Source organism: Lagopus leucura, unplaced genomic scaffold (genome assembly GCF_019238085.1).
Source record: "Lagopus leucura isolate 7727_CA_CO unplaced genomic scaffold, USGS_WTPT01 Super-Scaffold_73, whole genome shotgun sequence".
Lineage (NCBI taxonomy): Eukaryota > Metazoa > Chordata > Aves > Galliformes > Phasianidae > Lagopus > Lagopus leucura.
In genome coordinates, this window is record NW_024962252.1 from 23,280,875 (window position 1) to 23,352,963 (window position 72,089).

Genomic DNA, 72,089 nt, shown 5'->3' on the forward strand with positions numbered 1-72,089 from the left:
CTCACAAAAAAGGATTCTGGGTTTCTCAGTGAAGTAAAACAACATACTTTGCATAATGGAGTGCACTGCTAAATGAAATATTCAGAGCTTATTCCTAATTAATGTAAACAAGTTCTCATTAAATTATATAATCTTTATTATGCTGACTGTATACTAACGAATAAGGTGTGCTTTATTGAATCATGAATTAGAAGAGCGTTTTTCTTCACATTAGATTTTCAAAGTCAATTTAGTCAGTTTCAGACTAGTTTCTGTATGAACTAGAATGTAACAGATGTTCTGTTTGGGCTCCATGCTACTACATCATGTTCAATGGAGTTTACAGGTGGGCTTTCCATCAAAATAACAAAAACCTAATGAAATATATATATGTACATGGCATTTGAGAATACAGTATAATGGAATGCTTTGTGTTACTGTTTGTCACTCCTGGTTAAATTGGCAGAGCGAATTCAAGCCTCTGAGATAGTATGAGTTTGTAAACAGCCAGAAGATTTTGCTTCACTTCTGTTATCACAGAATCACAGAATTGTAGGGGTTGAAAGGGTCCTCCAGAGATCATAGAGTCCAACCCCCCTGCCAAAGCAGGTTCCCTACACCAGGCAGGGGCAAGTAGGCATCCAGGCAGGTCTTGAACATCTCCAGAGAAGGAGACTCCACCACCTCCCTGGGCAGCCTGTTCCAGTGCTCCGTCACCTCACTGTAAAGAAGTTCTTGCGCACATTTGTGTGGAACTTCCTATGCTGCAGTTTCCGGCCATTTCCCCTTGTCCTGTCTCAATTCACCACTGAAAAGAGTCCGGCCTCGCCATTCTGCCCCCCACACCTTAGATATTTATAGACCTGGATCAGGTCTCCTCTCAGTCTTCTTTTCTCAAGGCTGAGCAGAACCAGTTCACTCAGCCTTTCTTCATAGGAGAGATGCTCCAGGCCCTTCACCATCTTTGTGCCCTCTGCTGGACTCTTTCCAAGAGATCCCTGTCTTTTTTGTACTGGGGAGCCCAGAACTGGACGCAGTACTCCAGATGAGACCTTACCAGGGCAGAGTAGAGGGGGAGGATCACCTCCCTCGACCTGCTGGCCACGCTCTTTTTAATGCACCCCAGTAAGCCATTGGCCCTCTTGGCCACAAGGGCACACTGCTGGCTCATGGCCAACCTGTCATCCACCAGGACACCCAGGTCCCTTTCCGCAGAGCTCCCCTCCAGCAGCTCATCCCCCAACCTGTACCGGTGCATGCAATTATTCCTCCCCAGATGCAAGACTCTACATTGCTTTTGTTAAACCTCATCTGGTTTTTTCTGCCCAGCTCTCCAGCTTGTCCAGGTCTCGCTGTTCTACTGTGCCTGCGTGCCACATATAGCAGACAACTACACTTTCAAGGACATCTGATTCTTGTTTCTGGTACAACTTGTAGAGTAAGAAAGCTAAAAATCAGACAGAAAGAGTCCTCAAAAGCATGTGCCCAAGGAGTCAGCTAAACTGGAGGATTACCTGATATGAGCTGATAATATCTTTAGGAACAGGAATCGGTGATGAATGAGGAAGAAAAGGCTTCACCAGTTTCTCTTAAATATAAGTAGTGGGCAGATAACCCCTACATTTTGCTCTTCCTCCAGTCTGGTGTGCGAGTGCTTGACTGACAGACACAAAGATTTTGCAACATGAAGTCTAACCACAAGCCAGACACAAGTGTTCCCTAGAGGTTAATGTTGTTCAGTGTCTGCTGGGAAGGAATACACCCTATGCAAGCATGTAGGCAAAACTACCTCCTGGGGAACAGTCTGCACAAAAAAAGAACCCAGGCTGCTTTTCAGACGGACAGTGATGAGCTGGACAAATGTGCAGACAAGAACCTCATTAGATAAATGAAAGCAAATGCAAAGTCCTGCATCTGGATCAGCAAAACCCTATGATGCCATGCAGGCTGGGAGCTGTTTGGAAAACCAAAAAAAAAAACCAAACCAAAAAAAAAACAAAACAGCTTTGCAGAAGAGGCCCAGGGGGTCCTGGAAATCAACATATCAATCATTAATCACCAGTTTGCCTTTGTGATAATTAAAGCTCACATTTTGAGTTATGTTAGCTAGCAAGGAAGGAAAATTATTATTTTTCCATTTCCACCTATTAAGCCCTTGTGAGACCACGCCTGGGATCATCCAGGTTTGAAATTGCCAGTACTAGCTAGATTGACAAACTGGAGGGTCCAGGACAAGGCCACCATGGTGATTCAGAGGCACATGTCCCACATGAAGGAACTGAAACAGATTGCTTTCTACTTATTTGCAGAAGATAAGGCTACAGAGGCGATCTTAATGCTGACCCCATCTATCTCAGGACAAGATGAATCTAGACTTCTTGAAAGCACATGGAAAAATAATGAGGGGCAAAGGCCACAAAATGCAAATTTCAAACAGCTATCAGCTGTCCAAGTAATACGAATGGTGGCTTCAGGAATCATAGTAAAGAAAATTTATCACTTTTGTTTTTAAAATATTCACATATCAACTGAATTTTCTTTTTGCTTACAAAACAGGAATATTTCTGCTTGTAATCTTGGGACTGTGACCCTGCAACATGGAGCTGTAACTATGTTATGCTTTTCTCTATTACTGAAGGTACACGGTGGATAGAAAAAAAACCTGTATCCCTTTCTTGTCTAAGAACGAAAACCAGAGAATTTTTAGTGTAGGGAGTTATAGTAGTTGGAAATTTTGTGACAGTCTCTTTTCTCACATGGAAATGTAGATTCCCTGTGATACCTGGCTGCAAGTCCACTTGATGGCTGATGTGGCGAAGTCTGAAATTCAGGCTGCTTGCAGATCCCTGCTCCTTTGACATATGCCAGATTCAGTCAGACAGCCTCTAGGGCTGCCAACTGGAGAGCTGATGGTGGGTCACCCCACAGCAGGAAGGTGCAGGCATCCTGACTTACCAGCTCCAGCACTACTGAAAAGCTCACGTGGCAGACTATTTCAGGGCCAGGGAGCCTGGAGAGCACAGGGCATTTCAGAAACATGGTTCCTGTTGTGGAAACAGTGGGCTTGGCTTTTCATCCCTCCAAAATGCCTTTTCAAAATGTCGAATCTTTTTGCAGAAATGATGCTAAACTTCCTATCCACGTGCTTGACTATGCTGAAAATCCATCCAGTCCTCACTAAGTTCTTCGTCTAGTCACAGAGCGTGTGTCAATCATGGTGTAGTGGAGGAACATTCACCCAGAAGCAGAGCTCTTTTTAGATTTTCCAAAGCAATGGGCAATGAGTGTACCAAAGACAGGTGTCAGAAAACAGTTTTCTGCTGTTTTTTAAAGAAATTGATGATTCCATAGCCCATTCCTAACTTATAAACTCATAAAAAGACAGACAACCTGAGAAAAATGATGAAGGTAAATTAATATTACAGTTGCACTGCATATCCTGGAGAAAACATGTGTTTTTGGTGTTCTCTGCTCAGGCAAGTGTGTTTGGGGGAAGTGAGCACATTTGACTGCATATATCGGTGTCTGCACCCATTCTTTAAAATGCTTATTGCTGTTTTTTGAACAAAGAGTATTTTTTTGAAATTCTGAGGCAATATAATATATAGTACAGATGATACTCAATAAGATTAACATTTAAATCAATGCAGTCTGACAACAAGGATTATCGTAATAAGGAGATAAAAATGTGCAGTGTGTAAATCAAGTGCAAGCATCAGCCTTTTTAGATCTTGATCAGATCTAAAGAGAAACATCCACATGTGCTAGTCATTCTTCTTGGATGTAGGAATGTCTTCTGTTTTCTCAGAGGTGTGCAAACACATGTCCGTATTCAAACTGGAGTAATGATATATACTTTGCCTGTGAAAGTGCTTTATCTCATTTTATCAACAGCATTTTTTTTTTCCTTTTTAACTTATTTTTTGTGCTCAAGTCATAAATGGCCATGCCCATAGACAGGCACTAAACAAATGGATGTAAGAGTTTCTACCCTGAAAATTTAATCCTTCAATAAGATCAAATGAAAAACAAAACAAAACAAAACCATAAATATACATTTTACATACAGGTGCTAAGCCTGAAAGATCACAAAAAGAAATTCTTCCTTTAGCATTCTCTCCTTTTCATCTCTGAAGAGAAAAAAGACATTCGAAGACCAATGCTTTTAGAGATTTGAACACACGTATTGCTGACAAAACAAAAGTATGTCAGAGAATCGCAGAACTCATTAAGTGGAACAGAAAGTGTGATAGCTAGATGCTGTTCTTCCACTTTAATTGCAAGATATTTTCTGTGTGGAGAAATTGTTCAGGACAACTACATGAGCATGAGAAAATAGAAAATCATCATTTCAATTAGCATACTCTAATCAGTTCCTATGACTGATCATTTAAAAACATTCATCATGCTATCCCTCATTTTATTTCTTTTCTCTTCCTTCAGAAAATAAACTGTGATATTTTCCACATAAAGCAACAGCAGAGTGGAAGCACTGCCTGTGCTTAATCTCCTGCTCTTTGTTGACATGTAAGCTGGCCCCCAGGCTAATGACATTTCCAGACCTACCTTCTCTCCCTGTGATACTTGTTCCTCACACATCCTCAGAGCTCCCAGAGTGCGTACTGGAGATGGGGTTGCCACTCAGAGGCACACATAAAGAGTGCAAGAAGGAAGAAGAATCTGTACTCACCAATCTTTAAAGGAGGACACTGACCTCTCAATGTCCAGGACTGTCCTTTCTCATCTCAGGCACAAGTGAATCATCCTAATTTTAGCAGTGTCTTGAGCACTACTATCAAATAAACACTACAGCATATTCTGTGCCAGATTTGGACTCTGAAAAGAATGTATATTAAGACATCAGGCTGACCATGTGTCAGGAGACTTTTATACAAGGATACATCCAGAAACTCTAAATATGGGCCTCTGAGGATTTGTGAGGAGCAACAGCAGCAAAGGAGAAATCCATTTACTGTATCGCTTTCAGAAGTTTTCAAAAAGACAGCTGAAAACAAGTCTCCATTGATTCTAAGTGACTCCAACAACCTACTTCTGCAGTGTAAAGATGGAGACAGTTGGTCATTAAAAGGTGATCAAAATAAGCTGCAACATCTGAAGCTCCACTAGTTACACAAAATTCAAGGGACACTTAAGATTTGTGCCATTGACACAAATATATATTTTAGATTATATTACTTCATTCTTACTGTGGGCTTTATGTGGTTTTAACTGACTGCTGTTTTCATTTAACATGCAGCCTTACAAGAGATAATGGCATAGTGACTGCTGGTGCTTTGTTCCTTCAGCGGTTATGGGCTTTTAAAGCACTGAATATCATTACTGAATTTAGCACAATTGAATGCCACCTTATTGTATTGACATGCCAACACAAATGAAACAAATGCCTCCAAGCACCTCAGCGAACATTAAGTCATGATCTTATGTAGATCACGTCTCATGTAGAATCCCAAGCTAAGCATTTCCAGAAATAGCAAACTGAGACTCAAGCTTATGAACTGACAATGAAAGTGTGACAGAAGACCTAAATACTTCATGAACATTGGTAAACAGTTGAAGCATTCTAGCCTATTTTGCCACTTTTGTAGACATGTAGGCTATTTTTAAACTGCAAAATGCCTTGGTAACTGTCTGAAAGTCTACTTGCATAATTCTTTACATTAACAGCACCACAAATTATATCTGACACTTCCACTGTGGCCTCTGTTGTTTTTTCCTATATGCATAAAATAGAGCCAAAATATAAAAAATACCCACTTTTTCTTTCTAATGGGTTGTGCTCAGCTGCAGCCTTGCAACAAGTTGTTAACTATGTAGAGGTTTCTTTGCTCTAATTTTCCAATGAAAAATGGAAATGAAATGTATCCCTCCCTCATTGCTATTTATTCAAATTATTAGAACTGAAATGCTAAGATCTTTCAAAAAGACTGTAGGAAGAAAAAAGTAATAATAAAATACCCCTTAGTAACACATGTAGACTTATGCATTAATTTTCAACAAAACTCCATCATTTTTTTTCCTGATCTTCTCTGTATTCTTTTTATATATCTTCATCTCCCCTGGAATCCAACTCTCTAAAACCAAAAATAATATTCCAGTTAAAGTTATATCCATTCAGAAGATACCTATATATATAAATCCCTCTGTCTCATAAACAGTTTATGTATTTACATTTTATGGGGACATTAGAGTCTGGAGGCAGGCAGAAGCGCTTGCAATTTGACATGTACACATATATACATAGGTCAAATTACAAGTCAAATTACATGCAATAACCTCATGTTAGACATGAAAGGCAAATTTCCTTATTTTTGTGGCACAGATGACAGTATGTCTACCCTGCAAAGAAAAGGCTATACTCTGTAGTTCATGGATGGTTTAGACTGCACGATTTTATCCTCAGACTCGGGGAACAGATGAGTGAGTAGATCACAGAACAAGTGAAATCTCCTTCAGTATACACTTATCAGAGTGAACATGTCAGGACTGATATGGCCATGTTTGACACTACTTCACAGAAGGAGACTGGAAGTGATAAGCCCTGAAATCTCTTCATTATTTTAATTCTCTCTTGTGATTTGGCCACAAAGGAGCTGTAATTCCTATCTGATGATTCCCACTCTTTTCATACTAACTAGATTGTTCCTTTTATAAAATACCTGGGGCTATGAGATTTCCATGTTACATTAAGGGAGATGAAGTTTAGCAAAGTTGAGCCTGTCAAAAAAGTCAGGGCCACAGGTTTCTGAAGTAATATGTCTGAAAGGCAATGTAATACAGTGATGAAATCACAGAATCACAGAATCACAGAATCACAGAATTGTAGGGGTTGGAAGGGACCTCCAGAGATCATCGAGTCCAACCCCCCTGCCAAAGCAGGTTCCCTACAGCAGGTCACACAGGTAGGCATCCAGGCAGGTCTTGAACATCTCCAGAGAAGGAGACTCCACCACCTCTCTGGGCAGTGTGATGCAGTGTAGTGTGAAGCTGAAATGTGTGAAATGTAGTGTGAAGCTGAAATTATTATTGTAATTTTTTTTTCCTTAAAATTTCTCACTGTACTTGAAGTGCTACAAACACAACTAGTGATCAGTGATCAGGTAGTCTTAATTTTCTTTTATAGATGAAACTGGCTTCAACTCTGGATATATTCCAGCATGTTGATTTTCTGTGCATTTCCCACATGAGATACTTTGATTTGAGTATTTTACATACCTAAAAGAATATAAATTTAAAAACTAAATATAATCTTTATGTGCAAAGCATTCTTCTCAATTCTTTTAACACATGAAACTGGACTATCTGTGACACATGGAACCTGAAAATCAAGGAAGGCCACTGAGAGAGTCTGTTTAAGGCTTCTAATGTGATTATGGTTCTAAGGGCAGGAGATGGACATTTAGCTAATCTTTGAATGAAAGGAATGCAGTGGCACCTTCACCTGATTTTATGTGTCTACAGTTAAATTAAAATGAAGTGTGAATATTCCTACTGAGAAGAATACATCTATATAAGTCCCCGACAAAAGCTTGTACTGGAAGGATTTGAAAGGGAAAAGGGGCGAATAAAACTGTATCAGTGCTCAAAAGATTGATTCTAAAAGCTCCCAGAGACATTCACCATTCTCTTAAAAGAGCTGATGTAGAAAACCATATTTGTACCCTTGAGTTAAATTTCCCATGTCCTGCTGTAAATGCCATTCCTTTGAGAGAAGAACCCTCAAGTGTGTGTCACTGGAATCAGATATTCTAGAAATGCAATGGGGGGAAGTAGAGACATCAGCAGATGGCAACGCAACCACTAGATGAAAAGCAAATGTATTAAAGGCTCTGACGTCAAATGACAGGCATTTTTCCAAGAGAAATTCTGTCAGAACTTCATATAAATCAAAAGATAGATTGTGAAGATTTTTACTGGCAATTGCACTTGTTCATGAAGTAAGATAAATTAGTAAAGAGCAGAAAGGTAAGCCAAAAGGCATCTTCATTTTGCAGACTTTGCCTTGCACCTTTGGAATTTCCTGAACTGACAATTTTTAAGAAAATCCAGGGATTTTGTGTTCACCTCCACAGTTAGCTGCAAAGAAAAGAAAATTGCAATCACAAGATTTGCCTGTAAAGTAGATAGTTAGATGGAGTTTGAGGAAAAAAAAAGGTGAATTTTATCCAACTTTATCTAACCATGGTTAGAGCCAGGACCTTATGCCAAGCAAATTTTAAAACTATTCTAAACTACTTATGCCTTTTGATGGAATTGTCTGAATATTGTGGTGGCATAAAGCTCAGCCAGGAATAGAAATTGTGATCTTGGGTTCAAAAACTCTCTGGAGATGTTTCCAGACTGTCACTTCTGTGACAGCTGGAAAACAGACAAATGTTTCAGCATCAACAGTTCAAGGGACAGTCTGTCCTCAAAATCACTCCCGCAAATGCATTATTGTTTGCCCCAGCCTCAACTGCTTCTCTGAAAGAGCTGACAGGATGGACACTCCAGCCAATACCTCAATAATTATCTCGAAGAAAGCACATCCTAATGCCTTTTGAGTGTCTAGTCAAAACTGGCAGCTTTAAAATACTAAAAAAAAAAAAAAAAAAAAAAAAGCATTTTTCCTAGCACATAGATATCCCAAAGCCCACATTTTCTTCTATTCCAAAATGATTTCACTAAACAACATTCAACACAGACTGCCAACTTCAGGGCTAAGATGTGTTCGTAAACCACATACGTTAGAAGATGTTAACAGGAAAAGATCAAAACATTTCTGCTTACATATCTTGCAGTGTGTACCATTGCTTTTATTGGTGAGTTACATTTGAGTAGACACTACCTCTTCTGCATCTAGTTAGTTCAGTAAAAGAACTTAAATGATTTTCTTAATCAATTTTATACAAGCAGAAGCATTTGCACGAAGTCTGCATCTTTTCCTGCTGTTGTTTTGTTGTTTTTTTTTTTTTCCAGGTATTTTATTTTTGCCCTAAATTGGTAGTGAAATTAAATCCCAAATTTGAAAAAAAAAAAAAAAATCATAACATCAATAATTAAAAATTGCTCTTTTATAATGAGATACTTGATATCCTTGATCCTTGATAAACTCAGCAACAAAGTGCTCAGAATATCTTCCCTCCCTCCCTTTCCAACAGCATGTTTTCCCAAACATGAGAGATTGGTTTACCATCATTTCTAGCCACTTACTTTGAATTAGGTTTCTTAACACAAAACAGCTGCCTGAAAGTCTGAATCTGAACTCCTCTGAACCTACAGATTATTCTCCTCTGGACTAAGAATCTTATGTGTGAAATGCAAATACAGATTTCTACAGTGAAATTTTCAAGTTACGGTTGGATAAAGCCCTGAGAAACCTGATGTGATGTCACAGATGAAGTCACTTTGAGTGGTCTGTACTTGAGATCTCCTGAAGTCCTTTCCTGCTTGAATTACCCTATGATCCTTTCATCCTAATGATTTAATCAGTCAAGAAGAGAAGCCTAAAGGAAATATGATTATCTGATAATTATTTTGTTATGACTCATATCATGAATGCACAGTGATAAGTCCTATTCTCACTGACATCAATGGAAATCCTGCCTTTAGCTTGATTTCTAATAGTCTCTGACTCAGCACGAGTATGAGAAATGCAAAATATTGACTTCTGAACAATGAGGGACTGACAAAATATACGGTGGAACAGATTAGTTACTAATAAAATATGTTTAGCCCAAAATATCTTTATAGTTTTATGAAAATCATTTACATTATTTCAAAATATAACATGATTGTCCAGTTTAAGGAATATACTTAAGCCTGACAAATGTTTTGCTTTTTTTCCCTGAGTAACATCTCTTCTGAGGTGTATCTGTGAAGAATTAGTTGTTGCCACCACTGCTTTCAGCAGAAATATTTAAATCCAACAATAGAAGTTGTGAGTAAATAACAAAATTCTGCTTGTATTTCTGCTACATTTTTTCTTTCAAATGAAATGCAGTCACTCATCGTATTTTTTTCCTACTGTGAAAAGTTTTAAGTGTAGATGGATTTTTAAGACCTACAGCAATAGTACTTCCAGGTCACTGTTTGTTATGTTGTAATCTCTGGGAAGATATTTACTCCCTAATTCTTGATCTGAGTGTTGAAAGCTTAAAAGGAAAATTGAAATGTGGATATAATCACTTACATACCAATATCCAAAACCTTCCTTTTCCTTATATGGACCATATGAGAACATACCGCATAGATGCTTAATGAAACTGGATATTTTGTTTACATGAAATTCCTTCGTATACTCCATAAGCCTTTTCTTCTCCATGAGGAAAGAGCTGGAAGTCAGTGGCATTACTAAACGTTACTTTGAAATTATGTAGCATGTTCTATTCTTTCAAGCCTCTGAAAGCACAATCCATTTTGAGAGAGGAAATGTGATTCTTCTTCCTATTTCATGCTATGCACTAACAATTGCCAGAGCCATTCATCACTGTATGAATGAGCATGCCAGAGTAAACAAAATCCTACAATCCAGCTCCTTCGTGCCTTTATGTAAATACCTGGCGTCTCGCTCCAGTTTATAAGGAGAGGAGGTTCTTTGATATCTGCATAGCTGGCGTGAGATAAGAAACAACAGTTCAAGTATTGGTCTGACCAGTTTATTACAAATGTTAATCAGGGAGATGAGGAAGTGGAGGACGGACACTATCATGAATTAGGGTAATGGGGAATGGAAGGAGGGTGGTAGAAAAGATAGGAAAGAAGAAGCAAGGAGTCTTTGTAGGAAGCAAGAGGGAGGTAGACACTACCATGGATCCAGCGTGGTTTGTAGTTCAGTCACTGATCTTCATTAGTGGTGGGTCATCAGGCCTCATTGTTCTGTTGAGGACGACGGTGACCACAGCGATGATGGCAACTACATTCCAATGGTAGTACCAACTTATAAATAAGTCCACAGTGTCTGAGTCAGCTCTTTTGGAAGGGACAGCTGCTGGATGTCAGCAGGAACTCCTTTTGTTCCCATCTTCTGGGCCTTGCCAGTAGATAAGAGGGAGCAGGGAGACGCCCACTTGTATCTTGCCTTCACGGGATGCAATGGTATCATCCCCCAGTCTCCCATAGCAAGCTGGAGTTATTTGGTCACAGGCTAGATCTACCACCAGTAAACAGTTCTGAGCACTCTCTTCTGAAGGCAAACAGCTCCAAAAAAATTCTTTCAAACGTAAAATTTTCCACACAGTGATGCTGATTGCCACATGGCATACCCATCACTCATCTCCTAAACAAGTCAGTCTTATCACAAGAAATACCTCAGGAAGCAAGCTTTGAGCCAAAAAAAAAAAAAAAAAAAAAAAAAAAGATTCTCACCTGGTCATCTGTAAATGCCTCTTTTTCTATTGTAGGAAATCTGCTCTGACCAGCTGCAAGCAGCAACATACAGTATTGCTGTATAAAAGGATTACTTTTCAATAATGTACATGTCACATTATTTATGATGTAGAAATTGGATTTAAATAAGCCATAAGATTTATGAATTCTTGTTAAAGAAAGAATGCTGCAAAGGTGTTTTTATGACTGTAATACTCCTTGTTCATATATTAAATAAGAGAACTGCAATAAACAAGCAACAACAAAGAATTTATTTCTCCATGCAGATGTTCCTCGTAGTTTAAGAGCAATCTTGTCTTTCTAACCTTAACTTGAGGCTATCATTACATTCCTGGCATTTGCAAAGATAATCTGCTTCAGAAAAATTCTGTATTGTTTTTCTACTTATCTTTGTGCTTTGGCAGAATAATATACTTTTCTAGAGGAAGGATTACCAGGGTTCAGAATGCAGGGAACACTATTTTTCTGTCAGAATTGTTTGCAACAATGCATCTGTTGCAGAGCAGTTCACAGCATTGAAATATATAACATGAGAATCAAAAAGAGATTTGAAAATATTAATATATATATATTAGTTTTCTTATACAAAAGTTCTTAATTTGTTTCAATTTATTTCATCTAAGGATATTTCTGAAAATATCTATGGATACCATATATAAGATCCATTCACAACAGTCTACATCATCTGTAAGTAACACTGATTGATACTGGAAATCATATGTACTTTTCGTTTAATGTGCCCATTACTGTTGTTTGCAAGTTTCTTTAATTGGTCTTATTTTGGGTTAAAATATTCAGTATGAAATTTCACACTGGGACAGGAGCAGAACACCTAGAATGTGCTTTCAAATGCAGATTTGAACATAGTCTGTGTCCAAATGAGACCTGAAATGTAAAGTTTCCTTCATTTTAGCCATGATGATCAAGACTTTTTTTTCCTGCTGAAACTTCTTTGTTCCTGCTGGAAAATTTTTGTTTAACTATTTTTACTTGCCACTGTACTTCATGTCTGACTGTTCTACTTTCACGAGGGACTGGGTGCAGCCAAAATTGCTCTGCTAGAAAACCTATCCTTGAGCTTTTCCTGCCCAGAACACTTGCAGCCATCTTAAGCCTACTACTACTCAGGGAAACTAATTAAAAAAAAAAAAAAAGTCTTTGGCTAAGAAACAATAAAGATAATAAAAGTTCTCCTTATATAAAATGATGCTATAAAAAGCATGAAAAATAAAGCAGCAGTATCTCAACCAGATTGAAAGTCAGATTTTCTCTTGCTGCTTAACATTTCTATCACTGAATACAAACAGCAATGTTGGATGTCTAACTATTTTCCAGAAAGAGCACATGTATTTTTAAGTACATTTGAAAGAAACAGTATATGCTGGCTCAAAGGAAGTAGAGCAGTGCCAACATTCCTCTTACTCTGTGAGAGAAGTCATGTCTCTGGAAGACTAGAAGTGCCAATTTAGCAAAGGTCAGAATGATGCAGACCTGTGGTATTCCCAATAATCTTCTTGCTCATCATTAATTAAGACACTCATGTTTGTCATCATAAAAAGACAAAAAAATTATATTTAACACAAATGTAAGAAACTTAAGATAGACCTTGACCTACAGATTTTTGCTTTTTACTTTACCAACAGAATCAGACTATTTAAAACCTATAAAATTTAAAGATATTTCAACCAAATGTTTGTTTTTCGATCTAAATTTCTGTTCTTATATTTATTATACAGTTCTTTACAATTTATTTTGAACATTCCCAGCTAGTAATGCATTTAATACTCCCCTCAATTGTTCTGTTGCTAATCATTCTTTTTGTTGGCAGTTTTTGTTCGTTTCTTTTGTTTGTTTGTTTCACCTTCCCTGATCTGCTATGCAGATGGTAAAAAAATTCAAACTGCTGGCCTAAAATCTACTGAACATTCAGTGATATAAGGCAATCTGGATAACAATACGTGTTCTTTCAAGCTGTCAGTTTACTTCTTTGAAAAATGTCAGGAGAAAATCAGTGGCATAGTCTAATAGAAACAGAAAACATATTTTTCAAAAGGTATCATAGAATGCAATCACAGAATCATTTGAGTTGGAAAAGACCAACAAAGTTATAAAGTCCAACCACTATAGAATCCAGGAAATAAGTTTTATGAGATCTTTCAGTCACACTGCATATAGCAGCATTTATATTTTTGTCACTCCAAATAGTTAACATACTCTCTAGAACCCCTACAACTGTGGATGTTCCTCAGTTTCTTAAGCATTTCAAGACTTACACATCCTCTTTGGAGTAAGAAATTATCCTAATAATTATACAGATTTTCCCAGCTGTGGAAATGGGCACATTGTTTCATTCCTCTTTCTCAAAGCTTATGAATTTAGAAGTTATTAAATGTTTTCTTTTCTCCTTCATTTTTCAGCCTGTATATTTTAATTTTTTTTTTTTCTTGCTTCTCTATAGTCTTTAGTTGATTTAAATCTTTTTTGCAAGACACTCAAAACTAGCCATAGTTGAAGCCTTACTGTTGTTGATAAAATAGGAGTATATTTACTCTTGCAAGCTACACCTCTACAGCATATCCATGAACAGTATTAGATGGCATAGTGCAATGATGTTCAGACTGAGATCTGCTCTAACTGCCAAATTTCTTGAAGAGCAGCTATGTAAGCAATTGTTCCTCAACTGTTTTGGGATTGTATTTGCATCAATTATTGCCTTGTATCTGTCATATAAAGCAGTATCCCCAGTAAACTGAATTTATAACAGTTATATCAGACTCCTCATCTTATCTTTGCTCTCTGAGGACATACATGAGACTTAAAGAAATATAATTCTGACTTGTTAATGAAGAGGTACCTTCTATGATAGGCAAGAGAAAAAAAACACAAAATATTGAAGTATTTATTATGGAATCCTGAAGTTCTAGAGGTTATTCATTTCAGTTTATCCAAAAGCTTAAGAGTAATATCTTGATTTATGTCTATGTCTGTAGTTAAGCAGCATTGGTCTACACTTCCAGTGTTGGATGTTTCTTTCTAACTCTTGCCATTGATAATTCAATAATAAAATACTGCTGTGAACTCTCTAAATGGTTATACTTACATTCTGTTATCTGAAGCTTGGACATACTTCTGTTAAGTAGAATCTTATTCTGGATTTGCAGCAGGACCCTGACTTCCACTGCCTATTTTTTGGTTTCTAACTGGAATTTAAAATGAGACCAATGGAAGAAGTGGACAATTGCTTAAAATTAAAAGAAAGAAAAGATTTGCTGTTTTTCAGAAAATCACAGAATCTCAGGGATTGGGAGGGACCTCAAGAGATCATGTCCAAACCCCATAGTAAGGCAGGTACCCTACAATAGGTTGCACGGGTAGGTGTCCAGACTGGTGTTGAATATCAACATAAACAGGCTTGAAGGTCTTTCAGAGCCAGATCTTTTTATACAATAGCACCGGATATCTTCCTAAGAGGATTTCTGACAGATGAAAAGCTGCACGTCTCTTGCACATCAGAGTCTCCAACACATTTGAGCTATTTAGTTTGATCAAGTTTCTCAGAGAGTATAGGTTGCAGACTGTGAGCTAGCTGAATCTCAACCTAGCCAAGACCAAGTAGAAGGAATGGTAGGATGCTCAAGGTATATTTTTCCTAATCCTGGTTCTTTTTCCTAATCCTTTTAATGTTCAAGAGCTGCATTCAATTCCTATAAGACCTTGTCCCTTTTACTGATCTAGCAGGGTTAACATAAAAGTTTCTGGAAAAAGCAAAATTCACTGCTGTATAATCAAAGAATATTAAGATGTTATAATTACAAAATAAACAAGAAAGTTTGGCAAAGCAGATAACAATAACAAAAAAAGAATAGATAGAAAGCTTACCCCTATCCTGGGTCACTTACAAAACCCCAACAGAGCAGATCTCCAGAAGAGATCCTTCCCTACTGGTAGCCAGCTCTTAAAAGGTCTAGGAGGGGTAGAGCCTGGCTCCACCCCTTCCGGCAGTACAGGTGAATTGCCTTCACCTGTGCTCCTCTGGCTGACTCAAGGCTCTCCTCAGGTGATCAATCAGAGGTTCAGGCCGTGACTCAGCAGTTCCCATACAACAGCCTAGAATAGAAGTAGCAAATCTACATTTTATAAGAGCATTCTTACAACTTCTTCCAAATTCAAAACTCAATGGTACATGTATTAAAGAACTAGAATAAAGCTTTGCTTGTTTTTTTTTTGTTTATTTTATTTAAAGAAGCATAGAAGAATATCTTGAAAATGGTGTTTCTTAACAGCTACAAAGCATTCTTTTGAAAGAATAATACTGACTGTTTTATTGCTGTCATCCTCTCATTTTCACATGCTCAATTTTAGTCTGCTATATTATGCAGCAATATAATATCTTAAGACATATGAATTAGGATGTTCCTATCTCTCTCCATTAATCTTCTCATATTAAAGGCTAGACTTCAGTGAAATGAATTAGTTCTACCATAGTGACAATATCCAGTAGCAACTGGAATTGAGATGGAGTTCAAAATCCTTAACATTCTTCATTGCAGTTTATCTTGATCAAGTCTGCATAGTTATCCATTGTTCCATTTTTTTAATCATTTTTTCATAGCACAAAATAAAAATGTTTACAGAGACCTCCAAGACACTCTAGAATCTTGCCTAACATTTCCTTTGCTTTTAAATACTTGTTAAGAATTCTCATGCATGCTACAAGAAAGAAAAATAAATTGGTTATATTAAGAGTATCTTATTTCCAGATTCTAATAAGGACCAGCAAAGGAAATTGCAAAAACATATGGCCAAAAGGCGATTCCAACAAAAGTCAGTCTTTGTGCAGCGTGTTTATGTGAAATTCATCAGCAACTTTACACAGCAGCAGCAAAGCATCAGTCCTGTCTGTGCTCTGTCCGAATCAGCCTGAACCACACACAAAAGCTTGTTTCCTCCAGTGTCTCATGTCCTCCAGCATGAAAGAAATCAATAGAGTGGTCTTGTCTACAGTTGGTAAGATTGTTCCTTTCACTGAATGATGATTAAGCACAAAGGAGATTCTCTTTCCGAAAGGAACACTTTTGCCTTTTCAAAAAAATATCTCATGAGATTCATAATGTGATCTTTTTTTTCATATAAAAGACCAGTCTGTGAGACAAATGAGTTCTGTTTACTTGACCAGAAGTCAAGAGGCCAGAAAAAAAGATCAGCAGGAGAAGATCCCCTTCTTTTCTGCAAGAGGGAGTAAGGAGTGGAGGGGAAGAGTGAGAGGGGGAAGAAGCTTCTCATTTTCCCCTCTCTAGCTCTGATGCTTTGCAAACTATCAACTGCTAGGTGCTGAACAGCTGAAACCCTGTGCACAGATTGGGAAAAGAAACTGGGAGTATTCTGAAGAGGTTTTCAACATATGCTCTTGCTGTTAAGTCTGTCACATGCTCATAAAAGTGGATCCATATAAAAGAGAAAACTGCAATTGATGCTGGCTGAGTCTAGTGCACAGCCAGGATGATGTTTCAGATGGTTTGTTTATCTCCACCTCGCAGTGTTACAAGCCTCTGACATTTCAACAGATATTTTCCAGCACGGCAGGAATGAATTAGTGGACATCCCATGCTAGTGTGGTTTTTCAGCATGAAGCTCCTGTCTTGCAGCTCTTTTCAGTGTAGTACTTTGTTCCAGTTTGCAGATAAAGCACTCTACAAGATACTGGTTAACAATCAGTTTTCCTTAAATATAACAGGTGAATGAAGTAAAATAGAGATAACAAAGTGTAATATGATTTTCCATCTAAGCACATGTAGAGTTTGAACCTGCTACTGAGCATCCAACTGAACTGAACACTGAATTTCTGTAAACAGCACGTGCTTTTTTTTTTATGTTTCAAGGCCTGTGAAGAGAAGATATGTAGTGCATGTATTTCCACTAGCTACAGGAGTTTATGAGAATCACTGTTTCTATAAGTCCAATTTACTATGCTTGCACATATTAAAAGGCTGGAAATTTCTATTGCTATCCAGGCCAAACTTTTGGAGAAGGTATGGAAATTAGTTTGGAAGGTATTCTAGGGTTTGGAAACAAATAGAGATTTTAACTGTCATGTATAAAAACACACACACACACACACACACACATATATATAAGGAAAATAGGCAGAAAAGAAAAAAAAAAAGCACATTTACCTCTTGTAACTATGCATAATTCAGTACTAAAATAAGATTTATTTCAGGGGGTTATTTGTTATTTGCAACATCTTTCTTTAGGCAGCTAGGTTAAGAGATGGGGCTCCCTCTATGGTCAACATAGAGAAACATAGCTCTTCAAAGATGATTCAAATCAGCTATTTGAAACCTAGCTTTTTTACTCTGATTTGTCCTCATCAGGCACTGATCCATTTACACTGGCAGACGAGATAGCTGATTTTATCTATACAAGAAGAGTTTATTCCCTATTTATGATGGACAATAACAGAACAAAACAAAAACAAACAATTGAAAAATCAATGTTATAAGGAATAAGACACTGGTTACCTAGAGTATCTTGAAGACAGCACCTTCCATGAGGCATATACACAACACTTTGTATATTTCAAGGCCAGGTTGGATGTAGCTTTGAGGAATGATATCTGGTGAAAATTGTCCCTGCCCACGGCAGAGTAGTTGGAAACATAATCTTTAAGGACCTTTCCAACCCAAACCATTCTGTGATTTTATATTTAGTCCTTTGTTTCTTGTCCTCCAAGACATGCCTTCTGCCATGTGTAGAGCTCCTGTAAAGAAAACAGGAAAGAATCAAGCATATGCTCCTTATTTTGTTTTTTGCCTGCAAATTTTAAGTATCTGAGAAATGATTCATGCCTGACAGTGTTTACAGACATATTTTGATTCAAATTAATACCTTTTTTTTTTTTTTTTTTTTTTTTTTTTTGTAATTTGATCATATTTTCTAGAGTTAATACAAAAAAAAAAAAGTTTGAAAATTCTAATGCATGTTAATTAATCTGATGGATGGCAATTCCGGTATTCCGGTTATAGAAACAAATAAAGACAGATTTCCCACTGTGCACAAAACTTCATTAAGAAGTACCAACAGGATCCACTGCCACAGACGGTGCGCGAATGTAGTTCTACACAAGCCCCAGGCTGCTTGAGTCAAGGTCCTGTTTCAGCCTTGCTTTTAGAAAAGTAGTTATAAAATTAATTGCAGAGTACTTACATGATCTTGCAAGTAATTTATTTTATAATCTAAGCCTTAAATAGCTTGTGGTTGTTATTGTTTTGTTTTGTTTTTTAAGTTTCATAAATATAAACTGATACCTATTGTTGTATTAGGCGCTTGCACCCTCTTCGGGTTGTAACGCGTTAGGACCTCCCCCTCCATATATAAGCACGTGTTTGTTCCATAAAAGCGCCATTTTGCTGTTCACCATATTGGTGTCACCTCGGTAATTGGCCAAGCTGCGGTCTCCCAGGAAAAACAAACGGGTGAAGGTTACAACAACCTATAAGGGAAGCACATAGATGTCACCTTCGCATGCCACATTTCTATTAAAGGAATCATAAAGTATTTTGACTCATTATGATGGTGACTCTCTAATGCCCATATGCCATTATGAAAATTACTCTTAAATCACTAAGGGAAATATGGAAGTTATATTTTCTAAAGCAGTAGTAGATACAGAATCTGTAGTTTCAGAAAATTAATTGATTAAATGGCAGTTCAGCTGGTCCCCATCAGTCTCTTTATCCTTAATCACTCCTTCTGATCGAAATTCAAATCTGTTTAAGCCTCGGTTTGTTATCTAATTTTGCAAATATCTCAATTATCTCCATAAAGTACTTTAGTAGAATTGAAAATGCAACCCAATGTTTAGGACTGTAAAACTATTCTGTTGTGGAAACACCGTTTTTCCTAATAAAATATGAGGGTATAAAAGAAACTACTGCAAATCCTTTTTTTCATCATATTGTCTGATGTCAGTTAATTTAACTATTTTACGAAGCACAACCAAAATTATAATAGCAAAATATAAATTCTGAGTTACTGACTACAGCTTGTTGGTTTCAGAGGTCTCAGTATATGAAAATAATATTTCTTTATATTTGACTATTCCTGTAAAGGAAAGAAAGGAAAATAATAAAAACAGCTGAAACATTGCAAGACAGTCTTTATTTGGAACCAAGATGGATTACATAGAAGAGAAAAAATGTGTACGGACAGCAGAGGTCAGTGAAACCTATCTTGTCAGCAGGGACTGAGTCAAAGAGTAGGACAAAGGTGCAATGTTAACCAGCATCTGAAATTCATTATATTTCCAAATGTAAATTCCAACATGTGGGGAATTTGGGATCTGAGTCTGTATGATATTCTGTACTTATACAGACCCCTCACCCACAAGGTATATATTATTTTTGAGTGCTTTCTTTACTTAATTGTGACCTTTCCATCACAATGATGTTCATTCAAACTATTTAGGCGTTATGTAACAGCTAAACAGCATTAACAGCACTTACTCTAATAAAAGTGTTAAAAACCCATGACACTAATTCTCAGCTTGAAAACGCAAATACTACTAAATGGGAGTGGATCACAAACTATATAATATATTTTTTGCTGTACATAGAAGGACATTCACAATTTTTGTAGAGTTCTTTTTGACAGAATTATGTCCCATCCAGTTAGAGCTGATCACAAAGCCAATCAAAGTCACAGAGAGATCACGGCTGGAATGTCAGTCTGATTCAGAAGAATTAAGAATAGGTTTCTGAAGGTGTTATGCAAAGTTCTTAATGTCCTTTTTTCCCTCCAATTGTCATTCCCTTTTTTTGTCCATTTGTTCCCCATTCTTACTTTTACTAGATTTTTTAATAAGAAAAACAAATCAAAGAGCTCTTAATTTGAGTCTAGCCTTAAAAACTCCAAAGCCTAATTCAATGTGAGATCAGAAAAAATTAATAAAACCCAGCCTCAAAAGGAATCGTTTATGATAGTCCTCATTTAAGTTTCTCAATGCTTTCCTGCTTATGAATACAGCTGCCATCTTTCATCTTCTCTTTTTATCTAGACTGTTACTTCAATTTATCTTTAGATGATGCAAATCATTATAGCTCCACTGAAAATGACTGAATTACACTAACTTAGAGTAGATGATAAATTTTATGTCCTCTGCTCTGTAATTCTTTGGCAATAAGAAGTCTTTATTACTTCTTTGTATTTTTGATGCTTGGACATTTTCTCCACATTCATTTTGCCAAATTGATTTTGTTTTTCATTCAGGATTTCTTTTAACTTTCTTGCAGCTCAAAGGTATACTCCCTGTCCTCTTCTGTTTTTCTATGCTGAACATTTTCTTTTGGAACATCCTGTAACTCTATAGCCCAGCCTCTTCCTTTGGGATAAACCAGGACTCTGTAATAGTTATTATGTCCTAACTATAATTTGTCATGCCTGTGTCCACCACCATTGACCTTCTTTCTCTGTTTATATTTAGTTAAAAGCTCTTAATTTATTTTCCAGTTTCTTCAAAAACAATCACAATGAAGTTTCTATGTTTTTCCTAGTGTTAACTCTGAATTCCTTTCTGTGTTTTCTATAATTGAAATATTATAATTCTTGATATGAATAATTCTATCTTGGTGTTAAATTACAGTTGTTTTCCTCTCTCCTTACCAGAGATAATTAATTTTGACTTAATGTGTTTAGTTTTCTTTAACTTTCATTAATTTCTGTCATCCTCATATATGCAGGTGGGCCTCTTAAGTTTTTTATCTACTGATCAGTTCAAACAATAATAATATTCTCAAAACGTTACTATGGGTAAAATAGAACATGACATTTATAAGAGTATCTGAATTTACTGACAATCAAACTCATTTTTGTCAGCCAAATAATACAAATTATCAGTTAATACACAAAGCCTTTTAATAATGCAGTTTAAATTGTAGCAGAAAACCACCACAGCTTTTACCCCTTCCTCTGATATTATATTCTACGTTATCCCTCTGAATCCCAGGGCTGACAATTTCTGTCTTCCTTGAAAAAAACAAAAAGAAAAAGAAAAGAAGAAAAAAAGAAGAAACGAAGAAAAGAAAAAAAGAAAAAAAAAAAACAGCATGGGACTTTTAAAAAAGTTGTCAACATCCTGATGTCTTCATCAGGTGGAGTGTGATGCTTGTTAAGAGCTTTTATTTCTTCTCAGGAAGTGTACAATATCAGTAGTGATGCTGTTTTCCTCCTTTTCATTGAGGTCTGCTTGTTTTTTATACGTTTTTAGCAAAATCTGCTTGCTGCTTGCATGCTTTTTCTTATTTGCTACCAATTTTACAGTTTTTCCATTCTTGTCATCTCGAACATATCTATTTTCTTTTTTTTTTTTTTCTTTTTTTTTTTTCCCCTGACTCACAAGGTCACATTCCTGCAGTGAGTATTGATTGACATATCCAATTTGCAGTGTCATCTAGAGCCCATGTTCTTCAACACCAGATTTTATTTTAGTCATAAATGGTTCAATCCATACAGAGTAATCACCTATTTCAGTGTAAACTGAAATTAAACAGTCTTAGACCTTGTTTACCTGACTTCTTGAGAGAGAGTAGAGGCAGTTGCATACATAATCAGATAGCAAAAGGAGTTCAGATTTGTATCTTTTCAACTATAAAGCCAATACTTATTCTTAAACAGTGATGCTGGGGTCCTCTCATACAAACACATTTATGGAGCAAGTTCTTCTTTATTCAGTCATCTGCATTCAGATGAAATGAATGACATCTAACTTTAGTGCTGTTACATTGTTAAATGTAAGAGGGATGCAGACAGCTATCTCAGACATTGATATTGGCAGAGTAAAAACTGGTGTTTGGTCAGCAATTTCCACATACAGTGCCCAGAGAAAGGGCATTGAATTTTGACTTCTATTTGGAACAAATCATTCCTTAAAAATAATCTTTTTTATTTAGTGAAATTACCTGAAATTTCTAGCCAAATTTAATATTTCTGCCTCTATTAGAACAGACTAATGAAAGCCAGTCATGGAGAAAAATGAAATAAATGCTTCTTTGCATCATCATTGTAGGGAAACATCTGCTTAAGCTTTTGTTCTCACTGAGAAACAAAGCTCCATGAGCAAAAGCCCCTTTGTGACACAGTAGATTAGAGGATGGAAAAAAAATCCAGTACTTTCCCCTTATAAAACCAGAATTTAGCTATTCTGAGATGCCAGGAAAATGGATCATGAAACCAGAAAGTTTTGAAAAGGGTACTTGAATAACTCCAGAATGTTTGGTATACTGGCAGCAAAATTTCTTTTCCACCAGAATTTCTGCCACGGATCACCACACTTGTTAAGAAATGCAGAGTATTTGAAGCCACATGAAAGTAGGTTGGAATTCCAGTGTAGAACTTTAAGCAGTAGAAAACAAATGAAGCAACAATAAATTTTTACTATTTTATGTCAAAGGAAAGGTATTAGTTGGTCAAGAGTCCCACTTTGTTCTTCATATACACAAATCAATGCCTTGTTCCTACTCAATGAAGAATTGTAATTCCACTCTTCAGAAACGCTTGTTCTGCTCAACAACAAATTACCTCACTCACCTCAAGTGAGATTTATATTCTTTACCTGCAACACTTCCTGTATAACGTTCAGGCAACAAGTTCTGAAAGTTCTACAAGATTTCATATCCTCTCCTGCAACAGAGCCACATCTTTCTTAGGTGCGCAGTTACCTGGAAAATATGGGTAACCTTAAATTAAAAATGATGTATTAAAGAAAAGTCTCCTCACACCTTCAGTAATCTCTCCACTGAAAAATTTCATTTCAGTGCTGAAGCAGAGAACATCACCAAGTCTTTCTCATTGTTTGTGTCTTATTACCACCAGAGCTATTAACAGGGAAATGATGGTATGATTTTAATGCCACTGAGACTGCACTAACATACTCATACAGTGGAGTTAACTCCTTCATTTTTACAACTCTACAGAAGAACGCTTGGTTTTGACTTCAGAAAAACAATTGCCTAATTAAGAATGACATTTCCATTCATTAGCTAAAATGGGTTTTAATGTCTCAGACTAGTAGTTTCCTACTGGTTCTTTTGGAGTAACAAAAGAATAAGAACTTCATAGGGGAATATTAAAAAACTGGTAAATGATCACATTTTTGTAGTTTTTCAGACTGTGCTAAAATTCATATTCAGAATTAGCATGACTTCTTTCCTCAGCAGCTTTCTTCTCTTTCTTCATATGTTCCAGAGTGAAACAGTATTTGTTAATTTTCTTTGATTAAGGTTGATTTCTGCAGTCACAGTTATAAAATTTTAAGTTTATCTTATTCTACAGATAAATCAAAAATGTTTCGATCAATGATAACAACGGAAATTTGAAATTCCATTTGAAACATTTCCAAGAAGTTTATGATCTCATCTCAATTGCTACGTTATCTCAGTACCACATAATAATTTGTTTTGCTTTTCGTGGTCCTTGCTTTCAACCTTGCTTGTTCTGAGTTTTATTATTTTATTCGGAGTCTGCTCCTGGTAAGTTAAATGAGCTGTTAAAATCACAGCCAGTTCCCAAATCACCTGTTAAAATCCAATCTGCTCTCCTTCCTGATAATGCTGTTTCCTCTCTGAGAATCTGTGCCAGGTATTCTCATCTGGGAAGCCAATGCTGCCTTCCTTGGCCTACTCAGCCTGGGAAGTTCACAAGTTTGAGGGTTGAGAAAAGGATATTGATCTCTGCTAGCTGCTCACCACAGCTCCTACTCCCTTCCTTCATCCCATGTTCACCTTCAGAAATACCTGGTGCCTAGATGGTGTGGTGTTTCTGACATTTTTCACTGGGCAACATACATGTTTTGAGAGGTATTATTACACAAAATATTCTAAAGAAGGAGAAAAGTCTTTTTAAATGCTTATATTCAACACTTTGCATAATAAATATAAGCATGCATACTGTTGTGTGTAACTTTTCTGACTGCAAACAGCTTGGATTACTGTGATCATTCCATACAATGCAAATCAAGTAGTACTGATATTTTTTTTCATTCTTGAAATCTGCAGGACCCACAGTTAAGGTGTATACTGGAAGCAAATAAATGGTTTTACATTACTAAAGGTACATAACATGGTTCCTAGCCACACGCTGTGTCTTACACAGGGAAGAGTCCAGGACTTAGTATGCATGTATCCAAATTATTGCAGCAAAGACACCTCCAGGTGTTAATTTTTAATGAAAGTATAATATTACTCATTATTCTTACCTACGTTAGCAGTCATTAAAAATTCAATACTTGTGTAAGTGCTTTCAATTATAGAAATAAAATTCATTGTATTCTATTGCAGTCTGTTAGCACTCCTGTAAGGTTTTATTGATGCTGTCATTTTTTCATCTCTGATTCCAAGTATGGTAACTGAAAATGGCATATTTCTCCTCCTCCATGAGTTACTGCTGTCACTCATGAGGTCTCTTGGATCTGAGTATCTAAATAGTTCACATAGAGAAAAACAGTAATGTTTTGACATTTTGTTTTTTGAATGTGCTTTGGTATTAACTAGTAGCAGAAAGCTTCCTGTGTTAGGCAATAAAGCAAAGCATTTTTTTCCATAAGTGGAATGTCATGTATTATCAAACTGAGTTCTCTCTGTTTCTAATAGTTTTCCCATGTGTTTATTTAAAGGGTCTTACTGAATCACAGCTTGAATATTTTGATCTTAATTTATTTTGAGCCTTTTATTATATTTGGGTGAGCTGTACACTTGAATCATTATTTATTAGTATGATGCTATGTATAGGGAATAGAATATTAAATATTTAAGCTGTTTAGATGACATTTACCAGAATAGGCACCACAGATTAGTCACACGAGAAGCTATCTTGTGATATTTTGCTTATTTAAACTCCAAGAATCTTCAGAATCAAAAGTCTGACATTTATTCTTATCTTTATATCATTCTTCATTTATATCGTCATTTAATATTTCAACATCTTCATCAGAGATGTATGGAATATTGCATTACAAACCATATTTATCTTACATTTTATACAAATGCAGCTCAAGACATTTAACTCTATAAACTTTAGGTAAAGTTTTGTTGCTCACCAAGTAAACATCGTTACACAGCATGCTCAGGATTAATGTCCCAGTCTTTGATGTTTTAAGATGCAGATTATTTTTTCAAAGTGCTGTTGATTCTATTTGTTTCCCAATAAATCTTTAGAAATCCTCAAATCAAAACAGAAAATTTTACCTTTCTTATTACAGTTAACAGCTACTATGCAATAAAGTTTCTAATCTCATTTATCTCTTGCTGACCAGAAAACTACCGCCCTAATTCCAGAACATGTTTGGATGGGTTATCTCCTAGTTTGGAAACAGTGTGCACACACATTTAGGAAACTGCTGTCTTGATTGTTTGTATTTACATTTTGCTCATAGTTTTATAGAGCTCCATGAAAAATAAAGGAGAAAAACTTCAAAGAAGATGCAAACATGCACATCTGTAGCATAACTTGTTGGAATCCTTTCAAGGCTACTATGTCTTTAAATTCTTTCAGCCTTACTGTAGTTTAAATAAATTGGAACTGAGATAGAAATTAAGACAGCAAATGTGACAACTGTATTTACAGGGAATATACACTCTAATTCCATGGGCTGCTTAAATGAATAATGTCTCTTCTGTATTCTAGTTCGAGAGTTATCTTCAGAGATCACCTCTTTTCTTTTTTTCAATTTATTTGAAGACTTTTTAAAACTAAGGTCCCTTTCGCTTTTGTTTAAGATACAAATATTCAATTTTTCAGGAAATCATTTCAGAAGAAAATATTCATGAGGGCTAATCTTTTCCCCAGCTTCTTTAGGCAAAAAGACAACGTGGCAAAGAAACAAAGTCTCTTGGAGAATGACTAAGGAGTGGAGCTTAATTTAGACTAGCCTCTGTGTTTAAAATTAGTGATTGCGAATAAGCCTTGTTTATCCAAACCACTAGTTCTAGGATAATAACAATGATAATAAAAACAATGATAATAAAAACAAATCTAAGAAAAAGGAACCAAATGGCAGCATTTGTGTCTTGCTATGTGACATAGATTGTTTCTTATAGAATAGTAACACTAGTTAAGCCTTTATGTTTAGAAAGCAATTGAGTTTCCACATTAGCATGCAAACTATGGAAAATATTTTTCCTGTGGTTAAGGTTTTACAAATAAATTTGTAAAAGACACTGTGCACTGGATTAGTGAAATTGTTGATCAGTAATCACAAAGAGACAATTTATTCTACTATCTTTAGATAGATTAATGCATGTCTTTATTTGTCACTCTTTTAATTTCATCTGTAAGTAATATGCTGCTGATTTGCCAATTAACAATCATAACTGATATATTGTAAAATACTAATTGGTGATGGTAGAACAAATAGGAAAGTTTTCAGCCACTTCTCTTTATTTCTTGAGGTCTTTCTCCCAGTTTCTTAGGCATATATGAATCAAGCTTGTAGTTCTATTTTATGAGGCTGCTTTTTTTTCAGTTGGCTTTCTCTCTTTCTATGATAAACTTTGCCTTAGACTCAGTTGTTTAACCCACTGCTTGTAAACAAGGAACATGTGCTCTTCCTTAATCATCATGAAAATCCAATGTAGTGCTCCAGAGGGATGTGATCTGAAATAAGCTGCAGAAGTGCTTCATGAAAGAAGTTAGGTTCAAAGTGGCCTTTGCTGGAAAACCCAGAAGGCAATGATTGGCTTGTAGAAGGGAACATAACATTATTAGTGAGGTCAGTCTTGCAACAGGATAGTGGTGTCGGTCAGCAGAGCTTAATGAAGTTGTTGCAACACATAACAGACAAAAGATGTGGCAAGGAACAGACAACAATAGATCAGCTTTAAGAGAGAAAGAATAAAAGGGGAAATCTATAAGAAAGTGTTTGGCCTAACACAGTCATGTAGACAAGGAAGCAAATGCTAAAAATGGACTATTCCTTTTTTTAGGAAGATTTCATAAAAGATTCTTAAAAATGCAATTTTACACAATGCTTCATACAGAGGTTGTGCTCGAGTCAAATCTTATTCTCTTGTATGCTGTTTTTTGATAATCATCTGATGCAAATATTTCACAGCATATGGTATTCCCAAAAATGATGTTTTGGATCTAATAAAGAAAACCACTTGCTGTTCTTGAAATGCCATTCTAAACAAAGCAATTCCAACTCAATAGTTCACCAGGCATCAAAGGCTGCTTATTTGGGAATTAGTATTTCAATCTTTGCAGTCCTTATGTAAGTTGGACTGTTATTATCCTCATTCCCAAAGAGACTATACTGAGATAATCTGGAGGGCAATGTAACTTTCCTTCATAGGAATGTTCCTGCAAGCATTCCTTTCCATTGTGCACCCTCATCTTCTCAGTACTTAGTTTAGCTAGAAAGGGGGGATCTTCCCATTTACTTTCTTCAGAATTCTAGCTTTTGACAACTTTAAAATCAGTCTTAATGATTTTCTTGTGTTCAGTAACCTTATTTTTAAAACCACAGCCCCATCAGAACACTACCCTCCAGTGAATTGTACTCACTTTGAAACAGCTATTTATAGATGAAATCATTGCAGAGTCATAAATACAAACTTCTGTTTTGTATAATGTGTGGGATTTCTCAAACAATGTTTCACATAAGAAAATTTCACTTTTTCCACAAACACAGAGAAAGAGAGGTGTGGGACTTTCAGAAGCCACCTATAAAATCTAGATGCCAAGTTTCCGTTAATTTTAATGCACATTTGGCACTCTGACCCCTGAGGCACATTTGAATACTTTCTCTTTATAATACAAATTGCAGACAACTTACAAACATTTTCCACTGGATCTTTTAAAAGTTATTTTTCGTAGTGAAATCATTTATTTCTCACTTTATTAATGACACTTAGAAAATACTTGTTTAGACTGCTATGTTAAAGTCACTCAGAGAAGCATATTTCAACAAAATAGTTACATTTGTAAGGCTTTGAAAAATATGGGTGTTTCCTAGAGGCACTTCAATTTTATCCAGCAGATGATAGATATGTAAGAGCACTCCGGGCTGCCATCACTACCCTCTCATTTATTTGTTTCCATTTGACCAGTGACCAGCTCTTCTGACAGGAGGATTTGACTTAGAGCAGGGTCCAGAGCCACCCCAAATCCAAAACCTAACTTTTCAGGATTTCACTTCTTTTTCTCACAATAAATTATTCTCAGAGAAAGTTTAACTGATTGAAGTTAATATCATTCTACCAACAGGTATCATTGAACCAACTTTTTCTATGGTTGTAAAAAATGTTACAGCAATACAAGTCTCTTTCTCACAGTTACTTGTAGGCAGTGGGATTCTCCTTCACAGCTAAGCAGTTAAGGAGTATGCATACTGACAGCAGTTAAACTTGTGTAGTCTACTTACAAACACAGAAAAGCTCATGAAACACATATATAGCAATGGGCATGATCCTTTCTATGTTCTTGTACACAACAGTGGGCTGGAGACTGGCAAATATGACACCCATCTTCAAAAAGGGCCGAAAAGATGCTCCTGGTAGCTACAGACTTATCAGTCTCACCTTGGTTATCAGGGAAGGCTATGGAATGGATAATCTTGGGAGCCATTTTGGACCAGTTAAAGGTCAATGAAAGGATCAGGCCCAGTCAGCATGGGTTTACAAATGATAAATCCTGTCTGACAAACCTGATTTCATTCTATGTCAAAGTGATCTGCTTACTGGATGAGGGTAAGGCTGCTTATGTAGTCTACCTGGACTTCAGTAAAGCCTTTGACACTGTCCCCCACAACATTCTTGTGGAGAAACTGGCTGCCCACTTTTTGAATGGGCATACGCTCTGCTGGGTGAAACACTGGCTGGATGGCCAGGCCTGAAGAGTTGTGGTCAGTGGAGTTAAAGCCAGTTGGCAGCCGGTCACAAGAGGTGTCCCCCAGGGCTCGGTACTGGGGCTGCTTCTATTTAACATCTTTATTAACACTCTTGATGAGGGGATTGAGTAAGTTTGCAGATGACACCAAGTTGGGAGGGAGTGTTAATCTGCCTGAGGTGAGAAAGGTGCTACAGAGGGACCTGGATAGACTGGATCAATGGGCCAAGGTTAACTGTATGAGTTTCAATAGGACCAAGCATTGGGTCATGCATTTTGATCACAACAACCCCAGGCAACCCTACAGGCTTGGGGAAGTGTGGTTGGAATGCTGCCTGATGGAAAGGGACCTTAGTGTACTGATGGACAGTCAGCTGAATACGAGCCAGCACTGTGCTCATGTGGCCAATAAGACCAATGGCATCTTGGCTTGTATCAGGGATGGTGTGGTGAGCAGGACTAGGGAAGTCATCCTGTCTCTATACTCAGTGTTGGTGAGTCCTCAACTTGAGTACTGTGTTCAGTTTTGGGCACCTCAGTACAGCAAGGACGTTGAGGTGCTGGAGCAGGTCCAAAGAAGGGCAACAAGGCTGGTGCTCAGGGACATGATTTAGAGGAGGTTTGTTAGAGTTAGGGTAGTTTGGTTAGGTCATGGTTGGACTCGATGATATTTAGGGTCTTTTCCAACCTGAGCAATTCTATGATTCTATGATTCTGTGATTCTATGATTCTATGATTCAACAGTTTGTGGACCTTCTACTAACTAAAACAAATCTTTACTCTTGCCTGTATTTAAGGGCAGCTGCTCTGGTTTGGCTCTGTTATAGCAAGTGCTGTGTCATGCATGTCAGATCTTGTAAAAGGCTTCAATAAAACTTAGGAAAGCTGCCAATAAAACCAAGTGAAATTTACAGCCATTCCCAAAGTGATACTGCTGGCCTGACCCATACAAATCATAACTCTCCTTCACCTCTCAGTTTGATTTTAATATTGTACCTCAGCTGAGCAAATTTTGTGTGTCCTGACACTGCACTCCTACAGGAAAACTCCTACAGTTTTCCTACAGAAACTCCTCTGGTTTTCATACCATATGTGGCTCTCGGTACATTACCAGCGCTCAGACAACTGATGTTCTGCTGACTCAGTGTACTTAGGGGGACATTATGACAACTTTCAAGCTGTCATATGCAAGATGAAGTAGATTTTTGATAGATTTAGGAGAGGAAAAGACATAGTTTGCCAGAGCTCTATGGCTGTTCAGTGGTATTTTAATAGAACCATTGCACTGCTGGCTCTTTGTCTCTCAGATTGAACTCAGTTAGTTCTTGGCCTCACCTTGGACCTCAGAGGTAAAGCCAGATACATTATTATAACTTGGTGAAAGTTTGTATCAATTGCACTACTGAGTATTATTCCATGCTACCTCATACTTAGACACATGGTCAGCCTAAAACCCACACGTTCAGGACACACAAAGGTCTTCCATTTTTTTTTGGCTTTTTTGCCGTGTGTCAGTGGCAGTCTAGGAAAAGAGGTAACGGCCGTAAGTTACACTAGAGGAGGTTCAGGTCAGATATTTGGAAAAATTTCTTCTCAAAAAGAGTGGTGAGGCATTGGAACAGGCTGCCCAGGGAAGGGGGAGTGGTCGTTGTACTTGTAGGTGTTCAAGAATTGTGTGGATGTGGCACTGAGGAACTTGGATTAGTTGGCATAGTGGGAATGTGTCGACGGTAAGACTAGGTGATCTTAGAGGTCTTTTCCAACCTTAGTTATTAATAATTCTCTTTGTTATCTTCTGCACCTCACACCAATTGCCTGTAGAAAGGGAGTGGAATGGGGGAGAAGGCTAACGTGGCATACCAGTTGTCTGCTGAAGTTGTCTACACAGTGTTACTTACATGCTGGCTATATCTGCAGCTCAAGCCTAAAGGATGCTAAGTTGGATGCAAATTCCAGTTAAATCAATGGAAAGACTCACTTTGACTTCAGTCCACTTTCAATCAAGCCTGTAAAGTATAAAATAAAATGTTACTTTTTCACAGACACAGTAAGGACTGTGTAGATCACTTGGCCAGCATGTTTCTTATGCTTCATATTTCTTATGTTCACTTTTAACATGAGTTTGTAATTCGCAGGTACATAAATATTACTCCAAAATATTTCTACAACTTGGAAATCTATGTCAAGGTCATGTGATATGGGACCATTTTGCTTGTTTGAAAGAGATCTGTAAGGTAAATTGCTTAAGATGTATCTGAAAAGACACTCCTATGCTAAAAGGAGCAACTGAAGTCTTTCACTCACTGTTCTCCTTTATTCACAATATGTTTGGCTACAACTATAAAAGCAGAAGTTTAAACTATTCTTAGCGACCTCATAAACAAGAACAAGCCCCACAAAAAAAAATGTACCTATAATAGAAAATGTACATTTTCCTGCAGGCTCTGTTTCATTCCCTTCACTAGTGATTCAGAAGGGAAACAAAGTGTGCTAATTTCTGCAGTGTTTGTTTTCTCCTTTGTGCTTGCTCATACACTCCTTCTGCTGGCATAAAAGCTGTCTAAATCCTGGCTTCTGACTCTCTCTGCTACCCAGATTTGTGCCAAAATAAATGCAGTGTTATTCACTAAGTGTAGCTAATGAACACTTCAGAAAGAATTCAATGGCTTTCAAACTGAGCTTAAAATATGCCAACTGACTATAGCAGAAAACCTGTTCCTTCATTCAGGTTTTCCTTGGGAAGGCTTTCATTCCACTTCATTCATTTTCATGCTAGCTGAATGAGTCCATGCTTCTGGGTACTGCTGTGTTCACGTGGCATCCATTACATTAAAGGCAGTGTATAGAAAATCCCAATTTATGAGCAGGAAGTAAGCAGTAGAAGCCACAGTATGCAATTTAGTAAAATCAGGAGTAAGTGAAATTGAATTTCTGGCAGGCCAGTACTGTAATAACATAAAGTACATGAGTTAAAAAACTTGTGGAGATATAAATAAGTTGCGATGAGAAAATACAGATGAACATCCTGCAAATTATTTCCACAATCAGAATGACAGCAACCTTCTTTTGATGTGACCTTTCTCTCTTCTCTTCATATCAAAAGGCCATTGTTCTTATTCTCTCCAGAGTGTAATTAATTACTTTGAAGTCTAAACTCAGCAAATGAGACTGTTCCCTGGCTGCTTGGTGTGGATGGGCACTTCGGCAGTGCCCTGGCTGCATGTCAGAATGCAGCGTGGGTGTCCAGCATTCACACACACATGCCAGTTTCTACTAGAAAGAAATACTGGCACACTGCCAGGGAGACATAAAGCACTGCCACAGGTCTATCAGGATAGATTAGAAGGGACCGCAGGTATGCTGCTTAAACAGACCTGCCTGCAGTACTGACAGAGCATCCTTCTCTTCATTTGTTCCCAGGAGAATAAGATTAAAAGTAACATTAGCACTGTGATGATAAGAAATAGTATTCTACTGAAAGTACTTGTACGACACCCCATCACCCACAATTCTCAGATGGAATGCTGTTTAACAAAGGTGAGAATGGTACGATGAAAAAAAAGGGGGGCTGAGGGGGGAGGGCAAGGAATGGTGAATAAGAAAATAAAAGCAAATAGATTGTGATTTAGGAATATCCATTGAATGAAAGGAGGATATCCCAGCTGTAGAAGTTGTCACTTGTCCACAGACTGAGGAGTTGCTCAAACTATTAATTAAATAGGTAATTAAAACCTCTTATTGGTAATAAGATAATTTTACAGGAAACTGCAAATCTTATGCTGTGTCAGATGCCAATATAATTAATAAGAGGGGGATTTTTGCTTTCAGCTAGTCTGATTTTTTTTAAGTAGTATGCACAGACTGAATATTCAGGTGATATTAGAGCAAAGGTGTTGAACATGCCTGTTGGTTTGCAGATTGGTGCAAATACCTACACAGAAGTTATAAATATGTGCAGAAAACAGGATGGACAACTGACTTGTATATATTTTAACATGTTCCCCAGCCCACATGAACATATACACAAAAATAATTCACAGTTGAGTAAAGGAGAGCATCTGTGCAAACTAGTTAAACACCTAATTCCAACTCAATATGCTTTTGCTTGCTTTGCAGCTGTCTCAAATACTGTTCCTCAGCCTGTTTTCAATCAGATCTAAGACAGTTTGAATTGGAAATAAAATGTAATTAGTCAAAGAAATGTTACTACAAATATTTAACCTCAGATACAGGCAAATATTGAGTTTATCCTCCTAATTCAGAAATTCTATATTTAAAATATAAAGTACAATCAGCTGTGTCTCTTCATCATCGTATTCTGCTTATTTCTTGTGGTTTTTGGCTTTCTGGAAGTTAAAAACAGGTGGTGCTCTTGACTACTTTTTTTCCTTGTTCAAGACATTTCTCAGAAGACATGTCTCTTCAGTCTGATCTCTGGATTGCATTCTGTCTTCCATGTCAAAAGCTAGCAGACCCAATACTCCTTTCATTTCTGGCCAGGCTCATCAACTGATTTCTAACAAGGAAAAGAGCTTTTCTGAAACTAATTTCTTTTTTATTTCCCCAAAGGACTTCCAAAATATCAAGAGAAATGTATTAGAATAAAGTGTGGTATGTATGTCAGTGTAACCTAAATCTTTTATTCTCTTGCAGATTAAACCAGATTCTGTTTAACGCAGCTGTCCTTCACCAAACAGTGATATACTTGCAGAATCACTGCAGTCTTTGCCTCTGCTAGCATCTTCCTCTCAAAAGTATTGCTTACATCATTTAATGTGATTTTGTTAACGATAGATTCTGAATGGTTTAGTAGGAGCTGTTGGGAATAGGTGAACGGTTGGACTGGATGATCTTTTATGTCTTTTCCAACCTTGGTGATTCTATGATTCTATGATTCTAACTGCATGAAAAAGAGGTCTAATCTGAGCTATCATTTGGAAACTACCTCTTCATGACTTCAGCTTATAGCTCCTTAAATTTTTGCTGGCCCATACTTTATACAGATGGTATATTACCTTCCTGCTATTTCTCTAGAGCACATTATTAAAAAGGGTGTGAATTCTCTCAGTTTTTGGAAATTAATGTAACTAGGCATAATGTGGCATATGTGTCTTTATAAGAAATTCACGTATTTACAAAAAGTTACTTCTTAATCCTGCAGTCTCCTCATTTTTACCTCTGCAGATCAGAGCTTTGTAAAGGTTTAAACACGTATTTAATATCAATAATTAGAAACCAGCACATATTCTCATGCACTTACTAGCAACTCTACATGATTTAAATAACAAAAGATCAAAATATTTAAACATTTTCTTAGGTCATTGCTATAAGCTACATGCACTTGAAAAATTTCATCTGACATAGGGGGGAGTTACAGGCTAGTAGCATAAGGACCTGCATTATGTTTTTTTATAGAATATATTTCTTAATACTTGAAGTAATTTTTAGTGTCAGAGTTAATGATTAGCAGTAGCATTTAAGGGGACCTGAGGAATCCTTTTCACCAGAAAGATTAGGAAAATAAGCTCTTATTTTGGCCAAATATACATTGCAGCTGACAAAATCTCTTCTGCATAGACAAGAATATCTGCTAATCACAAATTCCATCTTATGAGCTATGCTCAATTAACCATTAGAAATTTGAAAAGTTGGATGTAGTCTAGGGAGAAATTGATCATTTTTCCAAATAAGTTTCCCATATCCACCAGTGGCGTGAATCCATTAAAAAAATTTCCAAAAGCCAAATTGCTGACATCATACCTTTGCCGAAAAGTCACAAAGAATTTCTGGCTTGATATTGAGTCACATAGATGAAGGAAAACTTTGACCTAGAAAACAGATTGTTGTGCAGTGAACTAAATATAAATAAGTTCTTCCAACTCCACATTTTGCTGCAGCCTTACCTGATAAGCGGTGTAAAGTGGAAAACATGAAATATGAGACTAGATTAGTCAGTAAAAAGTTCTAGAATCTCAGCCTAAGATCCAAAACCTATAAAAATGTAACATTCAGTGATTTGCTAAGCATTTATATGCCGAAGTTTAGTTTTCACTCTTAGCATTTTCATCAAGTACTGTTCAACCCAACCTTTCCTGCTAAATACATTTGAATTTACATGGCAATGTGTTAGAAGAGCTTCAGTAAACTCAATATGTTATGTGAAATAGTAGAGATGATTTAGATATATTTTCCCCTGAAATAGTAAATAAGTCCTGTGCTATGGCATTTTGAACTTGGAGAAACTTTCAGCTTCCAACATGTTAAAAACAAGTCAATAATCGTTCATAGCTCCTGAAGACCTTATGGCATTTTCTCTATGAGAAGTCATGTGATAGGATGAGAAATAGCATGCAGGATACAGAGTTACTGATGAGTATTTATGAAATATTTTGTAAAAGACTGTGGAGACACACTCAAATATATGTATATATATATATATACATATATACATATAAAATAGTTTTAAAAATCCTTAAAGATACTATCATGTCAATACAGTTTGATATACCACTATTAGAAGAAATGAACAACAGCAATTTAAATTCCGCGAGGTTCATTTAGAGTTTCTCATCCGCTTAGCAGGAAAAATCGAAGGATGCTTGATGAGGCAACAAATCCAAATGCAAGCTAGCAGCACACTGTAAGAAAAAGGAAAAAAAAAAAAAAAAAGGATAATTAGGAGAATTAGCAGTTACATTAACAAAGATACTCTCCAAATTTAGTCCAGTGCTTCATGGCAGTATCAAAATCTTCCTTGCCTGAAAACAAGAAGAGCATGTAAGAGAATGCCCTCTGAATTTACCTGATTTTCAGTTTTTAATTACATAACTCAGCATATGTAAAATCTATTAATTACTAATTGTTATTAATCTCATTACAAGGGTGTATTTGTCAGCTAAGCCATAAATCTCACGGTGGTTTTTGAAAGTTATTATGTGCATTTATCATTTATTTTTCCTTTTTGTATTTTACATACTGCTAAAATTTGCAGCTGTCATTAGAGAAATTGTAAAAGACAATAGACATATTATTCCTTCAAAGAGTCGAAAGTACCTAGCAAAATTTTAAAAAAACTACCTCTTTCAGTAAATCCAGCATTAGATATCTAGCATTTTTGATGAATTTAAAACAGATTCACCAAAAGAGGTTTTTATCCTGACTTTAGTACGCAAACTACTCTTATTCAGCACAAAACTTGAGAGCAATATACAAATATCTATCACCTTTTTAACTGAGCACATCTTTTCAATATATTCTTTTTTTTAAAATTGTCATATAGAAAACTCTGGTAGCATGCAATATTATAATAAGGTAAAATATAATCAAAAGACTATGGCACCCATCAGTTACTTACATTTAGTTGCCACCATAAAATAGCACATTTTTCTATCTTTCTCTTTCCCATATTAGTTAAATGGTAGATGAAGAAAAATTAACAGGTAAAATAGATAGTGCATCTTTTTTATATAGGCTAAAAACCATTCAAGCAAACGTAGAACAAGTGTAAGAAGAGAAAGTTAGTTATTGCATAGTCATGTTGTTAGCAAAAGATCTTCTGTCAATGCAGAATCAATTTTCCAGCCAAAAACGTTTCAGCACTAATTTAGCTGATGTTCCAGTGAGTGGATTCAAGAAGCATACCTCACACTCTTGGAATTTGCCTTCCTGGCAATTTGCTCCTTCAGTGTTCAGCCATAGTGCTCTCTGCATTATTATAGGAATGCACAATTTGCTGAAAAGATTTCTGCTAATTAATGTTGCTAGGAATTAGAAACAACCTTCCTGTATTAAACTTGTATATTTACATTATATTTATCACATTGTAAATTCTGAATGATGTTTTTGAAGCATATATGTTGTCATTAACGAGAGTGAAAATAGTGTAATAAGAGTTTTTGATATAATATTTCTCTCTCAGTTTTTTTGCTAGAATTCTCCTATACTGATCATAGCAGTCCTTTAACCTAGAAAGAATCTTTTGGCATGCAGTTGTTTCCCCATGCCTGGATTGCCCAGAAGATGTGATGAACTGTCTTGGAAAAGAAAGATGTTTGTAATGAATAGATTAATCTGTAAAAATAAAGTAGCCCCTCACAACTTATGCTCTTGAGTTGACTACAAGAATGGCATGTTATTTCATAAGCTTCTGGTCACTGCAGGAACTGTAAAGATATCATTAATCTGCTGAAGTCTCAGAGAATACTCTGGGAACTGTCATTTATCAGCAGCTCCATCTGCCCCAGAGGTAAATGAATAAGGAAACTGTATGATGCAATCCTGTTAGTACCTCCTTTTGCTTGGTCTTGTCTTTGCTTTCTCCCGAAGGAAAGATGTTAATCACGGTCCTGATTTAGGGCTTAAGGATATGGCTTTCAAAGAAGTGTCTGAATATAACTTACAGTCTTGAAGAAAGAACTGAATTGGTGTATTTCCAAGTTGTCAGAAGTGCACTTCTGAAGCAGTTCACATCTTTATTGTTTACTTTTTTATTATTTGTTCTCCTCTAAAGATTGCTTTGTAATATTCTTGTCTGTCTTTACTTCTTTTGAAAGTATCATAATGCTAGGTCACATTTTAGGAAAGTGTCATTTTAAGGCTTCTGTTGCATTCTCATTTAATACAGTTTTAATAGTTTCAAACAAAAATTTTCAAACCTCAAAAAAACAAATGTTTCAAAAAATATTCTGGAAAAAAATATTCTAAACAAACCGGATTTTTTATAACATTTTCATGATTACAGGATCTTAAGAAAAGAACTTTTCTGTCACAAATAGATTTCTCCAATATAACTACATAAATTTTCTGTAAAAGTGCATATTTTTGGTTAATCTTTTAAAAAGGAACTTGCTCCTTGAACAGGAAAAATTATTTTTGCTTCATATTGTTTAGTGTGTCCCTTTTGAGAAGTTTTCCCTCACTGGAAAATTCTTCTGATGTTGTCCGAGGTCAAAAAGCAATTGCCATTTGATGAGCTTTTGGTAGTCTGTGTGAAAGGAATCTGCAATCTCTGTTTAGTTCCCAGTCAACAAATGTCCAACACAGCTGTCATTAATTGGCATTCTCATTGGCAGCCTCTATGGAGAGGCCAAATGCTAATGTACATGGAAGCTGACCTATTTTCTGACTTTATTAGTGATTCTGCAGAACAGGCTTCTCAATGTGAGGAGGCAAACACTGGTTCTTACTGTCGTTGCTTAGGCTGTAGGCTTTCTTTGGAAAATCAGGTTGGTTTCCAAAGCTCCCAGTCTGGCACCTCTCATACATGCTAAAACCCAGTCAAAAAGAAATATTCATACAAATAGTAATTTGATGATACACTGTTTGAAACAAAGTGTATTAGCACTCTCACCGAGAAGGCTATAGTTATTTATTTCCAGAAAGCTATTTGTTAATCAGGTGCTCCTATTTCTTTTGTCAATAATCTTTTTGAGTAGACAATGATAAACTCCTGCTAACTACTAATTCTCATTTTGTTATTCAGCTGTCTATAATTTCTAACACTCTGAATCATTCTATCCCTTACATTTAGTGATATTGACAAACGGAGGAAAGTGTCTTCTTAGGGTGGCCCATGACAGTGCTACTTCCAAGATATCTATATGCCCATCTATTTCCTACATCCAATTTTGTGCAATAAGCAAAGCTCTCAGTACAATCACTGAGCTTGTTTACAAGAAAGTTACCAATATTTACTTCTGCTCTAATAAATTGTTAACTATGGCCCAATGAACAGCAAATGTTATTTCATGGTGATAAAAGAGATAGGTAATATACTTGCTCTTAGGAAACTGAAAGAAATTTAGTTCAAAATACAATGATGTCATTTATTCCATGCATACCTGTACTTTAAACTGTGACGCTATAGTTTTGCTTATTACAAAAACCCTAAACAGAATACTGAACATTGCTCATTCACTAAGCAGATGCTGATATCAAAATCTAGAAATACAAGTTAATTATTTGAATACAAATGACTGTATTTTTTTATATTTCTGCCCAATAAACATTTCTATGTACATTGACTTGTGCACATCAATACAAATAAGTGATAGATACTGTGCAAAAGAATGTTTCAGGTTACTTTCCAATTCAGTTTTCCCACTTTAAAGATACCTTTTGAACTTAAAAGAACTTTTTTCCATTTCCTTTTACAAAAAGGCTCATTTCCAGCTTTGTGAACTTTAATTTTATAAGAATCTTCTTGGCTGAAATCAGCTTCTGAATTGGACATAGCAAATTTCCTTTCACTAAACAAGTAGGCAAGTATAGAACTCTCCAAGATTTTATTAAAAGCATTTTTTTTCCTGTTATTAACACATTTGTAAGGCTTTTAACATTCATTTATGCTTTGAGACATCAAGTCTATTTTTCATTTCTCTAAATGTTCTTGTTTATTTATCCTTACAATGGTTTGATATCTCATGAGTTGTATTTTCTCTATGGAAAAAACATTAAAGGGACATTAATCAGAGTATATTGTTCTTGTGTGTGATTCTTTCACAAAGTAAATTTTTTTTACACTGTAGACATCTTGATAAGGTGAAGTCCACTAAATGCAGCATACAGTTACAGCTTTGTAATCACCACAAAATCACATGCCAAAATTCACAGACAAGGTACCTGATTATCAGTCACCCATTCCACTCTCCTTAATTTATCCTTTAGAATTGTTCTGAGTGCCACATTCACATATGTTTCCAACTTAAAATGAATCACCAGTCAGAACAACTTATTAAGCCAGCTGAAATGGGCTTGATAACTTCGCCCATCTGGAATGTAAGAATGAAATATATGCCAAACCACAACATGTGTGTTTTTTTCTCTTTGGTAAACATGGAAGTTTTAGAACTGTTCTGTCAAGCTGCATGCATGATAACTTAAAGATACAAACAAACAAAGAGATATACTTAATTGTATGAGCGGAGATGAACCAAAACTGAGATTCATCTAAACATGAATACTTTCAAACTAAAAGGTTTTAGAAGAAAAATTACACCACCAAGAGTATGTTTTGTCATCTTTCCTGTAACACCTGTTAAGTAAGATTCGTGAAAGTGTCACAGAGAGTGTTACAGCATTTACATACATGCCTTCATCTTTCTGTCTTTTCATCTCTCTTTTACCTTCTAAGTTGAAAGGTTATGCAGTGTCTTGTGACGCTACTTAAAAAAACAAGTTGCTGTAATTATAGACAGGTCACAGAGGAGACAGTGGGACAATGAGTCAGAAAAAGGGATGACAATAATTTTTTCAAAAAGCAAATTGCATGTAGCCCATCTAATAGTGTAATTTGCTCTTTGTACTTTTAACCACTTGAGGATTTTTTTTTTAAACTTTCCTGTTGCTTTACTTTTAGTGGTCACAGCTTCAAAAGCAAGCTTTTACCATATTCCATAGTTCTGCTCCAAGTATTATTTTCAAGGAGGAAAGGAGGTCCCAAACACTTCTTTCAAAATTTATATTTTTCATGGATGGTCAAATGCAAAATGTTTTTGCAAAGGTGCAACCCTGGAACCTCTGCCTTCCTATTGCTGAAATTCTTTGCATATTTGCGTTTTTTTTCCTCTTCCTACTGCTCCCATTACTCGTCATTTACTTTTGATGACCAGAATTGTCCACTATTTTAATACATGGGAAGATCATGAAACAAATCCTCCTGAAAGAAATGTTAAGGTACATACGAGATGAGGAGCTGACCTGAGATAATCAATATGGCTTCACCAAGGGCAGATCATACCTGACCAGTCTTGTGGCCTTCTATGATAGAGTGACAATATTACTGAACAAAGGAAGGGTAACTGATGTTATCTATGTGAACTTGTGCAAGGTCTTGACATATCCCACATCACATCCTTATCTCTACATTGGAGATAAATGGTTTTGAATGTGGACTATTCAGTGGATAAATAATTGGTCGGAAGGCTGCAGCCAGAGGGTTGTGGTCAGAAGCTCTATGTACAGATGGAGGTCAGTGTCTAGTGGTGTCAGTCAGGGGCCCATCTTCAAACTGGTGCTCTTTAACATCCTTATCACTGACAGACTGTGGCACTGAGTGTACTCTCAGCAGTTATGTGGAAGAAATCGAGCTGAGTGGTGCATCTGATAAAATAAAAGGGAGGGATGCCATCCAGAGAAACGTGGGCAGGCTTGAGGATTTGGCCCATGAGAACTTAATGTGGTTCAACAAATCCTAATGCAAGGTGCTGCATTTGGGGTGCAGCAGTCCTAGTATTTGTACAGACTGTGAGAAGAAGTAATTGAGAATCTGCCCTATCAGAAAAGGACTTGGGGGATCCTGGTGGAAAAAAAAGCCAGCAACATGTGCTTGCAGCCCAGACGGCCAATAGTATCTTCAGCTACATCAAAAGAGAGCCAGCAAGGTACAGAAGGTAATTGTCTCCCTCTACTCTGCTCTCATGAAACCTCATTTGGAGTTTGATGTCCAGGTCTATGGCCCCCTGCACAAGAAAGTTTTGGAGCTTTTGGAACCAGTGCAGAAGAAGGCCATAAAAATGGTCAGATTAACACCTCTCTTATGAAGAAAGGGTGAGGGATTTTGACTTGTTTATCTTGGAGAGGGCTCCAGAAGGACCTCACTGTGGCTTTCTAGTACTTGAAAGGATCTTACAGGCATGAGAGGAACCTGTATCTTCCAAGAATTACCTGAGCCTCAAGTAGGGTGAAAGAAATTCCTGAATAGTTTGGTTCTTGAAGAATTTGTAAGCTCATTCTTGATACACTTTTCCACAAAGATTATTTAATTTTAATAAAATTCTGAATGAAACTAAATCCAATTCAGATAAAATTCCTCTCAGTTTTCTGCCAACAAGGTCTACTGTGTGTTCCCACAGAACAGGACAAGGAGCTTTCTCTTGAAACAAGCAAGCAAGAAAAAAGCAAAACCAACCAACCAAACAGCAACAAAAAGCACAGCCTAAAACCAAGCTTCAGGGTACGGAAGCCCTTCAGGAAACCTGATTACATACCATTCTGCTCAGCACCTTTTAGAGTGCTACCCAAGAGCAGACAGTTTGTTTGAGTTCTGCAATTTCCTGTCTACCTTTGATTACAGTCATGAAAGAAATGAACGATAGACAAATCTATCTGCAAAAATAGACTGGAAGTAGGCATTCTCAAGGGATTTCTAACATCTTTGGCATTCTTTCAGGCTGGAAATACCACAGTAGCAACCTTCCAGTATTGGTTGTGTTTCAGCACATCTGTTTTTAAGGCTCACGGAAATCAGAAAATTTAGAGCACATAAAAATGAAAAAGCACCTAAAGAAAGTTAGCTAAATCATCAGAGGTCCAATTGAAGTTTTAAGAAAGATTCAATTACAGAGTTATTTTAGCCTATGTACTCACCAAATCTGAACTATTGGGACTGTTACTTGAAGCCTTATATAAGTAATTATATAAAAGTATAGTTCAGTAGTGGTGGCCCCAAAATAATTTTTGGATGTTATTATTTGTTAATATTTGAAAAGTCACCACTACCTTCTAGTTTTAGATGGCAGAGGGAAATCACAAATAATGAATGTCTCTACCAAAACAGTGATAGGACCTGTAGAAATGACGGTATTAGAACTCAGAAGTTTCACTTATGTTGTCTGCTTTGTCCTTATCATTTCTACTATTGTCTTCTCTCCTGTCATATTCTTTCCTCTTCATTTTCTATTCATACTTTGCACTTTAAAAAAAAAAAAATGCTTACTAAAGATTACAATGTAAACAAGACTGTGGATGAAACAAAAATCCTCCGAGTTAATCTTATATTCTTATAAGCTGTCTGGGGTAAGAAGATATTTAATTTACAGATAGCTCCAAACATTTAATATGAATTTCCATTAGTACAGAGATGTATCAGCCTTTACTCTGTTCTAATTAAAATCATCACTTAATTCTGGATTTACAGATTTTCAATTAGTTGTAGAAATCTGTATACAATATACAGTACAGTCAATTGTAGTAACAGAAGTAAGAAAGGGCCTCAAAGAAGAAAACTGGAAAGGAGTCAAGTTTCTCAAGTAAATTTTCAGGATTTGTAATGCCAACTGTTTTTTTCTCATTGAAGAATTTTTGATAGTTTCTTTGCAGATCTACTGCTATGAGGTCCTAGCACGCAAACATCATTCCATTAAGACATTACAATGTTTAGATTTCTTCTCCTCCCATAACTAAGAAGCTGAAAACTATGCTTCAGGCCAACTCTCCTTCTGTTTTTCTTTGGATAAAGAAGAACACACAAAAATGATGGTATTTTCCTTAATATAATAATAATAACATAAAATGCCAGCTCTGATTTCTGTCCAGTTTGGCTCCACCTGTGCCAGTAGCAGCATGGAAAGTTGTTTCTTTCCTGTGGTGACTGAATGATCCAATTTTGATGACAAATGTCATCTGCAGTCTCTTAGACATAATTATGTCTAATCAGAAAATAATCTGACTGGATACAGCTAAAAAAATAATTTTCTTACTTCAAAGATCTTTAAAAATAAACTTCTGTGTCAACTTTATGTATATTTAACTATTTGTTCTCAGAATAACTTACTGCATCACTGACATGATGAAACAGAGAGACAGGTATGCCTACAGGGAAGTGCATTCAAGCTCATAAAGTGGTATTTTGCCTATACATCACACAAAATATGCCAACAAATCCCTGTTGGGCACGATGATTCACCCATGCTACAATCTTGAACAGGAAATTTTCTACTTCCAGGACAAAATACACTTCCTTGGCATGCACAACAAACTCCAGTGTTTCTTGCTGACTCCTTCCACCTGACACAGATTTTCCAGGTGCTGAAATATCAGCTTGATATATGGGAATCAATATATGAGCCCTTTCGTTGCTCTGTCAATCCACAGCTTCTGTGCTGTGAGGTTGCTGCTGTACATTTGCAGGAAGGCTCAAACCTATTTCGGGCATTGCAAACACTGTAACTGAGGAGATATGGCAGAAACTCCATCTTACATGAAGAAGTTTTTCTAATATTTATCCAGTGCCTATGCATTTTGTTCTGTCTGTGGGATGAGAAAAGCTAAAGGTCATCTAATTTTTCAGGTCAGTGGAGACTGACAAAAGCCCAGGAAAGAACTGGGGCAGGAGACAGACCTGTATTGTAGTGGAGCAGAGAGTTTTCTCCATCGCCTCCTTCGAGAGCTCAGTGACAAATATTTCCTTATTTTAAGGCAGCTGGTAGCAGTACATGTGGAGTGACAGTTCAGGAAGCAACGCATAAGGGACAGCTGAGGGATAACATTGTCTAATTGCTTAAGAACCTCAGAAGGTACAGCCACCTAAATTCGCTAACATTAATTGCCAGGAGAGGAAGATTTGGGGTTTATTTTCAACATTGTTTCAAAAAAGCACTCAAACATGAATGCTTACATTCAGTCCAGAACCAAAGTCTAAGCAGTTAATTGTATCTTGCCCTCTTCTTCCAGTTTCCTCCTTGCCCTTCATTCCTTATTCTCCATCATAAATACAAAGGTAATGGATGGAAAAAAGTAGGGAAACATTGTTCAGTGTATGATTCATTTTCCATTGAAAACACAAGGGAACCATAAACATGCATTCCCAACTACCACAAGTTCAGCAAATATTTGAAGAGATTAACATGGATGATCACTCAAAGTTGTTTTCTTTATGAAGTATTCTGAATAACAAGTCACAGAATTTGCACTGTTTCATATGTATAATTATTATTGGCTCCCTCAGAGGAGGAATGATACAAGAGAATAATGAATAAGAAAGTAATATATAAACTCTTAACAAAAGAAGGCGTTCTGTTTACATAGATAACTTTCCCAACTGCATCACTCTTTCTTGCTAAAAATGTAGAAAAGACTGATTGTAATGTACAGAAAATATTGGAGTTCTTAAATGTTGGCTATTTTCTGTTTTGGAGATAAGTTTGGTGCCAAAATTGCCTTGTAACAACTGCTGATTACCTGTTTATTTACAGTACTGTTTTACTTTTCCAATTTTCAAACATATGACTTTAGAGCAAAATGCACAAATACTAGACAAGGCTAAAAAAAATAAAAAAAATAATAAAATAAAATAAAATAAAAAAGAAGAATCTCCTCTTTCTTTGCAATTTTTTTCAGAGGCCAACACTCTGAAATGGTCTGCATGGAATGTTCTCTTCTTTCCTCCTTTCTCTCCTCCGCATTCTTCCCAGTGCATTTTTGTGGACAGGAAGATGGGATGGATATACCTTCAATGGACTCTATTTCTGTATCATCTTAACTACTGATGAAAAATAATTCATATTTAGGCAAAAAGCAAGCTCTCGGGCTTTATATCCATTCTCCTTAAAAAGAATATATGTTCATGCTTGGGAAACTTAATTAGTGCAGGTAAAGATGTACCTATCAAGTGCCCAATATAGGGTGAGGGGAGGGAGTGAACTGCTTTTCTTCAGTAATAAACTGCAGAGTTTATGCCTGAAATTCGGAATAACTGTTGGCTATATTTAATGCAGGTGAAAAAAAGTACTTCATTTTAAATAGCAGAACTGCAAAGTGCATTTTCATGAAAAGGTATTCATCATTTTGATATTTATTTCTCAAACACTTTCAACAGATACATTGACTTTCCAAGCACACTACAAATTGTTTCTCTTCTCCCAGAGTTTTCTGAAAGAATGAAGACAGAGGATTAAAGAGTCAGTGCTGACGTGTTTTGATTCAGTGGGAAGGAAAAATAATATCCATGGTCCCCACATGTGACCCTCTGTTCCTTGGAAAGATTAATGCCGAGCAGGCCTGAGGGAGCAAAAAAGTTGATGATTTGAGAAGACACTACTGAACTGGCATAAGGAAGTCTTGCAATTTTCATGTTGTTACAAGTCAAGCAGCAAAGTGAGTCTGTTTTCAGTTTCTTCTTAGAGGAACTGAAACAGCCAGCAAGTAACTTCATTCTCGTACACAGTATTTCCATGTAAATTTTCAACTCTACTTTACACGTTCTTTACAGTACATACAAAGTAGTGGATGAAGCTGAATAAAGTCCTAGTTTGCCTTCTCTTCATATTTTGATGTTTCTATTACTCTTTTCATTAAAATAGCAAATTACAATTATAATTCATCTTAAAAAGTTGATGTAAGCTGTTTCTCTAAGGATAACTACAGGTTTTTATTTTAATCATTCTCTTCCCCATCTGTTCCTTAAAAGTCCTTAAAATTGGAATGAATGAGAAACTTGCATATAAAGAAAGGTTAAGGAAAATAAATTTCAGCCTGCAGAGTTGTGCTCAAGTTTAAAGTAGATATAATTGCACTGAAGCAATGGCTTATGACTCAAGGTACAGAGTTTGCTTTCTAAAGCCATAATGAGCATTTCTGTGCAAAATGAATGCCACAAGATTCTATCCTGGGTAGTATAACATTTCTTGATTAATTCACCTATCTAAAATGGCATGCTAAGGAATTACAAGTACATTACCACTAACACTCACACAAACTTTGATCTCCCACAGAACTGTATCACATCGTGTTTGTATTTCTTGTAACTTGCTATTAGTAACACCACCTTTCTTTCCGTGAGTCCCTTTAGTAGTTTGCATCTGCTAGAGATGGCAAGCTAAATATTTAGGAAGCTGGTTAATTTTCTCAGTGGAAAGTTCAACATCCACCTGCGTCATGGCAAGCCCCTATTCAGTACAAGCTGCAGGATGAAAGGATTGAGCACAGCCCTGACGAAAAAGACTTGGTGGTACTGGTGGATCCAAGCTGGATGTGAGTCAGCAATGTGCTCTTGCAGTCCAGAAAGTCAACTGTATCCTCGATTGCAACAAAAGAAGTGTGGCTAGCAGGTCAAGGGAGGTGTCCTGCTCCTCTACTCTGTGCTGGTGAGGCTTCACCTGGAGTACTGCATCCGGATAAGGAGTCATCAGTACAGAAGAGACATGGACCTGTCAGAGCATGTCCAGAGAAGGGCCAAAAAATGATCCAAGGGATTGAACACTTCCCTTTGAGGACAGGTTGAGAGAGCTGGGGCTGTTCAGCCTGGCAAAGAGAAGGCTGGGAGGTGACCTGATAGCAGCCTTTCAATATCTGAAGGGGAGCTGCCACAGGAAAGAAGGGGACAGAACACTCTTTAGTAGTGTCTGTTGTGACACGGCAATAGGAAATAGTTTCAAACTAACAAGGGGAAGATTTAGATTGGATACAAGGAAAAAGATTTTTACAATCAGGGTGGTGAGGCACTGGAACTGGTTGCCCAGAGACAAAATGGATAACCCTTCCCTGCAGACATTCAAGGTCAGGCTGAATCAGGCTGTGAGCAACTTCATCTAGCTGTTGCTGCCTCTGTTCATTACAGGGGAATTGGTCTAGATGACCTTTAAATGTCCCTTCCAACTCAAATGATTGTATGATTCAATGTACTGCAATTTATCTCCCTTGAGACCACAGAACAAACCATTTATCCACTTAAGGTGATTAGATGATGTAACTAAACTTAGAGATTTATAACTTCCCTTTTTGGAAAATGGATTAAAACTGGAAGCACATCTCTCTGATGATTAAAGAATCTAGCCTGAAATATAAATACTAGACATCTGTTAAATGGGATGGCAAAAAAATTTCATGGCAAAAATAAAAGATGCCTATATGTTGTCATATAATTTCCCTGTATTGTGACAGGATGAAATGTAAAAATATTGACCAATTCTCACAATAAAAGAAATATTTTTAAAATAGCTTTGGCAATCAGAAATTTTCTGTAATACTTAGGTTATTTTACTGTATGTTACTAAATGTTACTATAATTAGCTTACTTTCAGCAGAAAATGCCACCTCAATTAAGGAAGGCAGAATAGGCTTTTTATCAAAAATCGAATCAAAATGCTGCTATATTTAAAGCTCTTCTGATTATTTGTAGTAAATTTTGATAACTTTCACACTTCCTAAGAACATTCAACGTTACAACAAATCCTTTTCAAGGATTTAGGACCTTACAGAGGAAAGAATTCCTTAAAATTCTTCAGTTAACTAAATAGTCTGTCAAGGTATAAAATATAGTCCTTTTACATCTTCCTTCCTGCTATCAGAATTTTCTCCTACTTGTACATTTTATCAATAACATTTCCAGCAGTGTGCCCTTGTGGCCAAGAGGGCCAATGGCTTACTGGGGTGCATTAAAAAGAGCATGGCCAGCAGGTCGAGGGAGGTGATCCTCCCCCTCTACTCTGCCCTGGTAAGGTCTCATCTGGAGTACTGCGTCCAGTTCTGGGCTCCCCAGTACAAAAAGGACAGGGATCTCTTGGAAAGAGTCCAGCGGAGGGCCACGAAGATGGTGAAGGGCCTGGAGCATCTCTCCTATGAAGAAAGGCTGAGTGAACTGGGTCTGTTCAGCCTTGAGAAAAGGAGACTGAGAGGGGACCTGATCCAGGTCTATAAATATCTAAGGTGTGGGGGGCAGAATGGCGAGGCCAGACTGTTTTCAGTGGTGAGTGGAGACAGGACAAGGGGAAACAGCTGGAAACTGCAGCATAGGAAGTTCCGCACAAATGTGCGCAAGAACCTCTTTACAGTTTGGTGATGGAGCACTGGAACAGGCTGCCCAGGGAGGTGGTGGAGTCTCCTTCTCTGGAGATGTTCAAGACCTGCCTAAATGCCTACCTGTGCGACCTGCTGTAGGGAACCTGCTTTGGCAGGGGGGTTGGACTCTATGATCTCTGGAGGTCCCTTCCAACCCCTACAGTTCTGTGATTCTGTGATTCTGTGATTTATAATTGGACATTCATTCTTTCCTATCTTCTATGAACACAGAGAACACTGTCTTGAAAACAAAGAACTGGTTTTTATTATTAGCTGGTTGCACATGACGTGTGGTAAAATATTCATGATTTTTATTTCCTGTCCCAATAGTTCACCATTTTCCAGTTCCCTTATTTCTACTTGCATAACATTAAACATGGTTACATTTTCATTATTTGATTAACGTCACTGCCTTTCATCTGCCCTGAAATGACATAAATAATAAACAAATTACATTACAAGCCCAGCTGCATGGGTCTCATTTGCTCTAAATAAAAGTTTTTGAGCTATTATTTTTTTACTGATTCTCCTATACAGACTTTGATTAAATCTCTGCTAACAGTAGGCAAGCAGTATTTATTCTGACCCCATGCTGCTTTATTAAAGATAAGAAATAAAAAGCAAACTCACTACACTTTCACGTGATTTTTATTAATAATCCATTAAAACATTATTTATTAATAATCCACTAGACAGTCATAGACAAGGGAATATTATTGCTGCAAAAAATAGCAAATTGCTGTGACCAAAGTTCACTTTTGCACTGTCTCTCTTCTGCGCACAGAACTACTGTGTACTTCTGCATACAAAAACACACTTTGAGCCCCCCTATCCATCTGTAGAGGAGTTATGTTCTTCTAAAGGCAGTGAACACAAAAACAAAAGGTCTGAGGTCACAAACATACACAGAAGATTTTTATGGCAGACTTACAGTTAAACAGACTATAGCCTCCAGAATTTAACAAGTACATCTTGGGTGAGACTCATTAGCTTGACAGAATATACAGACTTTTCAATCTATTCCTGACAGAAGGGTAAGTACCTCCATTCCACCTTCTTCTGCATTCAGAGCCCATGTCTTGGAAAGCCCCTTTTACTTGAGCTAAAATCATCTCAAGCCATTAACGAGTGAACCTCAACAAAAAATTAAGTGGCTCTCAAATTTTATCTCCTATAAAAACTCTCATTAAGTACCTTTTTCAAAGACATCACAAGACATAAGGTGCCAAAATTGTTAGATTTCTGAGACTTCATACTCTTCTTGTATATTTATAGATTCATAAATCATGATGCAGCAGATACTGTATTCAACATCTTACACTATAGATAAACTTTTAAGTAAATTTTCAGTACTAGAAGTGGAATCTTACTTCTCACAATTTGCAAAATTGTACAGAGCAGGTACATAAACCCCAATAATCATGTTCAAGTCATGATCCCTCATTCCAGTTTGTCTCAGAGATAATCTCGGAGATCTATGGTCCATGATGAGTAAAGACAAGAGATTTTCTGAGTCACCTGATTGTCTATTACCCTTAACCCCTATGGAATTCATTACAAATCTGCCTGCCAGACTGACAGATTTGCCATATCTCATTGTTTTTTGAAATATCATAAGTACCTTAAGCATGCTATTTGGAGAGCCTTTAAAACAGAACTTCATTTTATTAATAAAGGCAATATTATCATTTAGGTTTTAACAGCTTCAGCATCATGTAAAGACGACCTTTCAGTTAGTTGGGTATTTCAATCTTGGCTTTTTTTTTTATTTCAGACCTTTTTGTTTAGTGGAATGCAATTCACAACTAGGAAAAAAAAATAAAAACGAGATTTACCCACCACTTGCAGCCTTTAAATGAAGATGTTTTTCCTGAAATATATGTTCCAATTCAGCTACGAGCTATCATCTTCTGAAAGCTAAGGTTTTGTTTACATATAAAAAATACCAGAGATACAAGGTAAGAAAAAAAGTAGACCCAAGATTCAAGGTAAAGCAAGTTATTAGTCTTTAATTTCCCAGATCTGCCTTCAATTCTACCACTGAAGAGACTGTTAAATTTTCCTTTACTCAATGCTTATTCCCTCACATCCCAGGAAAGAGCCCCTTCCTTTACCATTGCAGAAGACGAGGTGGGGCCACTGCTTGGGGCTTCCGGGCATTGGTGAAATGTTGTATTCCTTACAGGCCATCATATTGTTGGTATGCATCCATTGACAGGCAGTAAGTAATCGTATTGCAGCTGTATATGCTGTTATCATAGCATTATTTCTTCTTCAGTCTTAGTAAACAGTTTTCATCTCAACCCACTTGTTCTGTTTTGTTTCCAGTACTCTTTCTCATCTCAGCAGAGAGAGGGGAAGTGAACAAATGGCTGCATGGTGCTCAGTTGCTTGCTGGATTAAACTACAACAGCAACTTTCATCTTCTGCATGGAAATTAAATTAGTTAAGCTAATGCAAAACAGGTCAGTTTCTCTCAAATGGTTTAAGATGTAAAAATGATTTCTTCTTTGTCCTAACGATCAATTTTCAGGCATAACGTGTTCCTTTCCACTTATGGAAATTACCATCATAATGAATAGGGTGTGGGTAGACCAAACCCATGGTATCATTTCATTGATTGCTGGTATGCTTAGTGAACATATAAACAACTGACGGAGCTTGTGTCATAGGATTGTATAATTAGGCAAGAACACCAGGTGGGCTGTGGGCCTTTAATAAGCAGAGCTGAGAGCCATAATAGACAATGTAAATAGCCCTAGGAAAACGAAATGAAGCCTAGTAGGTGTTCAGGGCACTGGAATATAGTCTTGTGTTGTATTTTAAAGAATGCAAAAATAAGAATTAAAGTTGCAAGAATATAAATTTAAATTGCCTGTGCTTAGACTTTTCTTGTAATTATTTCAAGCCTAATCATGTGAAGAACTACGCACAGCTTGCCAACACTATCAGTGAATGCTATGTTCTTTCCAAACAGTATAGATAGTACATATTCCTCAGGTTTTTCATCTAAGACCTTCTTTGTATGGAGTTATTTTTTCCAAATCAAAAGTTTCACATAACCTGTCTAGAATTTGTTTTCTATGGCCTCGCTCAAACGATCTTTACAGAGATTTGACTTTGTTTCTGCTTTGCAAGGAGGAACTTTGTCTACCTGTGTCTCTCTGTAGTGTTTCCAGTATTCACATCTGTAGGCTGGTTGTATGTAGTATCAGCCTGAGTATAAGACACGCCACCTTCACTTCTCTTGTGGTAGACAGTTTGCAGAAACAGACACTCACAGAGGAAACAGTAAACAGGATATGATTAAGATTCTTTGAAAGCACATGGCAATCTCAGAAGTTCACCAAGAAATTTGGAGGTATTAAAAGTCAGGCTGGAACAGGCACTGAACAACTTGATTTAGCTGTAGGCATCCCTGTTCATTGCAAGGGAGTTGGACTAAATGGCTTTTAAGGGTCCCCTCCAACTCAAAGGATTCTATGAAAGTATAATCTTAGATTTACTTTCCTAACCTATTTTAAAGGCATAGATCTTTACTTAACCTCACTATTTTTGGCACTGCAAATAGCATATAGGTGACAGATGGGGCAAATTTATCAGATAATTGCAAACAAAATGTTTGCTTGTAGGTATTATTTTTGAGTCCTGGTAAAAATTTAATGTAGTCAGATCTGTTTATGCAATGCAGTCAAGAGGAAGAAATATTTTCAATTTTTATAAAAACCTCCTTGTGTGAAGATCGTGACTAAATACAAAAATAAAAACCCTTATGAAGTTTCTTGATAGCTTTTTATTTTTTCCACATTCTTCATTCTAAGTATGATTCTTGCATAGACTGTTGATTCTATAGGATTAATTAGATCCTCCAATTTCATCTATTCCCTTTCAACATATACATTGTATATATACTGCTGAATTTAGAGGATATACAAAGCTTTATAAAATATGCCAATTTTCAGGTTCTAGGATTTAGAAATATTATATAGGCAGAGGCCTTCTGTGATTAAGTGATCGTAGTATCTGATTTCATAACCAGTCAGACTATTACTAAAATCTTTGTTGCTTTTACTGCTCAAGTGTTTGTTGGTTGGTTGTTTTTTTTTTTGTTTTTTTTTTTTTCTTTTTTTTTTTTTTTGTTGTTGTTGTTGTTGTTTTTGTGGATGCAAATCACAGTTTCTGAGGAGAAAATATTTTTTCGCTTATTCTACAAAGCTGTAAAACATACTCTACTGTAAGAGATTACTGTAAGGTAATTGCCTTCAGTTCAGTATTAACTGAAGCCAAATGTTTGACTACAGGCAAAAATTTCTACAAAATATAGTACCCTGTTATTACCTTTCAGAGTTCTCTTAAACTGCACTTTTGCACGTGCTTCAAGTAGATCCTGCCATCTGAATACAATTTCCCTACAGGAGCTTGGGTGAACCGGTGACAATTAGAGATTAGGTATCTTTCTCCACAGGCGTAATGCAATCCTCTCTGTTTTAAACCATTTTCTTTGAGTTACTAAAATTGCATCTTCATGCCAAAAGTCTCTTGGAAGTGGGAAAATAAGAAGTGGACTGAAGTTCCCACAGACTGTAATAACAAAGCTGCCATTTACAAACTGAGATGGTAGTATGCAATCTTTTTCCAGTGTAGATAAACTGCAAGATTTTTACTGGAGTACACAGGGAATTCTCATGTTCAGATACAGCTTCCCCTGTTCCAGTCTTTGCATGTTTCTCTTTGTCCTGTTGCTTGGCACCACTGAAAAAGCATAGCCCCATCCACTTGACTCCCTATAGATATTTAAGAAGATTAATAAGAATCATCTCAGTCTGTTCTCCAGACAAACAGTCTCAGGTCTCTCAGAGTATCCTCTAGGGAGAAAGGGAGTACAAACTCCCATTAGATTTTCATTTACAAACATTTGCAATTTGATTCTAAATGTTTGAGGTTTAAAATCAATAAAGCTTGAAGTCATTTGACATTTCCAGAAACATATTTTTTAGCTAGGTCAGAGACAAAATTGCCTTTAATCTAAAAATTGAATCATTCGTCATCATAGCTGCACCATTTTGTCAATTTTTTAAGAGTCTGTGTAAGATTTACGTTCTTACAAACTTGGTGCATGCAGAATACTTATAGTGATACTCAGAAATAAAATCACCTGCATCACTGAACAAGAGCCAGCAGCATGTAGGATACAAGGCATTTCAAAAGAGAACTGCTAACCGCTCCCACTTAGGCACTAGCATTGCCAACTACTCACACAGGCTGTATTTAATCAAACACCTGGATTTTTCCAGAAGCCTCCCTGGTACACAAACTTGTCTTAGTACGTGTAATAAATGACACGTTGAATTTCATTCACAAAAGGCCCTGCACCGAAACAACGCAGTGAACATTGCTTTTCATTCTGCTGCTCATTCTGTTCTCCGGGGGATCCTGCTGCTAAATTTCAGGTCTGGTTTACATCTCGGTAGTCATAATCAAAATTATTGCTTTAGTCTGAGAGTTTAAAGCATTTGTTAAACACAGTTAATGATGCATGACTGTATGAAAGCCGAATTCTTCCCATCATATTTCAGGTGGAGATTCTAAAAATCTATTTTGGCAACATTATCAGGGCCAACATATGCATCATAAAATTTTTATGCTTACTGCTAGCAGCAACAATTTTAGAGAGTGATCCATCTCCCACTAAGATCCGGAATAAGTATTTTTTGCTTCAGTGATCCTTGGCAATTCTTATACCTAAATAACAAATATACTTCTTTTTTTGTACTTAAATAGAGAGTAGAGAGAGCACAAGAAAGAGATGACTTTTTTTTTTTTTTTTAAATGTGCCCTAGAAAGGCAAGAGGCTAGTATAAAGGACATGACATGGAAAATTAAGACACAAAGATAAAAAAAAGTATTTACTTCCTGCTTGGTCTGATAGTCTTTAAACCTTGAGAAACTTTGAGCCTTAAGTCCTTTTTTTTTTTTTTCCAGTTCTCCTTTCCATGTGAAGCATGGGATAAACTCTCCTGAAGCTGAACATGACCATGTAGGAACCTGTAAGGAAAGCTTCAGCTTTATAACACCAAACACACTTGGAAAAACTAACTTGTAAAAAATTGATTTGTTGTTAGAAACTACAGGTGTAAACAACAAGGCCAAGGATATTTCTCCTCCAAATAAATGATAAAATTAAACGGCAAGTACCTCTTAATGCATAAATAATTATTTACAGCTTTTCGTGATGGCACCAAGCTGAGTGGGGCAGTTCATACAGAAGAAAGAAGGGATGCTGTCAAGAGGAACCTTATTAAACTCAAAAAATTGGCTGATGTGATCCTAATGAGGTTCAATAAAGTTAAGCGCAGGGTTTCACACTATAGTTGAAGTAATTCCAGATACGTACACAGACTGAGAGAAGAACTCCTTGAGAGTAGCCTGTTGAGAAGGACTTCAGGGTCCTGGAAGATGAAAAATTTAACATGAACCAGTGTTGTGTGCTTGCAGCCAGAAAGGCCAATCATATCATGAGCTGCATCAGAAGAAGGGTGGCCAACAGTACAAGAGATCCATTTGTCCTTCTCTACTCCACCCTCATGAGATTCCATCTAGAGTACTGCATTTAGGTCTGGGGCCTCCAGCACAGGAAGGGTGCTGAGCTTTTGGAGACGGTCCAGAGGAGGGCCGCAAAGATGATCAGAGGTCTTGAGGACCTCTGCTACAAAGACAGGCTGAACAAACCATGCATGTTCAGGCTGGAGAAGAGAAGGCTGTGGGGAGACCTCACATGTCCTTCCACTATTTAAAGGGAAACTATAACATGAGGGAAATCAACTTTTTATTTGGGTAGACAACGAGATAAAAAGAGGGGACGATTTTAAACTACAGGAGGGAAGATTTAGACTAGATGTCAGGGGTAAGTTTTTCACTGAGAGGGTGGTGAGATGCTAGGACAGGTTGCATAGAGAGTATGTGGATGCCCTGACCCTGGAGATGTTCAAGGCCAGGATGGATGGGGCCCTGAGCAGCCTGGCCTGATCTAGCTGTTGGCTGCCCTGTCCGTGGTAGGGGGTTTGGAAACTAATGATTCTTGAGGTCCCTCCCAGCCCAAGCCATTCTATGATTTTGTTTATGAGTACACACAGACAATAATAGCCTTGCAGTACACAGTATGGCACAGAATTGAGCAAATAAAAAGTCCAAAGATTTTCCCAAAGGCTCATTTCTTATGGAGGAATAAAATTGATGCAATCCTAATTATGCCTAAAATACAGTATTCTCATTAATATTTGTTGTTCAATATTCATGTTAAATAGATAGAGGGGATCATTTTCAAATGGTGATGTACTTACACTGTCTTGAGGCAGACACCAAGAGCCTGTAAGCAGATCCATCCACTCTGTACAAACTGCCACCTCAAAATCTAAAAAAAAGTTACAAAAGCTTGTGAAGATGTTTATTTATAGTGTAATTTGAACCCTTCTCTTCTAGAATCTTGTCACTCAGTACCTGTTCATGGACTACCAAATTTAAACTAATTTCACCAATGAAGTCAATCAGACGAGAATCACTGCAGTTGATTGTAAACAGATTTTATGATATATGTGCTTGCTACTCAGCTGGTATGGTTTATAAAATGCGTGATATCATGCAAAATAAAACCTGTCTGAATACCTAAAAATTTGTAGGAAATTTCAAACCTGCTTATGAATCTTTTCAAGAAAACTTGAACCAGGTTTAAGAAAAGCACAGTTGATACTGTGAATGGAAACATAATGCAGCACAACACAGAAATTGATGTGATTTAAGTTGAATCCTGAACATTTTAATTACATTTAATTACTGTCAACATCTGTCAAAACAGTGCTGACTTCAAAAGAAAAATCTTCCCATTCCTATCCCCACACTGAAAAAAAAATGAAAAAGACAAAAAATACACAAAGGAAGATTTTTGACATCATTTCCACAGTACCTTATTTAGAGCTACTAATACTCTTTTTGTTTTCAAGCTATGGTCTTTGTGTTCATATTGAATTAATGAATAGCGATATCTGTATCTTACAGTTATTTGGTAGAGCATCTGTAAAGGCAGCAGGACCAGATAGTAGTAACGAGAGTGGGTTACAAAAAAAGGATGCTCACTTGTAACTGAAGAGGTAAGCTCAAAAGAATATTCCACAAAGAAGGGATCTCCAACAAGAGATCCTTTCTTAGTGGCAGTCAGCCCTTAAAATGAGGTCTAAAAGAGATGCAGCCAGGCTCCACCCTTTTTGGTTGCACAGGTGAATTGCCTTCACTTGTGCTTCCAGGGCTGACCATGTCTTTTCTCCAGGTTCTCAATTAGTGGTTCAGTCTGTGACTCAGTAGTTCCCATATAGCAGCTTTATACATTACTATCAGAAAGTGCAGAGTTCAAGGTTATCTTCCTGCAGATGAGTTTCCTCCAGAAATTCTTCCCAGTTACCATTCACACATCAGGGAAGGAGAGGTAGAGGTGGAAGTGAAGATTGGTATCCTTGTTCCAGATACTGTGTGGTTTGGCAAGATGTTGGCTAAAACTTATTTCTCATGTGTTTTGTGAATGCTTCTCCATCTGGACCTTTACTCCAGTTACTAGCTCTTGCAGATCTCAAAACAAGCTATGACACAATCATCTGATATTGCCTTTAGAGAAAAATCCACAAATGCACTACACTGCCACCTAAGTGTAATGTTGCTTATATAAATGCTAAGAAGTGCTCTTTATGTTAAAAACATCTCAGGGGTGATTAATGTTTTCTTCCTATCCTTGTAACTACATATACTAATGTTGAAATAAAAGATATAAAGTGAGGGAAAACATAAAGCTTTTCCTATATCTATCATGATGCCAAACATAGGAAAATATTTATTATAATTAGCACACAAATAAAACAATAGATAGAAGAGAAAAAATGTTTTATGGGTTGGCTTTCTGTGTGTGTGTGTTGAGTATAATTTTACCCAAGGCCAGTAACAAGTGCCTCATCTGGAACATTATGGCATTTTGTACAGCCATCTGTTCATTCTATGACGAAAAAGAGGATCAGCTAGTGGTTCTACATTTGGATGAAACTTTTGATAACTTAGCATTTCCTAGTTATTTTTGTGGGGAGTTTTGTGTTTTATTGTGTGCTGGTTTTTTTTTGTTGTTGTTTGTTTGTTTGTTTGTTTGTTTTTAACAGAAATTTATCCAATTTTATATTTCTAACAAAAGGAATAGAACCATTGCTATGGTTCCTAAGTGCAGACCATATTGTGGAACTGAGTCAGCATGATATAAGTATACGTGGAATGAACATTACTGGAGTAGCAGGAGTATGCCTCATAGATAATTCAAAACTCTAAACTGATTCTACACTACTTCTTCATCATCTGTTTAATGGTGAATTATGTGTCAGAATTTTTATCAATCGATACAGTAACTGAAATCAAAGAACATGGTAGTGTCCTCAGTCCTGCTTCAGCATGTATCAGAACATAGCTCATGTCTGGTAATAGACATCAATTAATTCAACTGGGCTTAAAACAAGAGCCTAGTTCTGGAGTTCCAGGGGTTTGGGGAATGCCTCTGTTTCTATGAAATATAGTATCATACACTTGTTAACATTAAACAGCAGCTTTGCTCTAAATTTTTACTCTGTTAGATGACATTTTTTGCATCATTACTGGATCCCATTGCCTTCCAGTACAAACACACTTGCTTTGCAAGTACAAATATTTCTTCTAGTTGCTAGGACTGCAAACACAGTGTAGGAACTGAAAATTCAGGCACTTTTAGACATACTGTGGCCAGGGTGATGAAAAGATTTGCTTTATTTCCTTTTTCCAAAGCTTCTTACCTCCTCCCTAAGAGGCCCCTTGTGGCCACTGAACACTAGATCTTACAGTTCTGAAAAGGTTATGGTTATAAAACCTGAGTCAACACTCCTATTAACAAAGAACATATGGCGAAATGAAATATCACTACAGAATAAATATAGAAGGCCATATAAATAATAGAATGTGTTTCCTCTCACAAAAATCCATTCTGCCCTTATTGGACTTTTAGTTGCCAGTATTCTTGCTTTCTTGAATTAGAAAAATCTCATATCATCCTTCAGGAATGCAGGAGGCTGTCTTCCTTATTTTTCTTCTTCCATAAAGAATCTCATAAAAATACTGGTGATTCTTAGATTTTTGTTCTTGGATTTGTTTTTCATCAACTAAAGCGTTTATTAAGCATCAACCTGTTGATGTTGCAAGATAAAGTTTGTTCTAAGAGCTAATCTCTAGACTTTTATCGCTAGAATGCTTTTGAAAATTTCTACTTCTACATCTCACTGTCTTTGGTATCAAACGGATGGGAACACCTGACTCCTCTGCAACTTTCTATCTTTGGTACTTTGGTGGTTTGGCTTTGTGATTTCAATCAAAATCTCAGTTCTAATCTTCATAATTCAGGATATGTAGACACTCTAAACTAAAATGTCCTGAATTGAGGAAACAGGTTTCATCTGATTTAAAGCCAACTTTTTAGGGGAAATTGAACCTAGTAGCTTGAGGCATTAGTAAATGTACCAATAGCAAATGACAGTACTCTAAGCAATTAGGAGAGAAAAAGTGTTTTTAATATCTTTGTCACACTTGCTACTTTATCACTCTTCCTGCATATCTAATCACAATTATGTGTCCTCAAAATCACTTTAGGCTTTTGATATATCTATATAGCTCCTTTTTAACTCTACAGAAAAAAATAATGAAAAAGATGTTGAAGTGGGAATAATATTGTCTTAACGGTATCTGTTATATAAATTTTAGTATAATTGTTATTACCTCTACACAAAGCTCTAATCAGAAATCTGCTTACAGCACACAAAAAATAGAAACCAGATTCTTCTGGGTGTGATCAGATGTAGCTCTTTCTACTCTTCTGCCTTTGATGTTTCCCATACTCTTGTCCACACAGATTTTTGTTGTCATTGTGTAAATACAGCCCTTCAAGAAAACAAAACATTTATCTTACTTAGCTGCCTGCAAACTTATAGTGCTCCTGAATTTCCCTTGGTCATGTGTTTTCTAAAAGACATTTTCATACTATTGTACTACTTAATCTGAGCATTTTCTCCAGTGGGATCAAATGCCCTTCTTTTGTATTTCTGCAAAAATTATATTAGTTTACTGGATTTCTATTGAAATCAAATTCTTAAATGCCCAAGGTTACAGATCCACAAAGAGATAAAGTCTAATATCAATTCAGATAAAAGTATCCTAAAACCATTAAAAAGAGGTGGATGAGTATAGAAAGGCTCAAAGGAATAAGAATTTATCACACTATTGCCTTTTTAATATATAGTCTGTCACAGTTACACACTAAATAATAGTTATGAACAGTCATCCTTATTATGTCTCAAACAAAATTTTCAAACATGTACATCATTAAATCAGGAAGATCCAGGAGGACATATTGTGCCACTGGCTTTGGGTACCAGCCCTGTTAGTTTCAAATTCTGCTTCTTGTCTTTGTTTGCTGACACCTGGTTCTAATGAGCTTCACAAATGCATTCAGGAAAGATGTGCCCATCTGGAGCTTAGTAGAAATTACTTTGGTGCAATAAGGGTAATAAAGGAAATAAGTCAGTTTTCCCAAGATGCACTTGACTCCCAAATATTTTTGTCCTTCAGGCTTAGAAACTACTTGTAAGAAGTATCTTTTTCGTGGAGTCACTTCTTAAATAAAGTGGACTTTCTATGAAAGGCTTTCCTTTTTTTTAAGTATCATTCTGATATTTGTGTGATTCTCAATGTAAAAGTTTATTTTCTATATTAGTAATCTCAGCGTGAAACATTTACTGAAAAAAAGGAATCATTTTCCAAGGTTTTTATTTCAGCAATTTTTGATAAGAACTCATCTTTTTTTTTTTCTTCTTTTTTTTTTTTTTTTTTTTTTTTTTTAATATATAATACCAGCAGTTTCTCCTACATAAAAACAAATAACACATTTTTAAACAGGATAATGTTTGACTTCAAATTTTCAAATATCTCTAGTTTATTTCAGAGGCTAAAAAAAGTCTGAAATTCCTCCACCCCACTTGTTTCTTGCTCTCTTTCTTCTGGTGAATTGTAATTTGTTTCTTCCCAGCGTAATGTGAGATATGCTGCTCCTTCCATGTATTAAATACCAGCACGTACGATGAGGATGAGCAAACCAGTAAATGTTATTTGCCTCAGGAAGATTTTATCAGATCCATAAAATTTCAAGTAGAGAGATGTGGTAACAGAAATATTTGCAACTCAGGCTTACAGCAAAGAAAATCTAGCTCCCAAACTGTAAAATTAAAATAAACATTTTCCATTTTGGATCTGGCATCAGAAAAGGAAAGATACAGTCCCTGCTTGGAGATTGTCTTTCTTGATTATGATACTTCTTTTAAAAATGTAGAACTCCTACAGGATTCAAAACTCTTTCCTGAAAATAGTCATGTCAGAATAACAGAGTAGTTGTAGAGATACAGTATTCAAAGTAGACAGTGAAATGCTGCAATATTTTCAACTATGCTTGTCAACAAGACCCATAGACTGATAGGGGACAATTGGCCATCTTCCTAAATATCTGTTTTCTGAATAAGTTTTTTCTGTTGGCCTTGATTAAGACTGAAGTTAAGAGACAGTATGACTTCCACAAATAAAGATATGCTGAAAGGCAGTCCTGTATTTTTTCTCCTATGCCATCACAAACTGTCAGCTAGATATCTGTACTCAAATAATGGATGACATCTTCAATAAGAGACCAGCCAACACAGAGGACACTCCTAAGTGGAAGAAGGTACAACATTCAAGGTTACTGAGACATCTCCTTTTCAATCTTATAGCATCAATATATCACTGTCAATTCAGAGAATGGATTTGCTGTTAAGTAGGTACTATAAAAAGCCCACAGATATATCATGCCATTCCTTTTTAGAAAAGAAGCAATTCCTTTCTGTTCAAATAGAACACAAAACCAAATTACAAACTGCAATAGCACTGACTACAAAATACAAATTCTTTCATAAGTACCCACTTATCTTTGGAATGAACTCCAAGATTTATTTAGCCTTTCAGAATATCTAAAGGTTACATTCATATAACCACTCCTTTTTATCTACATTGGGAAAATGAAGTAAAAAGTAATTCATTTTACTGAAGTGAGACAAATTAATTTCAAACAATAGAACAAAATTTATTTTAAGAATGACCAAAGATAATTAAATGATGACGTGAAAATATTTGCTTTACGTCTTTTGAGTCTGCTTTCTTTTAACCATACCAGCAGACTGTACATGGCATTCCTATCAGAAAATAAATGTATGTTTAAGTGCTCAAAGAATGTAGCACAAATATGCAAATAACAAAAGTCTAAACTGCATGGCTTGATAAAATGTTTCATTAAGCAAGCATTATCATGATCATAGAATCATAGAATGGTTCAGATTGGAAGGGACCTTTAAGATCATCTAGTTCCAACTCCCTGCTGTAGGCAGGGTCACCTCCCTCTAGACTAGATTGCTCAAAATTCCATCCACCATGTCTTTCCAGGATGAGAGCACTCACACCCTCTCTGGGTAAGGTTCCAGTGTCTCACCATCCTCACAGTAAAGAATTTTCTCCTATTATCTGGTCTAAACCTACTCTCTTCAAGTTTAAAAACATTTCTCCTCATTCTGTTGCTACATGCCCTGTGTTGTGCTGTGCATATTGGCTTATTGGAACAGAGGAGCCTGCAGGCAGATCCCTCTTGGTACCAGTGATTGCACCATCTGTGTTTCCTTGCCTTTATCTAAAAGTGTGCAGAGAGGTTCACATGTGAGCACTTTTCTGTTTGACCATAGATGTTATGAACATAGCTGTTCCTCTAAGAATATCTCAAATATAATAACTCAAATGTAGAAAGTAATCCTTCAAATGGCAGTCTGCATTCATCAGAGATTTGCTTGATGCTACACAACTTGGTGATCCCAGTGACTAAAGGGAAGTTGACTAATCTTTACTATTGTCTCTTTCTTCATAGCCTTAGCTGTAACAAATAGCATTTTAGGCTATGTTACAGAGTCTGAGTGACTTTCTTAAAGAGATCATAACAAATGGCAAGGATGCCACCTAACAAATGAGGTTATCTAATGGTCCGTCCAAGTTGACCTTGAACACACTGAGAGATGGAACATCCAGAACTCCTCTGGGCAAGCTGTGCAAAAATTTGATCTCTGTGTTGTTTATAAGCAACCTTTAACTATTGAAAGGCCACAATTAGATCTTTCTGGATTTATAGCATACCAATTAACTGTACTTATTAATTTTTTAATTTTGCACTTCAAATTTTAATTTCCTCTAACACAGCAATTAAAAAGACGAAATTGATTAACAGCTTATATAATCATGTTTACTCATAAGAATGCAAAAATAAACTGATAGCTAAGTAGCAGGTCTAGAAAACTCTTGTCCCTATTTCTGTCCAGGACGTGTTTCCTTCCTAACTCTCTAGCAAATTGTCTGCTTCTCAGTTTTCCTGCCTACTGCCTGTGATCATAAATAATTTGGTAATAATGTTTATGATAGTCATAATAGTGACAGCAAACCATATAAATGACATTCAGAAGTGAGAATGAGGAGACTGTGGTTGTTGCTGAGGAGTGAAGCAGGAGCAGACATTGGTGAAGAGAAACTGATGTATCTCTACGCTGGAATATCAGTGTTCACCTCAAATGTAATCAAGATGTTTATACTTTCTCATGCTTTAAAAACTCCCGTGGTGGAAATTATGTGGTGACCTTTACCACACATGTAAATTTTAAAAGTATATAAGGTCCTGGATAGTCTTTTCATGTCCAGACACTAGAGATGTTAGTTTACTATCTTGGGCCAGGTTTCCCTACAGTGCTGTCAGGAAACAAGTGGGGCATAGAGCGCAGAGAGGAGCTGGAAGTCATGCCTGAGTTCTGCAATTCACAGAGCTATTGGAACAAGAAATAATGTTATAGTTCTCTTTTTATCCTCAGAGACTTGGGAAGCTTCCATGTCATCCAGCACACAAGCAAACACAAAATCTGAAACAAAACAAAAAGATAAATGCAGCTGATGATAGCTTCTGCTCTCATTTACTGATTTTTTTTTTTTAATTATTATTTTTTTACTTCAGTAATCTAACATTCTCTACTACATGGAATAATTCCTGATTTATCCAAGTAAGCAGAGAACTGGGTCCTCATGAGACTTGCTGGAAATGTTTTGTGGATCTGTATTTCAAAAAGGTACACATTCAAAACAAACAGCTCCAGATGATCTTCTTGATACCAAGGAAAGTTAAACTTTGTGATCATTTGTTTAATTTGGTTCACTCAAGCAAAAAGAAAATAGAGGATTAGTTTTGCAGTCACAGTCTTAGTTATCACTGTTTGCCATACAAATGCAAAAACATAAGCAAAAAGACCAGAAAATTTAACAAAAAAATAAAAAAGGAATACTGTAGAGACAGAAAACAGATTAATTCAAAATGTGGTCACAGCAGAGTTCTGTGGTATCTAAGCATCTTGTTTTCTTTCTCATAATTTCAACAGATGTTTGCATTACTCAACAGATTGGTTGAAGGTATGTTTGTAGAAAACTATTGGTATTGTTATGCTTTCTTAAGCAATAGGGAAAGTTACACTTAATAAAGGAAATGAATATAAACAAACCAAGCCCTCTTGTTTTAGTGATGTTATCCATCCTTAGGGAAAGGAAGACAACACAAAGAAAACTAATGATGAAAGTCATTGACTCATTCTTCTATTTTGTATTCCTAACACATAAAATAATGAATTTGCATTTGGAGTTAGAAAGCCATTGCTGAACTACATTCTTATTTTGGTTAAGCAATTATGCTGAACTATCACTTCATAAATAACTGAGAAGCAAAATCACAACTCTGAATTTCAAGATTCTATTTTTGTGGCCTGCTTTGAAATATTTTCCTCCATTTCTTGTATCAAGATCAAAGGATTTTACATGGTGGACACAAAAAAATAAAAATGGAACAAAGAGAACTGAGCTGCTTCTAGGTAAATGTTTAGTTTTTTTTGTTAAAATGAGCATCTGAGCTGCCAACAGTTCTCTTAAAAGTATTCTGTATGATATAAAATAAGTAATATACACATCTCATGAGCTAATAATGAACTCTACAGACCTTGTTAGCTCTTTCTAATAGACTTATTTTACAAACTATTGTTTATTTTTAACTGAGGTTTATATGCATGTGAATAATCAGCAATCAGTGTACAGATCTACTGAGCCATTCATTCCAATATACTTACAATATGTTAAGGCTTAATGTCAGCAAGGAGATGCTTTACTATTGGGTGTCTGAAAACAGGATAAGGCAAAATATCTTTCAGGAGAAAAAAAATGAGACTTGAAAGTAAAATTCCAATATGAAAATCAAGTTTACACTGGTTCTTCCCTTCTATATTGTTCCAATTCCATTACTCTTCTCTGGTGTGCAGCATCTCTCTGGAAAGGGATACAAATTTAAAATACATTATAAAACTTCATGTAGACAAATATCTGTGTTCGACTTGATACTCAATCTCATACTAGTGGTACCAAGTCAATTGCCCTTAAAGCACCAGTGTTAAACTATCACAAACACACAATCAAGGTAAGTACAAAGATGCAGGATAGCTCAGCACCATGGTTAGAGGAGCAGATTTCAAATTTTGTGTTTGTTTGTTTTCGTGTGAAAACAAAGCTATTTAGAATTCTGTGTAGTATTTCCATCTGAATAAATGTGCAGTTAGTTACTGAAAATGGAGTGCCTCAGCTCATTTCTAGAGTAACAGACACTTCCCCATTACTACTCTTTCTTTCTTCCCCTATCTTAGAGAGATGTAAGGGTTCTATACCATACTGAAGAATCAAGGACCATTAATCCTAATTTTGGCCTCCATTTAAAATGAAGACATGTGAGGGATGTACTGAAAAGAAAATTAAAGTCTTTCATCCTGGATTGTAGAATAATGGACAGCATTTCTACTAGTAGTGTCTGACAAAGATTTTCACATTAGTCATCAGGTAGTCATGGAAGAAGTTTTACCCATTGACTCTCTACCTTATCCTTGTGAGATATAGCTACAGAATGGTGACATTTATACTGGCATGCATGGAAAAAAATAGTGACACAGAATAGCAGGAAAATGGATTAATTGGAGACTTTTTGCCAATGCTAGAAGCCTGGAAAGGTTGCTGTCTGCAGCAGCAACTGCCAAGAGATATTCTGGAATGTACATGATAATGTAAGAACAGCAGCAATATTTGCTTTCATTTCCAATCTCCCATTTCATTTCCAACACTTATCCTCCTGCCCCATTCCCAAAACAGGAGCTTCTCAATCCAAGCATGGTGGCAGAATTTAAGTTTTGCTTCCAGTGCTGAAAGGCTCTGGATTGCTCTGCTGGGAAAGTAGATTTCTGTGGGACTGTCTGGTAATTACAAGCCAAATGATGTTATCTCTTTTTTACATTTGCCAAACTCAAAATTAAAGCTAAAAAAAATCTTTTTGAGAGGACTTATGGCAACAATATCACCACACTGAGTTTTGGTTGAGATATGACATTTTAAATTGCAGGATTTTAAACCCTATAAAACAGTGTTAATAATGGAAACAATGAAGGCTGCAATAATATGACAATTCTCTTTGGAACTCATCCTTAAGCAGATTTAGAGTTCAACCATAGTGACCCTGGTTTGGTTAGGCTATTCCAGGCAGAGCACCTGTAAAGTATGTGACTTTCTGATGTCTGTTTCAATTTTTCTTTTTTATGAGCAGATTGAGATAGTGTCTGATTGGACTAAAATAGCAAGCAGAGCAGATTTTACTTACATTTACACTTACATTTCTGACAATTTAATCCCCTGTAGCTCTGGGTTTCTTTTTTTGTGTGTTTAGATGGCTGCTTTCTATGTTGTTGTTGTGTTGTTGTGTTAAAAAACTGCTTTACCTTGGAGGGCTGAGATAGGTAAGATATCTGAAATCAGGAAATGATCATCTAAAATTGTAATGTGAAGCAACCTTTTAAATTGTGTCTTCTGAATTAATAAGAACTAAATCAAAGCATGAATATCATTTTCTTCTCCTTTAAAATATATATAAAAGAGCATTAATTTCTGTTGTCTGTTCCTGTAGTGTTGTGTGTTGTCAACTGTACTATAGTTTAAAAACAAACTTCTAGTTTAATTTTGGATAAAATTAAGCACTGCATAATTTTTCCACTTTACATAAAATAGGAAATTAATAACATTCTTCAAAAAAGTGCTATAGTTGCAAATTTGAATAGCAAAAGTTGAAGAATGTCAGTTAATTTTACTCAAACATCCTTAACTTATTCCTGTCGCACATGTGTGCAGTGCTGTCTGCCAACTCTCTGTGAGTGAGAACTTGCCTAATATCTCCCAAGCACTTCAGTAAGTTTGTGAAGGGAAGCCAGCAGGAGGAGGAAGTCACTGGAAAGAAGAAAGCCATTACTTCATCTCCTGGAGGACAGCAAAGGACCGATGTTGCCCTGAAACAGGTGGTTTTGGTTGAGGCAAAAAGGTTTTCTGACTCAGAGTGTCTTTCCATAGGTCTTATTAGATTTAGTGTCTATTGTGAATTACTATTATAATCTAAGAGCTGCTTCCCAAAAGGAGGATATGACATAAACAACATGAGCCTTCTTACAAAGGGAGAACATCTTAGAGCATCACTAGCTTACTTTTGATTACATGTGCAAATGTGAATGCAAATCTCTTCCAATCTGCTCCTTTGTCTGTTAATGGCACACAAATTCTCCTATACATAGGCTCCAGATGACTGAGTAATCAGGAGCTATGTCCCTTTCTACGATGGACACTTTCTTGAATCTGCTTGCTTCTTTGAAAAAAGCAAAACAAAACAAAACAAAACCAATAATACTGTATGCTGAAGAATTTTAAATAACAATTCAGAAATTAGTATAATTACTAAAAATACAGAGCAATGAAAAATACTATATTCCACATTATTCCAGAATACATTTTCATCTCTTGACAGAGAATATAGAGATATAGATAGGTCCCAGTAAGTATGTCCCAGCTTCTCCCATGCATTGATACAGAGCTCCGGAGTTAAACTAACAGTTGGTTTCAGTAGACATATCTTAACATCCACAGTTCATCTCTATCCCTAGGCTATAGCTTTAACAATTTTTGTCTGACACCTGCTTCTAACTTAATCTTTTAGTATCCAGCATATTTCCCATGTAACTATATACTCTGTTTATTTTTCCAAACATTTATCCAAACAGTTTAAATTGCTTTCAGATTTTCAGTCTATACTTTTAGAGCTGGGATGTTGCTTTTCTTCCAGCTCAACTAAGAAATGCCAAGCAATTTTTTTTTCTCCTTCTATCCATTTCTCTGCTCAGGCTAGAAATGGAAGCACAAAATAAATCTGTCTACATAATCCTACCCTGAAATTCAGGTAATGAACCCATAGAAGGGCTTGGGTTGGAAGAGATCAGGTTTCCCAAAGCTCCATCCAGCTTGGCTTTAACACTTGCAAGTATGGGGCATCCACAGCTTTTCTGGACAACTTGTTATAATTGTGCCTCATTGGTCTCATAGGAAAATAATTTCTTCCTTATATCTAATCTAAATCTCTTTCAGTTTGAAGCCATTAACCCTTGCCTTATCACTACATTCCCTGATAATGCATCCCTCTCCAGATTTCCTGTAGGCCCCTTTTAAGTACCAGAAGCTTGTTATAATTTTGTCTCCCCACAGTCTTCAGGTTGAACAAACACAGCTCTCACAGCCTGTGTTCATAGGAGAGGTGCTTAGCACTCTGATCATTTTCATGGCCCTCTTCTGCACCCACTACAACAGTGTCCATGTCTTTTCTATGTTGGGAGCCCCAGAACTTAATACAGTGTCACAATACTTGTGAGTCAGATCTCACAAGAGTGAGGAGAATCAACTCCCTCAACCTGCTAGTTACACTTCTTTTGATGCTGATAGGCCATGCAGCTCTGATTTGTCTACCATAATTTATAAGGTTAAGTATCGATTTTTGGATTATCAGTGACTAAGACCACCAGTGAAAGAAAGAAAGAGCTCATGAACGTTTTGTTCCATGCTAAGAAACCTAGTGTTCTTCTAGCATATGAACTGCCTTTATTAGGAAATCCTCTGCACTCCTGAACTGGTAACGTCACTCCCTCTGAATTCTTCCTTTTCTCCAAGAATAGGATGTTGCTACTGCTGAGAAGAGTTCACAGAGGCTGTGCTATAGACAAAGTGCCAGAAACGTGGTCCCAGGAACACTCATGAGAATCTTCTCTTAACTACTTTGATTGCAATCTTGGATTAAGTCTAATGTCGGGATCAAATCTGTTCACTATTGTATATATTTCCCTTTTATGCTTAGGAAGAATGAAGTTTGAAAGACATCAGCACAGCTTGCCACCATGGCAAACATTCCAGAAGCAGCTATAGGATCTCTAAATGAAAAAAAAACAAAATGACTGTTCCCTAAAAATCATATCCTATGACAATTTCTTCCATGCCATCAGTAGCCCAAATCACTCTTTTCTTTGTCTTGGAGTAGTTCTTTTCATTTTTTCCTCACCTGTACCTAACAGAAAACACAATGCAGATTTTTCCTAAGAAGCATCCAGTCTAGTCATTTTTATCTAAAATCTGGCTGTAATTTATTTACTTCTCTCCCAAGGTCTCATTTCCTCCCTTTTCCCACTACTGCATTGTGCAAAAGATGATGTAACATGTCTATTCTTAACCTCAGCTATGTCTGTTACACAGTTCTTTTTTTCATGCTAAGGGACTTACTTACGTATGTTTGTTTTTTCCAGACATAAGTCTATTTCTTTTCCTTCTTCTACTCATCGGTATTTTCTCAGAAATTAGGAATGTGACCTAAATGCAATTTCTTTTTTTTCTTGTCTTTACTGAACAGTTGCCACATTAAACTATCTACTATTATAGATGTTACAGTAAGCCTCAGGAGCTCACTAAAAAAAAAACAGTCTCCACAGTACATTTGTTTTGTAAAATTGTAATTTGTTCTCTAGCAAGTGTGAATAGAAAGAGAAAAAAAGGGCAGGGATAGAACAGGCAGCGGATTGAGCCCTGTGCAATTGGCTGCATTACCTCAGAAAGAGTCACTCTTTTTCTTCATTAACTTCAGGTATGTCTTCATTTGAAATGGAATTAGTTACTAAGAAAAAGGAAGACAAGACAAAGGCAAGGCAAGGCAATGCAAGAGAGATCTCCAGGTGGAAAGTGCATGTTGGGGAATTTATCCTTGAGAATCTGAAGAGATACTGAATCTCAGATTTGGTACACCACTGCCTTTTTACACTAGAACAGCAGCATTTGAATTTTAGTTTGCAGTTTCAGATGTGTATACTTAAAGTACTTCTTTTCTGATGTAATGGTATTAATCTTTCCTTGGGAGGAGAGATGATCCATAAGAGATATAAAGTTCAGCTAAATTCTTCTTATAAACTTAAGTCTGCCTTCTAACAGCAGGGCTAATTTTATCCACTACTTCATGGTAACAGAAGTCATTTAGGAAATGATAATGGCTGCAAAGGTGAAGTAGTCCTAATAAAACCTTTGCTAGTAAAGTAAACTGAACTCATACACTACTTGAGGTTTCCATATACAGGCTCTGTGCACTAGTCTAGGCTTTTGATCTTGTCTTCCTGCCAGGATTAACAAACCAAAATCATCAACTGACCTTCCAAAGTGCACACAACTAAGTGTTCATCACTGAGTTAAAATTGGTGTTCCCCATTTTCATTCTTCACCGAGGACCCCTCCAGACACCTGAGAAGTCCTGGCATACGGATACCTATGAGCAGAAGAGCACAGCTCCACTCATGTTGCTCTCACTGCCACCAACGCCCTTCTCAGACACTGACACTCAAGGGAAGCACAGAAAGGCATGTGTACATTCTATCACATGTTTGATCACATAAAAATTAGTGGTATTTAAAACTAATCATAGTTTGAAGTGTTTTGCTGGATCAAGCATTAAGCCAAGGATTTCTCAGTTCAAACATTTAAGCTAATATCCTCTACCTCCATGTCTTTGGAAATGAGAAACTTTTTCTGCAAGAATATGATAGACCACACAAAGTCAAATTAAAAGTGCAGATGAGAGATCGCAAAAAGGTGATCCACAGAAAAATGCAAATTTTAAAAAGTGATGTTAAGACAATTTTGAACTCATCCATGAAGAGAGACAGCTCTTTAAATTTTTCTAAAGCATTAAATGCAAAATTCACTGCTATTTTCTAGAATGATTGTAAAATTTAGAGTGAAATACTACTTTTGCTAGTTTAACCTTTTTGGTTCCATAAGCTAGTTTTGTAACCAAAACAAATAGAAGTCCTCAGCAACTGCAAGTGAATGAATGAATGAATGAATGAATGAATGAATGAATGAATAAATAAATAAATAAATAAATAAAGCAACAAGAACAGCTATCTGAGCAAGTGGAAGTGATTCCCACTCTAAATCTTACTGACATTTTTACCAAATGTAAATGTTTTAGGAGCCAACTCATTTGATGAAGTGACATAATTGCAAATTTTGTAAACAAAGCAAATCAGATTGGAAGGAAATACTGTTCATATCACGTTTCCAAAAGAAAAATATTTAGTGTACAGTTGACATGCAGTGGCTGGCAGCAACTCACGTTTATGAAACATCTGCATCATATATCAAGAAAATTTATGAACAAAGCTTTAAAAATTGATAACGTGCACATTGTCATCAAAGCTGTGAATTTTGTTAAGTCCAAGGAATTGAATTATCAGCAATTCTGGGAGCTCTTTGATATGGATGCTGATTATGCAGACATCACTTTTCTGAAATAAGGCGTCTCAGTCAGGGAAAAATATTGTAAAGATTTTATGATTTGCAAAATGAAATCAAGTCATTTTATGGAAACAAAAGAAAAAAATTAGCCGTAAATTGAAGATGAAGAATGGCACACAGATTTGGAGGACTTGACTCCCCATTCAAATGAGTTAAATGTGTGTCTTCAGAGTGAAAATAATCAATTTTTAGGTACATTTAAGTTTCAATTTCCAGTCTACATAAATATAATTGCCTGCAAGTTTTCAAATGGAATGTATAGAGTTGCAGTCAGGTATTCAACTCAAAGAGAAAATTGATGGTGTTTCTTTACCAGACTTTTATAAGACTTGTCTTACCAGAGAAAAATATCCCTTGCTTCACAATCATGTCTTATT

At 36.4% G+C, this 72,089-nt stretch overlaps 1 protein-coding gene across 1 annotated transcript; it reads right to left on the reverse strand.

Annotated features, from left to right (window-relative positions):
- Window positions 1-18,682: 18,682 nt before the first annotated feature.
- LOC122192120 lies at window positions 18,683-57,157 on the reverse strand. Its single transcript, XM_042892589.1, has 7 exons — window positions 57,081-57,157; window positions 56,926-56,992; window positions 56,136-56,206; window positions 55,190-55,244; window positions 54,706-54,840; window positions 53,460-53,579; window positions 18,683-18,856 (listed from the first exon to the last, which is right to left on the reverse strand). Exons 1-7 carry the CDS (start codon window positions 57,155-57,157, stop codon window positions 18,683-18,685), a joined length of 699 nt encoding a protein of 232 aa, XP_042748523.1.
- Between the last annotated feature and the right edge of the window lie 14,932 nt (window positions 57,158-72,089).

Bases quoted from the DNA above. Each gene is read 5' to 3' on its own strand.
- LOC122192120 (XM_042892589.1), bottom strand. From the start codon at position 57,157: ATGGGAACTACTGAGTCACAGACTGAACCACTAATTGAGAACCTGGAG. The intron at 56,207-56,925 runs GTGAGCATCCTT...ACTTTTTTTTAG, and splicing joins GCTTACCTCTTCAGTTACAA to ATTTTGAGGTGGCAGTTTGT. The intron at 18,857-53,459 runs GTAAAAATCTTG...CTTCCCTTATAG, and splicing joins AGAATTCCCTGTGTACTCCA to GTTGTTGTAACCTTCACCCG.